At 43.7% G+C, this 72,089-nt stretch overlaps 1 protein-coding gene across 1 annotated transcript; it reads right to left on the bottom strand.

Annotated features, from left to right (window-relative positions):
- Window positions 1-17,908: 17,908 nt before the first annotated feature.
- Window positions 17,909-59,448, bottom strand: YDJC (YdjC chitooligosaccharide deacetylase homolog). The gene is made up of 6 exons (XM_082247899.1): window positions 59,317-59,448; window positions 50,894-51,076; window positions 47,572-47,731; window positions 44,784-44,883; window positions 20,413-20,590; window positions 17,909-18,316 (listed from the first exon to the last, which is right to left on the bottom strand). Exons 2-6 carry the CDS (start codon window positions 51,064-51,066, stop codon window positions 17,998-18,000), a joined length of 930 nt encoding a protein of 309 aa, XP_082104025.1. The 5' UTR covers window positions 51,067-51,076; window positions 59,317-59,448; the 3' UTR covers window positions 17,909-17,997.
- Between the last annotated feature and the right edge of the window lie 12,641 nt (window positions 59,449-72,089).

Raw genomic sequence — 72,089 nt, 5'->3', positions numbered from 1 at the left:
CACGAATTTTCTCTGCAAACATTCCTATTAATCACAGATTATTATTCTATTATTCAAACCTTGAAATAGGAGAAAAAAGAAAACAAAGAGCCAAAGAATGGGAAAGGAGGAGGAGAGGTTTGGCAGCTCCATCTGCAGTGGAGGAAGAAGATGAGGACATGGGCCCAGATGCTGGCACACATTCTCCAAAAGGTAATTGGTTCCTATGCACAGTCAAACATTAATGTACCATATTTTTAGTAGATAACCATGTACATGTCTTAATATTTGTTCCTAAAATAGCTATCAAGCAGGGCACCATGTCCTAACAAATGTACCTCTTGTGATTTTTATGAAATGGCAACTTTTTTGTATTATGTAGATCAAGACATTATTCCAGAAATAATACTGGTGGAGCCAACAAGTGACCAGACACCAGAGCAACATGAAGGTTGGTAGGCACAGATTTTTGGGTAGTGGGATCATAGAAATATGTGTATTAGCAATGATTGTTTAACCTTATATTCTTGTATTCCCTTACAAATTTACATTGCAGATGTTCCCTCATGCGAGGATGTGGCATCTCCAGCCAGGTCAGATGTTAACACATCAGAAACCACATCTCCTGGCAACTTGCGAAGCAGCGTTGCCGGCACATCAGAAAATTTGGAGGATCCTGGACCAAGTGTCGGAGAGACAATTGTGTGCCCACGTAGGTTTTTTCATAATGATTTTTATCAGTGTTATTTTTAGCCTCCAATTGTCAACACTAGTTCCCTATGGGAGCCTCTTTATTTGAATGGAAGTCGCACCGTAAGTCGGATCAGGATGCTCTGACTTGCGGGGCCACTTGCGCTGTGAAGATTATTGAGGGGGAACTACACAGAAAAATTGAATAACCCACCGTGGGTGTCCCCCCAAGTTCCCAAGCAGGCCTTTTGTGTGTGGTATTGAGTTTGAGGGTAGGCCCACAACAAAAAGACAGCGTGGGTTACCCCCAAAACCCATACCAGACCCTAGCATGCAGCTTGTCAGGCCAGGAAAGGGGACGAGCAAGCGGACCAAACCCCCCCTGGACCACAGCAGGACACATGCCCTCAACATGGGGGGGGGTTTTGTTGCTTTGGGCCAGGGGGGGCTCTGCACCCCACACCCAAAAGCACCTTGCTCCCATGTTGAGGAGGACAAGGGCCTCATCCCCACAACCCTGTATGGTGGTTTTGGGGGGTCATGCGGCCAGGGGGTTCCTAGGACTTTGGAAGCAACCTTTAATAAAGGGTGGCCCCCAGATTCAGACCCCAATCCCTATGTGAATGGGTATGGGGTACATAGTACCCCTACACATTAACCACATAAATGGAAGTGTATGTGAATAACGACAGGAGACGTTTCTGAAATGTTCTTAAATATCTTCATCCAGTCTTCTCCACTCTGCTCTTTGGATCTTCTCCTCTCCACTCTTCTGCTGTCCAATCTTCTGCTCTTATGTTGTCTGCTCTTTTGCCCTAGGCTCTTCTTCTTCCTCCTGTCCTCCTCTGATGCTGTTGCCGTGCATTCTGCCTGTCTCTGCAGCTTAATATATATATATATACATTACGACCATGCCCTCACAATGACGTCATCATGCGTTCACACCCCTAATGAATATATAGTAAGCTCAGGAGACCGGCAGAATCATCAGCAACAGCATCGGAGGAGGACAGGAGGAACAAGAAGAGCCTAGGGCAAAAGAGCATAAGAACAGGGTAGGTATTAACTCGAGAGTAATTTAAGATAACCTGGACACCAAATGTTTCTCTATTATGACCTCATGTAGGTGATTCACATTGACTCAGTTGTATTTTTTTTTTACAGATCATGTTTTACATAGTTGCACTTTAGCCAAATTGACCCATGAGGCTCTACAATGCTGCTTAGACCTAGAAAAAATAAAGGAGACTGCAACGGCATTACAAAACAAAATGCGCGATTTTGTGGACATGATTGGCAAATGTTAAACCCAAATTTTAATAAGTTTTAAATGTTTTTATTGGGATGTTCCTGATGTTACAAATTTTTTATAATCTTTTATGGCATTTTTATTACACTCAGATGTTAAGAGTGTACCCAAGTTTGGGAAAAGCACTTTACAACACCCTAACCCTGTGAATGTTTGTTACTAAAACATTTTTACATTCAACAATGTGTGTTCAATTCTTTATTTGACTTTCGTTGGGGGGTCCAGGTCTAAAGCTGTGTAAAGAAGCACTAAATGTATGATGGCTGTCCTATTCACATATTTACATGTTAATGAAAGCATTTTGGACACAATGCGAGTGCCATATGCGAGTTGCTGGAGGTGTCAATGAAATGTTAAAGATCCCACCAGTTTACCGCATATCACAGTGCGATCTGACATTTCACACAGGATCGGATCACACAAGTGTGAACGACTGTGCGATCCTATCCTGATGCGGCTGAATAAATGCATCATGTGCGACTTTTGTGCGAGTGCAGTGCGAATTGAGCCATACAAACTGTATAGCTGATTTTTGCCTGAACATCTGATCGCATGTAATAAAGGAGCAGTGCGCTACGATATTACATGCCATCAGATGTGCAGTGTGAATTGAGACATACACTTTGTATGGCTACATTCGCACTGAACACGCACACAAGTCGCACATGACCCTTTATTTCTGATGTATCTGGATTAGATCGCACAGTGCTTCACACTTGTGGAATACAATCCTGTGCAAAAAGTAAGTGACGGGTCACCCTTATGCGATGCATGAAGGCTGCAAAGTCGCAGACTTCCCGCATCGCATAAGTGTGACTCAACACTCAAGGTACTAGCAGTCCTAGGATTCAATATGGCATTGATATTGCCAGTAGCAATCAGTGTAGGGAGATCAGTGTAATCTATAGTGTATTGCTTGTTCGTTGCTCTAGTTCAATTTACATTACCTATATATAACACTTTGAGCTGAACAATGATCAAGTTTCACATAACACTGACATATCCTAACATTGGTGGGCAGTGAGAAGGATGTCATAAATGAACACAACATAACAGGTGTAGGTATGTTGTTAATACCCTAATGTATTATATGAAATATATAGTATGGGCACCTTCTGGACAATGACCACCAATGTAAGGTGACATTAGATGAACCTTGGGTGTGACCTAGTTCTCAATGTGAGAGGGTTTGTGGAAATTTTATGGGGTGCAGAAGGCCCTTGTATTTACACCACTGGCTAAAAAATAACACATGGCCATCATCACTTTGGATCAGCTGGTGAGAGACTACAGTAAAGAAACACACTGATGAATGTATTAACCCTTCCAAAGTCACACATATATAACACATGATTAACCCAAAAAATTATGTTTGGCATATGTGCCCAAATGATTAGAATCCACAATACAGAATCATTGCAATTTTGGTATAATGTGTTGAAAAATCTGATATCTCTGACATTTATCTTGTGTGTCAAATCTTTAACAACATTAATGTGTGTGTGACATCGATTGCTGCCAGGACACAGCTCCTCTCCCCATAAAATATTCCAGATATTCCTGGCGGATCTGACGGGCCCTCTGTGATGCCAATCCTGAGTGTCCAACTTGCATTGAGGTCATGGACTCCATTTGGTCACGAGGTTTGTCCTCTCCACTTGTACCTGGCATAGCAGGGTCAGTATCCAGTTGCTGCATAACATAATTTTCTGCATTCCTGCGTAGGAAGTTGTGCAAAATGCAGCAACACAGGACCACGTTATCAACTTTGTACAGTGCCAGGTGTATGGACATCAGGAATATCCGGAACCGGTTGGCCATTATCCCGAAGGCATTCTCCACAACTCTGCGAGCTCTGGACAACCGGTAGTTGTAGATCCTTTGGTCGGGGGTGAGGTTCCTCTGAGGGTAGGGCTTCATGAGATGCTCCCCAAGCGCAAAAGCATCATCTGCGATAAAAACAAAGCTCATACCCTCAACGGTTTGCTCCCTGGATGGCAGGTTCAGAGTGCCGTTATGAAGATGACGAGCGAACTCCGTCTGCCAATATCCAAAAAAATAAACTCATAGTTTGCATTAACTATGGCTAGCATGACTATACTAAAAAAATCCTTTATAATTATAATAAAATGTGCCGGAATTCGGAGGGGGGACAATGCGGACGTGCTTCCCATCTATAGCACCCCCACAATTGAGAAAATTCCACTTCCCCAGAAATTGAGCAGAAATCTCCAGCCATTGCTCTGCGTTTGAAGGAAACTGTGGGGGAAAACCAAAAAAAAAACAAGATTTAGTGCTTGAGCACATCACATTATTAATTACACACACAGTTGTCTTAAATTCTTATGCAACTTTTTAAAAATATAAACAACAGGAAGGCAATCATTTGGATTTGGGGATGTAACATCTACATACATTTATTTTACACCTCCTATTGTTCTTATATTGTAAATGGCCATACACACTATAAGATTCTCTGAAGACTTTTTCCTTGAGATTTACCTTTTCTATGTAGTGCAAGGGCCTGCCAGATTGCATAGGATTTGAAAGTGTTTGTTTGACCTCATATTATTTGGTTTTGGTAAATCGTAAGGAAAAATTGTTCTGAAAATCTTATAGTGTGTATGGCCCATTATACTCACCAGCTAGAGCTGAGATTTACAAAATACGGCCCTCCAGCTGTTGCAGAACTACACATCCCATGAGGCCTTGTAATTCTCTGACATTCACAGACATGACTAGGCATGATGGAAATTGTAGTTCCTGAACAACTGGAGGGCCATAGTTTTAAGACCTCTGAGCTAGAGCTTTGGTATATGCTGACTTTTAGATTTAGCATGTGGGTGGGGGGATGGGTAAGTAAAACTGGGCATTTATACATCAATAAGGGCTTGTGGTCAGTGAAGGTTTTAACATCATTACATAAACATACACAATCATAGATGGGAATGGATGGACTGATGTATTTAAGATAAATCATAAACTAGGTACTAAAACATTGGCCAAGGAATAATTGTTTGAGGGAAAGTAATAAAATGACACAAATTCAAAATACTGTTAACACGCAATGCGTTTAGGGACACATAGGAGAGAATGGTGGGGTGGTTAGTGGGTAATTTTACAAATGGTTAAGATAATCTACATCTTTACTACTATGTGCATGCGGACAGAGGGTAGTTACAAAATAATGGCCTGTGTCAATTGCTGTACATCCAAAAACATCATAATACATGTAATGTAATGTAAAAAATAAAACATACCTTGATATAGTCCTTCTGCAAGACCTTGATGATAGCAGAGCAGGTCTCAGGGATGATGACTCCAAGAGCTTAGGGGGAGATGCCTGTGGTGAACTTCAGATCCTGCAGGCTTCTCCCTGTTGCAAGATACCTCAAAGTCGCAATTAACCTTTGCTCATGAGTTATTGCAACCCGCATACAAGTATCCTGCTTCAGAATATAGGGGGACACCAGGGCAAGAAGACGGTAAAAGATGGGATCCGTCATACTCAAATAATTCCTGAAGTCATCAGGATTATTTTCCTGGAGCTCCCTCAGCAAGGACATGTGGGAAAATTGATCACGGTTAAGCAACCAATTTTTCGTCCAGGAGGTCCGGTTCTTCTTCCTCTTGCTCATACGTCGCCTCAGAGCCAAAACTCCAACGCTAAGTACAGCAATGGTCGAATCCTCGGTCTCCATAATAAATTCTCGAACGATGTCTCGGAAAATAGCAAAATGTCGTCAACCAAACAAATGCTACCGAAATCAGCGCAAGATGCCCAGAAGGGTCACGGCCAAACACTCACTTCCTCTTTTGTAGCGGCGGACGTGCGTGGAACGTGCGTTGAACGTTCTGACGTCATTTTCTGTTGGCAGACAAAAGTCCTGGGCAAGTTTTGAGCACTTTTCAACAGACAAACAACAAACACGACAGCCGTGGACATTTGACGGCCGATTGTTCGGCCGACGATCTGCAAGTGTGTACGAGCATTATTCTCTGTTAAGTCTTATTCATGGAGACCTCTCTGGCTTGACACAAGATAGCCACTATCTGTACTGAGCACCCTTGACTTGGTAGCCTCCGCTTCTCAACTTCCATGCTATCAAAGGTAGTACCTTTGGGCTGGATGGCAAAACTGGCCATGAAAGAGATCAGTCATCACTGGCAGAGGCAGTGGTGACTCAATGCTCAACTGTAGGAGAGACAGACACCAGAGCTTCCTTAGGCAAAATGGTATAATTGCAATTATAGATACATGGAAATTCCACTGACTATATAATAATTCTACCCTTTCACTGCTGTCTAGGCACAGTACAACTCATATTCCTCTTATAAAAGGAGTGAATGACAGAAGGGCTTTGAACAGTGCTCTCAGATCGAGAGCATTCAATACTATGCCTCCTAACCTGAACATCCTATGACCTTGAGCAGCCTGCTCTATGAAATGCATCCCCAAACCTTTCTGGGTGGGGTCTGATGTGATTGTATTCCATTTAAAAAGAACAATTGGTCAGTTAAGAAGAAGCATGGATACTCCAACACTGTTCTGCTGGAAGAGATCCAAAGCATCTTTGATTTTCTCTATCAGAGGATGGATCTTCCCTCGTGGAAGTTCTACTGAATTTTTCCGTGTATCCAAAAATGCCCCCAAGATCCTCATTCTTTAGGCTGGACAGAGAAAGCTCTTCCAATTAGCAATCAAAATTTTGTAGATTGTGTAGCAGAGCATCCTAATGCTAGATAAGCATCCCCCAATTGCTGGCTAGAAGGATGCTGTCCAAGTAGTGTTATATTCTCGCAATTGCCATTGCAGACAGTAGAACCTTTGTGAATGTCCTGGGGGAGGTGGACAGACCGAATGGGAGGCACCGAAACTGGTAGTGAAATTGAAATGAAGGATGGATTGGGACAAGTAGGTGTCTGATAAACCTACAGAGGGCATCAATCTCCCAGATTTATAAATAATATAGTTGGAGGTTCTTTATCTTGCACGACTCCAACTTTCTGTTCTTGTTAAGTTTTTTCAACTTTAACACTGGGCACAGATTGCTTGATTTAGATATATTTTTTTTTTTTACTAGGAACAAGGGTGAACTGAATCCTCATCTCTGGGCACTGGAACCTTCATGATTGCTTGTTTATTTAATTTAGCTACAAACTGGATCAGAATTTTTAACTTTTCCATAAAATCTGCTAGCTGGCTGACTGGAAGAGATCATAAGATGGACATCCCTAAAACTTCCGACAATGTCACGCCGATAAGTTTTGAGTGCACTGGGTTTTTAGGGGTAACTAAAACCTTTTTCCCTTTGTTTTCTTTTCCTTTTCTTTGCTGTTTGCAGTAGTACTTGTGTTCTACATTTACATTATTTATGATATTCTATATATAATTTATACATTATTTTTCTCAATTTCAATCCTTCACTTTGGATACTGATTTTGGGGATGGTTGCTTGTTTATTTTGGATAGCTAGCGCTGTTTATTGCATAGTGTACCACTCTTGCGATTTTTTTTTCACTCAATGTCACAACAATATAGCCAATATGGCCCAGTGATCCTGAATATTTTTCATCTAGGTGTGCGCGCGCAAAGCTTCATCTGACTCCCACAAGCACCCTCTTGGCTGAGCGTACCCTTTAAAGGACTTCTGCTGTTCTCCCAACAAAGGTGCCCTAGATTTTTAAGGCTTCAACAATGAAGATTGGGTACTTCTCCTGTTCATTTAGTAATCTTTTCCTCGTCCGTAGGATTTTGCTTCTTCGTATCTACCTCAGAATTGCAGCCTGGATGCTGGACCTTTCTGATTTTTTTGTTTTTTGTCAGATTACATCCACCCAGACCTGCCAGTGGTCACTCTTGAGATATCTGTATGGTCTATTCCCAAATAGATTGGATCCACCGTCTGGTATCTTGCACCAGTTTTTATTTTTAAGCTGGGACTCATCAACCATGGCTTCAGCCATAATGCCCTCCTTGCCATGACCACAGGCAACATTGCTATTGAAAAACTATCAATTGACATCTACTGCTGCCTCCACAGGGTCTCCCACTAATTTGAGCTCTTTCAAAGTGGTTACCACCTTGTCTCTCTCCACTTCCTCCAAAAGGGCTTCTTTAATATTTAACATCCAACTCAATACTGCTCTGCCTGCCACTGCAAATGTTATTGCTGGTTTGCAGGCACCTGCAGATGCTACAGTACGTAGGAGCACTTCAGATCTAGGTCTTATTTTCAGAGTAGAGCGTCCTTAAATGTAACTGCAAGGTGACATGTCTTGCCAGTCGCATTAATGATGCATCCACCGGCGGAGAAGACAGCAGCAGGTTGACCTTTGGCTCTTTTAGTGGAAACAGATTTGACAACCTGTTTATACAGGCCTTTTTCTCTGGCCCCTGCCATTCTTCCTGGATTAACTCCTCCAGTTGTTCAATGAAGGGAAAGGAGATATTTCTAACCTTTTAGTTTCCTCCACTTCACCCTAGGCAATTGCATCCTTAACTGACCTTGCAACTTCAAAGCCTATGCCGCTTCCTCCAAGCTGACTTGACATACTAGCTTGTCAGGCAATAACTTTCCACCACAAATGCAGCAACCTTTAGGGCTGGTACCATGTGGTGTTTGTAGATGGGGAGCAATAATAGGAGGCGATGACCTTGATCACCGTTACCTGGATGTCTGCACCCAATAGTGAATGTTCTGGCTTTTAGAGGTCCATCTTGAGGTCCTTGCAGGGCTGTGTACTGCTTGCTCTAGGCAGACTTGACATACTGGCTTGTAAGGTAATGACATTCCACCACAAATGCATCAACTCTTACATGGCCATACATGTTCAACTTTTGTTGTACAATTTTCTGTTAGATTTACCACAAACCACATAATATGAGGACAAAGCTAAACAACACTTTCAATTGTTTTCAATTAGGCAGGCCTTTGTACTACATAGTTGAAGGTAAATTTCAAGAAAATTGTACAGAAAATTGTAAGACAAGTGTATCATGTATGGCCAGCCCTTGGGATATCTACTCATTTTTTTTTATCTCAGTGACAGTGTTTACAAGACAAACAAAGGATCTCCCCAGTGGTGTTATTTGTGTCATTGGTGGAGCTTTTAAGTAGCTTTAGCTTTTCTTTGATTTAGGCCTATTGCACACGATTCAGCTTGTATAAGAGCACTGTGCACAACAAGCTTTGATGAGCTTTCTCTAAGCCTTTAAAACGCACTGCAACTCCTGTTTTAAAATGGGAGTGCTGGTTTAGGAGTGCTGATTGTCACTTTAAAACAAGCCGCTAGCAGGCTTCAACAGGCTTTCAAACCAAAACAAAGTAGATAGGGATCTGACACCTGCTAAAGGGGATACAAAAATATTTAATAATTTCAAAGAACATATATTTAAATATATTTTAATATTTAATTCCAGTGCAACCCCCCCCCCCCCCCACCCAAATAATAATAGCAGCAGCTTGTAGTGTGTATGAAAGCGACTACTAGCAGCAGGGGGACATCCCCAGAGCATGGACCCTTGCTTTGGTTGTTTGGACTGCATGCCAACAAGCTGGAGATATGCCAAGATAGCCATGGCTATACCTCAACTGCTATAATAGTGCAGGACAGCAACTTCTCCCTTTGGATCTACAACAATTCAGAAGAATAATGAATATGGACTGTGAGTGCTGAGAAATTGCATACTATCCTTAATTTTGCTCTGTCAACTAGCTATTAGCAGTATTGGTCACCTGCACACTGGAACTTTACAATGAGCTGGCATCCGCATGTAGGCTGGACCGACTGCATTAGGGACGCGGAGCCAGATACACATGATTACCAGCAGATAAGCATAGATCTCACCAAGGACCTGGATAAATGTTAGTCCTAGAAGACTATGGACTGAGCCCAGTTTGGGCTCTACATTTAGCAGCTGTATTCCTTGTGGAGTAATCCCTTTCATACACACTACAAGCTGCTATTACATTATATATCTCCCAGTAAGGTGTCCTTTTCCAACACAGACCCTGGGGGGTTTTTAGGGGAGGGTTTTACAGAGGTGTTTAAGTGGGATATAGGTTAGGCAGCAAGCTGAGCTATTATCACGGAGAGGGAATGAGGGAGGGGAGCTTCTTTACGTTTTTTTGCATTAGAATATATATCTACACACAAACCTAAAAAAAAAAAAAATTAATATCATTAAAAGTTAATTTATTTCAGTAATTCAATTCAAAAAGTGAAACTCATTTTATATAGATGCGTTACACACAGTGATATATTTCAAGCATTCCTTTCTTTTAAATTTTGAGGATTATGGTTTACAGCCAGTGAAAACCCAAAATTCGGTATCTCAGAAAATTAGAACATTACATAAGACCAATAAAAAAGTTTTTTTTAATACAGAAATGTTGGTTTACTGAAAAGTATGTCCATGTACAGTATGCACTATACCTTTAGCTCATCTGCATTGTTGGGTCTGGTGACTCAATCTTCCTCTTGACAATACCACACAGATGCTCTATGCGGTTTAGGTCAGGTGAGTTTGCTGGCTAAATAAGCACAGTTATACCATGATCATTAAACCAGGCATTGGTCTTTTAATATTGTGGGCAGGTGCCAAGTCCTGCTGGGAAATTAAATCAGCATCTCCATAAAGCTGGTCAGCAGAGGGAAGCATGAAGTGCTCTAGAATTTCCTGGTGAAGGGCTGCACTGACTTTAGACTTTATAAAACACAGTGAACCTGACACCAGCAGATGACATGGCTCTCCAAATCACGGACTGTGGAAACTTCACACTGGACCTCATGCAACTTGGATTCTGTGCCTCTTCATGCTTCCTCCAGACTCTGGGACCTTGATTTCCATATGAAATTCAAACATTTCCACAGTCCCTGATGGTTTGCTTTGTGCACTGGTGTGCAGTCATGTTGGAACAGGAAGGGCCAACTCTAAACTGTTACCACAAAGTCAGGAGCTTGAAATTGTCCAAAATTTCTTGGTATGCTGACACCTTAAGTTCCCTTTACTTGAATTAAGGAGTCAAGCCCAACCCCTGAAAAACAATCCCACACCATAATCTCCCCTCCACCAAATGATTTGGACCAGTGCACAAAGCAGGGTCCATAAAGGACATGGATAAACTTGTTTAGCGTGGAGGAACTTGATTGGCCTGTACAGAGTACTGACCTCAACCTGATAGAACACCTTTGGAATGAATTAGAGGGGAGACTGTGAGACAGGCCTTCTCGTCCAAAATCAGTGTCTGACCTCGCAAATGCACTTCTGGAAGAATGGTCAAACATTCCCATAGACACACTCCTAAACCTAAGCCAGCCTTCCCAGAAGAGTTGAAGCTGTTATAGCTGCAAAGGGTGGGCCAACTCAATATTGAACCCTACAGACTATGACTGGGATGCCAAAAAAGTTCATGTGCATGTGAAGGAAGGCGTCCCAATACTTTTAAAGATTTTTTTTTCTCTCCTTTGAGATTAATAAATATATTTTATATTAGAGCAAATATTTAAACTGAGAAAAATGTAGTAGTTTTAAGAAAAATTTTATTTTTTTTTTTAATTGATGGCAGCAACACATCTCAAAAAAGTTGGGACAGGGTTAAAAAAATCTGCCAAAGTAAGTGGTACTAACAAGGAAGAGCTAAAACATTTTGTAACCAATTAGGTTCGTTAGCAACAGGTCATTCACATGACTGGGTATAAAAAGAGCATCTTAGAGAGTCAGTGTCTCAGGAGTAAAGATGTGCAAAAAGGTTCAACAATCAGTGAAAAGCTGCGTCTAAAAATTGTCAAGAAATTTTAGAACAATCTTCAACAGAAAATTGCAAAGACTAAGTATATCATCATCAAAAGATTCCAAGAATCTAGAGAAATCTCTATGCACAAGGGACAAGACCGAAATGCAATATGGGATGCCCATGATCCTCGGGCTCTCCGATGGCACTGCCTTAAAAACAGGCATGATCCTATGATGGACATCACTGCATAGGTTCAAAAATACTTACAAAAATCACTGAACACAGTTTGCCATGCCATCCAAAAATGCAAGCTAAAGTTTTATGAAGCAAAGAAGAAACCATATCTTAACATGATGCAAAAACACTGCCGTCTCCACTGAGCCAAAGCTTATTTAAAATGGTCTTTTGCAAAGTGGAAAACGTTTCTCTAGTCAGACGAATCAAAATTTGACACTTTCTTTTTGACAACCACAGGTGCTGCATGCTCTGGACTAAAGTGGGGAAGGATCCTCTGGCTTGTTAGCACTCAGTTCAAAAGCCTGCATCGCTGATGGTACAGAAGTGCATTAGTAGTGGAATGGCCAGCTTGCATATCTGGAGCAGCATATGCTCAAGCATGAATGGGACAACATTCCTATCCGAAACTCCAGGCACTGGTTCCCTCAGTTTCCAGACATTTACAGAGCGTTGTTAAAAGAAGAGGGGACACTACACTACATCACTACATGTAAACATAGCCCTATCCCACATTTTTTTTGGAACTGCGGTTGTATTTTGCCAGCTTTCTTGTGCCCTGTCCCCAACTTTTTTGAGGCATGTTACCATCAAAATTGCCCTTTTTTTTTAAATGGTACATTTTCTAAGTTTATACATTTGACATATTTTCTATTAAATTTCTATAAAAAAATATGGGTTTTATGAGATTTCTAAATCATTGCATTGTTTTTATGTAGATGTATCCTAGCATCCAAACTTTTTTGGGAATGGATGATGTAGAATTTTTTTGTGTTCACAAACATTTATGCTTTCAAAAAAATGATGTAGGATATAGGAATCTCTGAAAGAACAACGGTTTCTGTATAGTGTCAAGTAGGCTCAACTCCGTCTGAAATGGACACCATTCAGGAAAAAGACAGAAGTCCTCTCCCTGGAATAATCCTTCCCCTGCCAGAAAGGCTTCAGTTTTGTAGCAAGCCATAAACGAACAAAAAACACAAGAGGGGAGAGAGATCTGTCTCCTGTGATGTATTCAAAGAAATGGGTTTTATCCGCAAATCAAAAATCCAAATTTTCCTTTATCCTACATCACAGTTAGCAAGAGCAGCTTTAGTAATCCTTACTTTCAGGGATGTCCCAAAGCACTTGAGTGAGGGGAGGGCAACAAGCCCCCACAAAAACCTAACCAAGAATAGGAAGGAAAACTCATGCGGTGGCCTCAAAAAAATTGCACTCAAAGGCAACATTCTCAGCGGCTCTAAAATCCACCTAGTTTATTTCGTAAAGGTGATAAACAAAAAAACAGGTAAGAGCCTTGCAAAACTGGAGAAACAGAAGTTTGGGGATGAAAGGCCCAGGAAGCACCCACACTCCTCACAGAATGAGCCTTCACTGGGAAAGCTAGATCCCTTGCTTTTAAAATCAGGGTTCTCCAAACTTTCTAAAAAAAAAAAAGGGCCGGTTTTCTGTCCTTCAGACTTTAGGGTGGACAGAGAGGCCAGTGGAAGTAGAAATGCCCCAGGCAGTGGGATTAAAAAATTACATAGTGCCTGTAGTGAGTAGGAGGACAAATAGTGCACCATCATTGGTATTAGTGGGGGGAATAGTGCCTATTTGTTTATATCAAAAGGAGGAATAGTGTTCCATCACTAGTGTCATTGGGAGGAAAAATGCCCCATTGTTGGTGTCAGTGAGGGGAATGGTTCCCCACTGTTGGTGTTGCTGAAAAGAATAGTGGGCCACAGTTTAGACCATACGTTTGAGAAAGCAGCTGTAGAATGCAAAGGGAAATATACTTACAAGCTGTGTGTGATCTTTGTTCAGAACCTCAGGAAGCATGAAGAGGAAATCTAAATGCCTAATTGCTGCCCTTTAGGTAATGCCTTAAGATAACCAGTCCTGGAGATGAACCTGTCTAGCTTCATATTGAACCTGGATGCCAAAAAAATCTATATCCAGACTGCCCCACCATTTACAAATCTCCTTGAACACTTCTGGGTGAAGAGTCTATGCCCCTGGAGACCACTTTTGCTGGTTAAGGAAGCTTGCCTGCCAGTTTTCCACTCCTAGGATGTGAACTGTTGACAGAGCAGAAACATGAAGCTCCCCCCAGGACAGAATTTACTACCTCCTGGCTCGCCCAACTTTTTGTTTCTCCTTGATGATTTCTGTGCACCACTGCTATGGTGCTGTCAGACTAAACTCCAGCAGGACAACCCTGCTGCTGCTGTGACCAATGCAGGAGACTAAGGTGGATCACCTGCAGATCTAGAATATTGAAGGCAACACTCTTTCCTATCAGGACCAAATTCCCTGAACTGAAAGGTGATCCAGAACTACCTGGCTGTAGAGAGGCCACCAGTGACTGTACCAATTCCATCCATAAATTCCATATGTGGAGAAACCTGCTGAGGCGCTTAAGGCAAACACTTCTTTTGGAAGTGGGACAGAGGTACTGACTTTAAAGTTGAGGCCTGGGGGAGGCGAAAGGAGCGCCTCCCGTGAAGAAAAGGTAGAAGGAGCAGGCGTTTACTTGTCCTTCCTAAGTGGTAAAAGAAAGCTCTCAACACCCAAACTTTTATGGCTATATTTATCCAGGCCTCGTCCAAGAAAAATTTTATTGAGAAAGGGAAAACTCACCAGCAACTTCTTTCAGGGATGCTCTGCAGACCAACACTTCAGCCAAAGAATCCCACGCATGTGCACAGTCAACAGGTCCAAACAAGAAATCTGCTGCACGGAGTCCTTGAAGGCATCCACAGCGAAAAAGAGGGCAGGGGCTAAATCTAGTAGCCGTGTGCCCAAATCAGTATCTCCATTACAGGACTCCAACCCTCTGGAGAGACATTTTGCTCCAACTTTAACCACTTGCCGACCGCCGCAAGTATATATACTGGGGCGGTCAGCCCCTCACAGGCAAAGTGATGTATGGGTACGTCACTAACCTGTGAGGCTCTGGGGAGTGAGCGCGCGCCGCCGGAGGCGCGCTCACGGACCCCCCCACGCGTGTGACCGGCGGACCCGATGTCTGCCGGTCACTCGGCGATCGTCGGTGGAGAGGGAGAAAGGCAGGCGGCTAGTGTAAACAAGCCGCCTGTCATTCTCCCCTGTGTAGAAACAATGATCATACGGTTCTACTATGTAGGACCGTTGATCACTGTTCCTACAGCTCAAGCCACAGCCAATCACAGTTAGAATCACGCCCCTAGGGACACACACAGCCCCTCCCTCTCAAATAAAGTTAACCCCTTCACTGTCAGTGTAATTTTACAGTAACAGTGCATATGTATAGCACTGACTACTGTAGAAATGTCACTGGTAACCCCAAAAGTGTCAAAAATGTCAGTCAAGGGTCCGATCTGTCCGCCGCAGTGTCACAGTACCGCAAAAAAAAAAAAAAAAAAAAAAAAAAAATCGCAGATCGCCGTCATTACGCGTTAAAAAAAAAACAACATAAATGACAAAAATCTTTCCCTTTGTTAGTAAACGCGATAAATTTTGCGCAAACCAATCAAAATACGCTTTTTGCGATTTTTTTTTACCAAACGTAGCATAAAACAAATTGGCCGAAAATGTTAAAAAAAATTTGATTTTTACATTTTTTTGGGGGGAATTTCATATAAAAAAATGTGAAAAATATTATTTTTGCAAAATTGACGCTTTTTTTTGTTTATAGCGCGTGATCAAAAAATCGCACAGGTGATCAAATACCACCAAAAGAAAGCTCTGTTTGTGGTAAAAAAAGGACGTCAAATTCGTTTAGGTACAGCGTCGCATGACCGCGCAATTGTCCGTTAAATTCACGCAGTGCCAAATTGCAAAATACCCCCTGGTCAGGAAGGGGGTAAAATCTTCTGGGGCTTAAGTGGTTAAGACTCTGGCAAACTTCAATGGTTGTAACAACCGGCTGTAGTTGCTCCCGCTAAGGCAAAGGATGCTTTGAATAAGGGTTCTAGTCTTGTCAGAAGCATCCTCGTAAAACATCCATTTTTCGTCCAGTGTAGGGTCTGGGTACCATTCTCTTAGCGATTAAAGCTGTTGCAAAATTGTACGGATGAAACCAGTCTCCCGATTCTTGTTGGGACCATTGAGAATCTGGTTGGTAAATTGTGCAGAGCACAGCAGTGACCCTCATCTTCAGACACCGGGAAAAAAAAAAAAAACAAAAAACACACAACTGAAGCCTTTTCAGCAGAGGAGGGGTTCTTGCTAGTGTCCAATCAGCTGTAGATGGCCCATAACCTCGATAGTAAGCCTTCTTAAAGTTTTTTTTTTCTTTTTTTAGTTTTGGATGGAGTGGAAATGGATTAAAGTCCTGTTTACTGTTATCACCAAGAAAAAGTAAAAGAAAATCCCAATTTTTTGGGACATCAGAAAAAGAATAAAGAGGAAATCTTCCGATGGGGACACTAGTTTTGGTGACATGCTGGGATTCCCCCACTTTGGAAGGATTTCCTCACTTCCTGTTCTGGCTATGGGACAGGAAGTCAAAGGAAATCTCCCCAATGGCACACAGCTGGCAAAAAAACTTGAGGGGTATAATCTCCCCATACTATCTAAAAAGGAAATATTTTGCCTTTAGTGACACTTTAAAGCTGCTCGGTGTCCCGTGTGTGATAAAGAAATTACTTATTTAAACCAGAATATTTATACCCACACAAATTATATCAGCATTTTCATCATATCTTATGAGCCATCTGCATGAACATTTTGCAAAGGCTCTTAAGTTATTTTGACAGGGCTTGGGATCAAGAAAATAAAGCAAACAAATGTGTGAAAAATTATGACAAACACTCCCAAAGAGGACTAAAAATACTAATACAGTTCAAAAATAAATTCAAAGAAAGTAGGTGTATGCAGCAAACAAAGGATCACCAACAATAATAGTAAGGAAACACAGTAAGAACTGCATACTGGCTATTAGAGATGGGCTCAGCCATGTTCGGGATCCTAATCCCGACACACCTGAGCAATTCCGCCAGAAGCCGACACTACACACCGCTAATCACAGGCAGGGAGACATTTCCCGGTATGCAGCTGCACAGACCAGGAAAGGTCTCACTGCCTGGGATTAGCGGTGTGCAGTGTAGGCTTCCTGGTGGGATCTTGCAGGTGGGCTGGGACTACAATCCCTAAGACACCTGAGCCCATCTCTACTGGCTATCAGTACACCTCTGCTAGTGAGGTGGACATTTTTAATCCTTTATGTACTGTACATACAATACTTCAGTAGGGTCAATGTGGATTGCAGATGTTTTAGGGCAAAAAAAACCTGCAAAATAAGAGCAGTTACCGACATAAATATTCAATTATTCTACTTTTTTTTGTATGTTTCTGTACTTAAAATCTCAATAAAACTTGATTATGGAAAAAAAAAAAAATATTCAATTATTTGAAACGGATTTTAAACATGTTTCTACAGACATTTTTCTAATCACCAGTTATGTTTGCTAATATACATAGCTGACTCGTAGAGGTAGTTTGATGTCCTTTAAAAGAATAGTGTTCGCTTAAGGCCTCATCCAAACAAATGCTTTCAGGCATCCAGTGTAATATGTGGGTGTATTTCCACACCCAGAGAGAGGCAGCTACAGCTTACTGCCCCCTATAGTAATCAATAGATACTAACATACTAATACTAGCATGCTAACACAAACACACACGGGTAAGTTACCGGCTTGCAAAAACCGACAAATGGGTGTAAATCCCTGAACGCAACTTTTGTGCATTCAGGGATTTATACGCATATATGAGCTTAGCCAAGCATGGCATATACCCCCATACAGTTAGCATAGAACCATTCATTACTACGGGCGGCTGTAAACTGCAGCTGTCTCTCCCAGTTATGAAAATCTGAGATTTAAATTAGATGCCTGAAAGTGTCCATGTGCCTGGAGCTTAAACTCCTTGGCTGCACGTTCTTAATATTTTTGAAGACAAAATATGAAAAATAAAAGTGCTTATACTGCATCTCCAGTTCATTCTTGCTTTACTTTCATATCACTGGTCCCCATATGGTGCAATAAGTCACATGACATCACCAACATATTGTCTCTCCCAGAGCTAAAGGTCCTTAAATGAGCACAACTGTATCCCCTTCTCACTGTAATAATTGTGCAGTAAGGGATTTTTCAAGACTTCCATTTCATGTAGACGCTCCCATGACTGAGAAAAGTCATCTGGACCTTCTCCACAGCCTCCTACTGGGGGGACACTGGGATATCCAGGATGAGTCATAAGTTCGATGCGGATACTGGTACCAGAATGTGGACTGGGCAGCGAGCTGTGTGGGGGCTGAATACTATAGTCCATGGCTTGCTGGATGTTACTTATGGACATATTCTTTCCCATTGTGCTAAGACCAATATAGATGTCTGGCCACCTGCAATAGGAAACAAAAAGTGAAAAAACATAAAAAAAAAAAAAAAAAAAAAAAAAGGACAATCCTGCTAAAGACAATTTTTACAAAATGCAGATGGATCAGAACAAATGAAAAATGCCCTCAATGGGGACACTGGAAGCAGGGAAAGTTAGAGTGAGAACCGCTCTTAGGATTTTGTGTTCCCATTACAGCAATTTCCCTCACTTTGTGTTACGGTGTCAGACCGAGTAGGATGAAAATTTTTTTTTTTTAATTCTTTAATAAATATTATCAAAAAAATAATGCATAAAACAGCCTGCACGTTTTACAGGTAGCAATGTCTAAAGCGGTGACCAGTCAGTTCAAACAATGTATGTTTAAGTAAAGGCAATAGGCTGTATGACCCAGCAAGTTGCTGGAAATTAGCAAAGAAAAATTGTCTAATTCTACCACATTTTGTTAATTTTTAAAGAAAGTGGGAGTGGGAAGGACAGAAGGAGGACATGGGGGAAAGGTGAGGGGGATAGGGAATAATAACTGTCTTCCTCACCGATGGTTCTAACCACAAAGACCATATGAGAAATATTTACAGTGATACAAAAATAACCTTTAAAAAAAAAAAATATATATAATAATAATAATAATAATAATAATAATAATAATAAATATATATATATATATATATATATATATATATATATATATATATATACACACACACACACACACACACATATATATATATATATTTTACATACATACATACATACACACACACACACATATATAAAAAATGGAACAAAAAAATTCCAGAATTCCAAACCTTTCCCACTTTTTTATTTTTATTTTTTTTAGAAAAAGAAGGTTTCTCACTAATCCCCTGCACATTATTATTAGAATATATTACATTATACAGGATTTTTATAGTGCCAACAGTTTGCGCAGCGCTTAACAATATAAAGAGGGACAATACAAATAAAATAATACACAACAAGAGGGCCCAGCTCATTGAACATATTTAAAAATCAGCACTGCTCACTTGGTTAAGAAAAATAGCAAGATATTAGCCAAGGCTTTAGGTATGGATGATAGTGTGGCCCATGCATTCCCACATAGAAGTGCCTGTCCGGGGGACTTGTTTAGATGTCCATCTGTTCTTCAAGCCTGGCAACCAGTATATGTTCAGAAGTAAATGCCAAGCCATGTCCCGCAGTCCGGAGGACACCACTGTCTTACAGAACTCAGGCGGTTCCTCTGCATTAGAAGAGCTGTGCTGGGGAGTGCTGATAGAATCAGCCAGACCACTGGTCATGGAAGGCCAGGAACAACATCTCAAAAGGTTGCGACAAGCACATATAAATAAGGAAACCTTTTAATTGCAATCTTTTTTTTCATTATACTAAAGCTATTGGTGTTTAAAGAACTAGGTGAGCGTGTTCTGTGTTCCCCCTTATGTTCCATTTAGTGATGAAGTTTCCTGCCATTGATACTGATGACAAGGGCACGTTATGGAAAAATAAGAGTGTAGTATTGTTACTGCGCAACAATAACACTTACTGCACCCTATGCATGTTTCTCTTTAGGACAGGGGCGGCCCATCCATTGAGGGGGCTGCCCCCCCTATCCATGCATCCGGCCACCTAATCTACATGCAGGGCACGGGACACATGGATTCCAATAGGGGACTTTTTTTTTTGAAGCACGTGATTTGAGCCAGAGGCTCTAATAGGTTTCAGAAAAGGGTGCGCCCCGAGTCCACCCAGTTGTGTGAAAATAGCGAATGAATATTGTCACACTGACTCTCCTCCCAGCCAATCAGGAAGAGGGTTGGGAGACCCCTTTCCTGATTGGCAGAAAAGAGAAGCGATCTTACTGGCCAGTGGCCAGGAAGAGGCAGAAGACACACTGCGGCTGGAGGAGGACAGCAGCTCAGCCATCCAGCACTCCCCGGGTCCTGACAGGAGGAAGGAGGTAAGGAGGCAGGGGGGGTGGGAGGAGGAGGAATGTGTTGCCTGACTGACTGACCCGATCGACCGGGGGAGGGGGGGGGGGGCGTGCGCATCGGTTTGTATAATTAGTATCAAAGTACTTCAGTTCTGATGCCATCAAGCTCTTACCGGATGTTATGGTTCTTAAAAACCTCCACCGTGTTTAAGGCATCATTCTCCACTCCCCTGTAAAACTCCATTAGTTCTCCCTGAATCCAGTCACACTTATTTAGACCTACTTCCACAGGGACACGAGTATAGGCGATTCCATGTTCATGCAGCACTTGTGCAAACACTTCTCTGATTCCTAGTAAAAAGATAAACACACATTCAACAAAAAGGAAAAAAAAAAAATAATACCTTCATCATAAGTTAAATAGGAGTTTTCTGCTAATTAAATTCTAATGTTCTGACAATAAAAACCAGGTAAGTTATGTTTGCACAGTTGCTCTACCACCCATCTATTCCATAAATACTCACTATATTACCAAAAGTATTGGGACGCCTGCCTTTACACGCACATAAACTTTAATGGCATCCCAGTCTTAGTCTGTAGGGTTCAATATTTTGTTGGCCCATCCTTTGCAGCTATAACAGCTTCAACTCTTCTGGGAAGGCTGTCCTCAAGGTTTAGGAGTGTGGCTATGGGAATTCTATTCAAAAGTGATGTTGTGCTCCCAAATGCTAATGTGTTAGTATCCCTTTAAATCTGTTTGCATAGCAATTTTCAGAAACAGCATATCATATCAAACCATATATAACAAACAAAACAATACAAACAACGCATCAGTCCATAAAGTGTCCTTTGGTATTAATTTGCATGGTATGCTCAATCTTTCATAAAAAAAACAGGCTTGTGTTCACATATCCAAACGACTGCTTCCTTAGTATTCACCACTATGTGCTCCAATCATCCACATACATTTAGTGATAATCCCCTCATCGGATGTGCCCTCACCTAGGGAAAATTACCAACCAATGGTCTATATGCTCTTTTGTCCCTCTCTGGGGATCTATTTTAACCACTTTCCCACCGGAGGATTTTGCAGCTTAAAGACCAGACCCCTTTTTTCAACTTGGCACTTCGTGACTTTAACTGATAATTGCTCGGTCATGCAATGCTGTACCTAAACGAAATTTACGTCCTTTTTTTCTCACAAACAGAGCTTTCTTTTGGTGGTATTTGATCGCCTCTGCGCTTTTTATTTTTTGCGATATTAATAAAAAAAGAGCAAAAATTTTGCAAAAAAATGACATTTTCAACTTTGTCTTTTAAAAAATATCCAATATACTCAATTTATGTCATTTTTTTTTGCCAAAATATATTTAGCTACATGTCTTTGACAAAAAAAAAATCAATGAGCGTATTTTTATTGGTTTGCGCAAAAGTTATAGCGTCTACAAACTATGGTGTAAATAGTGAAATTTACGCAGCTTTAATTTCTGACTGCCAATCTCATTTCATGAAGTGCTAAAATGGCGGGGCAGTACAAAACCCCCCCAAACTACCACTTTTTGGAAAGTAGACATCCTAAGGAATGTCCTGACAGGCATGTTGAGCTCATTGAATATTTCATTTTTTTGTCACAGGTGTTTGAAAAATGACTAAAAAAAAATTTTTTTTTTTTTTTTTACACAAAGTTGTCATTGAAATGATATATTGCTCACACATGCCATGGGTATATGTGTAATTACACCCCAAAATATATTTTGCTGCTTCTCCTGAGTACAGGGATACCACATATATGGGACTTTTTGGGAGCCTAGCTGTGTAGGGGTCCCCAAAAACAAATCACCACCATCAGAATTTCAAAGGGCGTACATTTTTCATTGCATTTTCTCACTACCTCTAACGGTTTAGGAGGCCCTGAAATGTCAAGATACCACAAAACCCCCCCAAATGACCCCATTTTGGAAAGTAGACACCCCAAGCTGTTTGCTGAGAGGCATGGTGAGTCCATGGAATATTTTATATTTTGCCACAAGTTTTGTGAAAATTACAATTTTTTTTTTTAATTTTTTTTTTTACACAACGTTGTCACTAAAAGATAAATTTCTCACACATGACATGGGTATATGTGGAATGACACCCCAAAATACATTCTGCTGCTTCTCCTGAGTATGGGGATACCCCATGTGTGAGACTTTTTGGGAGCCTAGCTGTGTACAGGACCGCAAAAGCCAATCAACACTCTCAGGTTTTCTAATGGCGTAAATTGTTCATGTCATCTCTGCACTACCTGTCACAGTTTCGCAGGCCCTAAAATTCCAAGATAGCACAAAACCCCCCCAAATGACCCCATTTTGGAAAGTAGACACCCCAAGCTATTTGCTGAGAGGCATGGTGAGTCCATGGAATATTTTATATTTTGCCACAAGTTCCGGGAAATATATATATATATATATATATATATATATATATATATTTTTTTTTTTACACAAAGTTGTCAGTAAATTATATATTGCTCACACATGCCATGGGTATATGTGAACTAACACCCCAAAATACATTCTGCTGCTTCTCCTGAGTACAGGGATACCCCATGTGTGAGACTTTTTTGCAGTCTAGCCGAGTACAGGACCCCGAAAACCAACCTCCACTTTCAGGCTTTCCAAGGGCGTAAATTGTTGATTTCACTCCTGACTACCTATCACAGTTTCGGAGGCCCTAAAATTCCAAGATAGCACAAAACCCCCCCAAATGACCCCATTTTGGAAAGTAGACACCCCAAGCTATTTGCTGAGAGGCATGGTGAGTCCATGGAATATTTTATATTTTGCCACAAGTTCCGGGAAATATATTATTATTATTTTTTTTTTGTTTTTTTTTACACAAAGTTGTCAGTAAATGATATATTGCTCACACATGCCATGGGTATATGTGAAATGACACCCCAAAATACATTCTGCTGCTTCTCCTGAGTACAGGGATACCCCATGTGTGAGACTTTTTTGCCGTCTAGCCGAGTACAGGACCCCGAAAACCAACCTCCTCTTTCAGGCTTTCCAAGGGCGTAAATTGTTGATTTCACTCCTGACTACCTATCACAGTTTTGGAGGCCATGAAATGCCAAGACAGCACAACCCCCCCCCAAATGACCCCTTTTCGGAAAGTAGACAACCTGAGCTATTTGCAGAGAGGCATGTTGAGTATTTTGCAGATCTCACTTTTTGTCACAAAGCTTTGGAAATTGAAAAAAGAGGAAAAAAAATGCATTTTCCTGTTTTTTCTTCATTTTCCAAAAAAAATTAGAGCTGCAAAATACTCACCATGCCTCTCAGCAAATAGATTGGAGTGTCTACTTTGCAAAATGGGGTAATTTGGGGGGGTTTGTGCCATCTTGGCTTTTTATGGACTTCAAAAGTGTGATAGGTAGTAAGGAGTGAGATCAACAATTTACGCCCTTGGAAAGCCAAAAGGTGCGCATTGGTTTTCCGTGTCCTGTACGCGGCTAGACTGGCAAAAAGTCTCACACATGGGGTATCATTGTACTCAGGAGAAGCAGCAGAATGTATTTTGGGGTGTCATTTCACATAAACCCATGGCATGTGTGAGCAATATATCATTTACTGACAACTTTGTGTAAAAAAAAATAAAAAAATAAAATTTTTTTTTTTTTCCCGAAACTTGTGGCAAAATATAAACTATTCCATGGACTCACCATGCTTCTCAGCCAGTAGCTTGGAGTGTCTACTTTGCAAAATGGGGTCATTTGGGGGGGGTTTTGTGCTATCTTGAAATTTCAGGGCCTCTGAAACTCTGACAGGTAGTCAGGGGTAAAATCAGCAATTTACGCCATTAGAAAACCTGAAGATGTGGACTGGTTGTCGGGGTCGCGTACACAGCTAGGCTCCCAAAAAGTCTCACACATGGGGTATCCCTGTACTCAGGAGAAGCAAAAGAATGTATTTTGGGGTGTCATTTCACATATTCCCATGGCATGCATGAGCAATATATCATTTAGTGACAACTTTCTGTAAAAAAACAACAACAAAAAAAATAATAATAATTTTCCCGAAACTTGTGGCAAAATATAAAATACTCCATGGACTCACCATGCCTCTCAGAAAAAAGCTTTGGGTGTCTACTTTTCAAAAAGGGGTCATTTGGGGGGTGTTTGAACTGTCCCGGCATTTTATGCTCAATCTTAGCCACACATCACCCACTCTTCTAACCACTTGAAAACCAAGCCTTTTCTGTGCCTTTTTGTTTACATGAAAAAATATTTTTTTTTTACTAGAAAATTACTTTGAACCCCCAAACATTATATATTTTTTTAAAGCAGAGGCCCTATAGAATAAAATGGTGGATGTAGCAAATTTTTTTGTCACACGGTATTTGCGCACAGATTTTCCAAACGCAATTTTTGCGAAAAAAATACATTTTTTTTTAAATTTATTGCACAAATACACTATATAATTCCAATTTTTTTGGTAAAATTTAAAAGATGATCTTATGCCGAGTTCATAGACACCTAACATGACATGCTTTAAAAATTGCGCATGCCTGCGCAGCGGCAAAAACATACGTACATTTTTAAAAACCTTTAAAAGTCTCTACAGGTTACCACGTTAGACTTACAGAGGAGGTCTACTGCAAGAATTACTGCACTCGATCTGGCGATCGCGGCGATACCTCACATGCATGCTGCAATTGCGGTTTACATATGACACTAGACCACCGCTTGCGTGCGCCATTGCGCGCAAGCACCGGGGGAAAGGGGGGGGCTCAATTTTTTTTTTTTTCTTTTGCTTTTTTATGTTATTTTGACACCTTTCCTTTCATTTTTTTTTTTTTAAATCATTTTTATTGTTATCACAGTGAATTTAAATATCCCCTATGATAGCAATCTGTGGTGACAGGTACTCTTTTTTAAAAAAATTGGGGTCTTTTAGACTCTAGATCTCTCCTCTGACCTTAACGCATCTGACCACACCAAAATTGGTGTGATAAAATACTTTCCCAATTTCCCAATGGCCCTGCTTATTTCTGGCGAAACAGAAGTCATGAAATGCTCGTAGCCTCCGGCATCTTAGGCCATAGAGATGATTGGAGCCATTCTCATCTCCAATTAGCTCTATGGTTAGACAATTGAACCACCGGCTGCACTCTCGGGTTAACCGGTGGGACAGGAGAGCCCGAGAAAAACCACGGAAGGCTGCGGAAGGCGGCGGTGGGGGAGGCCCCTCCCACTGCATGTAAAAGCAGTCTAGCGGCCAATTACCTGCTAGGATTGCTTTTACATGTAAGCCGACCGCTGGCTGTAAAAAACGATACCAAGATGATGCCTAAATCTGCAGGCATCATCCTGGTATAACCACTCAAAGTCCAGCAACGTACCAGTACATTGCTGGTCCTTGTTTGGCATATAGGTTTTTTTTTTTTTCATGCAGCCTGTGGGCTGAACGGAAAAAAAGAGAACCTATCAGAAATCAGCACAGGAATAATGCGTAGTATTACTCATCATTAACCGCCCAAACAACCACCCACTGAATTTAATGATGGGTATACACGGCACTATCCACGTATACCAAAATAGGATTTTAACTGCAGTGCTGAAATCAGAAAATCACCACAGCTGCTATCAGCAAAGGTATCCATATATGCTGAGCGCAAACACTGTTTGTGTCAGAATATATAAAATCAATGCGTGGTAGCCGACGTGTACCTGCAAGAGAAACAGGTCACAAAAGAATGAAAAAACAAAGGACATTAAAAAAAAGTACAGTAGGAAGAGTAGGACATATAAAATGACTGACACAACAAAAGTTTTTGGATTCTCATCATTAACCGCCCAAACAACCACCCACTGAATTTAATGATGGGTATACACGGCACTATCCATGTATACCAAAATAGGATTTTAACTGCAGTGCTGAAATCAGAAAATCACCACAGCTGCTATCAGCAAAGGTATCCATATATGCTGAGCGCAAACACTGTTTGTGTCAGAATATATAAAATCAATGCGTGGTAGCCGACGAGTACCTGCAAGAGAAACAGGTCACAAAAGAATGAAAAAACAAACTAAGGACATTGAAAAAAGTACAGTAGGAAGGAGTAGAAGGACATATAAAATTACTGACACAACAGTTTTTGGATCCTTTTATTTTTCTAACTGTTTCTTGATTTGGGACTGCGATCTTCTGCGATCTTCTCTTCCAGCTTGGGTCTCTCAAAATGTCGATGGACATCCAACATCTTTCGAGACCCTGTGTTTGTGTGCCCTACACTGTGTCGTGCTGTACCCTACGCTAATACTCCACTAGTGTATGGTAGCGCTCGAAACATTCCCCGATGCAGAGACCAGGTTGGTCAGGACATTTGGGACAATAATAACGGGTGTCACGCCTAAATCCGCGCCTGCTACAGACACGACATCTTTTTTGGGGGTATCTTTGGGTAGGGGTACTCGGGAGGACATAAGGAAAATGCCTCTCATGCAGCCGGCTCACTGCATCTGGAAGGGGAAGTTGGGCAGGCATGCCTCCTGGGTACAGGTAGGCAAGGATGATCTCTTCCTGGAATTCCCGGAAAGATCCAGTTCGTCCTGACGCCCTGTATAGGACAAAGGCGTTCAGCATAGCCAATTGGTAAAGGTAAACAGACACTTTTTTGTACCAGCGTCTGGCTTTACGGGCAACTAAATACGGCGCCAAAAGCTGGTCGTTAAGGTCCACCCCTCCCATGTTAAGGTTATATTCGTGGACACAGAGGGGTTTCTCCACAACGCCAGTTGCCGTAGTGATTTGGATCGTCGTGTCTGCGTGAAGGGAGGACAGAACATAAACATCCCGTGTATCCTTCCACTTCACCGCAAGCAATTTGTCCGTTTTCAAGCAGGCTCTCGCCCCCCGACTAAGACGGGAATTTACAAGCCGTTGGGGGAAGCCCCGGCGATTAGGTCGCACGGTGCCACATGCGCCAATTTGTAAATCGAGAAGGTGACTAAATAGTGGCACGCTTGTATAAAAGTTGTCCACGTACAAATGGTACCCCTTTCCGGATAAGGGTGACACCAAGTCCCAAACGATCTTACCGCTGCTCCCTATGTAGTCTGGGCAGTTGGGGGGCTCCACACAGCTATCTTTTCCCTCATAGACCCGGAAACTAACTGTATAGCCTGTGGCCCTGTCACACAATTTATACAGTTTGACCCCGTACTTGGCACGCTTGCTGGGGAGGTACTGTTTCATAGCAAGGCGGCCAGTAAATTTAATCAGGGACTCGTCAACGCAGACAACTTGTTCGGGGGTAAACAAGGCTGCAAACCGCTGATTGAAGTGGTCTATGAGGGGCCGAATTTTGTGGAGCCGATCGTATTCAGGGTCTCCCCGAGGACGACAGATTTCATTGTCGCTAAAATGCATGAATCGCAGAATTTGCTCGTATCTCCCCCTGGACATGGAGGCAGAGTACATGCGCAAATGGTGAACTGGGCTAGTGGACCAATATAGCCGCAATTCACTCTGTTTAGTTATGCCCATGTGGAGGGAAAGGCCCAGAAAGATCTTAAATTCGGAAACCGTTATAGGTTTCCAGCCGAATTGTCTGGCAAGGTGTGAATTTGGGTTGGCGGCGATGAACTGTTGTGCATATAAATTTTATTGATCCACAATCGATCTGTAAAGATCTTCCGTGAAGAACAGCTCATAAAAGTTTAGGGGCGTAAAACCAGCTGTCTCCACGTGGATTCCAGGTTGGGCGGTGAATGGGGGAAGTACTGGCGCTGTAGTATCGGTGGGTTGCCAATTAGGCTATGCCAGCGCATCAGGGAGGGCACTATGGGCTCTACGGGCCTGTCTACGAATACGCGGTGGCTGCGGGCCACTACTTGTGCTAGCCACCGCACCAGCTTCAACTGCACTTAGGGGACTCGCCACGTCACCAGGTCTTACTGCAGTGCTGGTTGTACTAGGTCCAGGTTGTACTAGGCCGCTGGCGCTTGCCAGGTCGCCAGAAAAATGAGCGGCACTAGTAACCACACTCTGCTCCATACGAGCACCCTGCGATTCCTGCATCTCAACAACTTCAGAATGGGGTCGGGTACGCCTGGGTCTAACAGGGACCCATCTGTCGTCGGAGCTATCTGTCAGGGAGCCGCTGCTGTCATCAGGTTCATATACTGACACTAATTCGGTCATTGTAGCTTCCCCTTCGCTATCAGATGACTCGGTCAGCATAAAACTGATAAGCTCTTCATCTCTGTACGAACGTTTGGTCATTTTGGTAACTAAATTTACCCGTACAGTGATGCGACTCACAGGTAATAAAAGCACCTGGTTGTCGAAGATTATTTCAAGCGCTAACATAAAAACTGCGAATGCTAGCAGGGATCAGGCCTGACTCTGCTAACACAGCGGTTTTGTGTCTTGTGTTTTTTTGCAAGTGACAGTAATCTATTGATTACTACACTTGCCTGGGTGAAAGGGTTAAACGCAGGTGCTGGCCGGAATCAGTGCTGATCGTGCAAACACCGCGTTTTGGGAACCCTAAACTATGGGGGCGCTAGTATAGTTCTGATCAGATCAGATATTGATCTGTTCAAACACTATACTAGAAATGGAAGTGTATGTGCGTGCGTGCGTGTGTGGTAATCAAGGGGTTACTTCTAAACTATGCGCTGGGGATCTGGGGGGGGAGGTTGGCGGGGACCCTAAACCTCCTTTGGGAAAGAAACTAGCTAGCTAGCGCAACCTCAAGTCACAATGACACTAATACAAAATACAGTATATTATGTGTGTATTAGTGCTAATGTGACAGAGGGTGTAGGGGTTAACGGGATGTGATCAGGGGGGGATCAGGGGTTTAAATCTTTATTGGAAGGGGCTGGCGGGTATCCTAAGGATAAAAGGAACGGTGGCAAGCGCTAAACCTGGTCACAAGTCACACTTATACGGGTATATAGAAAATGCTATATACTGTATACAGTGTGTTGTGGCAGGGGGTGTAGGGGTGATCAGGGGGGGATCAGGGGATTAAATCTTTATTGGGCGGGTGGCGGGGACCCTAAACCTCCTTGGGACAGAAACTTAGTCGCCTGCGCTAATTCTGATCACAATGACACTAATACAAAAATACAAAAACACTGTATATTACGTTTGTATTAGTGCTGATGTGACAGAGGGTGTAGGGGTTAACTAGCGGTGATCAGGAGGGGATCAGGGGGGATCAGGGGCTTAAATCTTTATTAGGGGGGGGGTGGCGGGTAATTCAAGTGGAAAAAGGGGGGTCGCAAGCGCTAGACCCGACCACAAATCACACTTATACGGGTATATAGCAAAATGCTATATACTGTATACGGTGTGTGTTATGGCAGGGGGTGTAGGGGTGATCAGGGGGGGGTCAGGGGTTTAAATCTTTATTGGGCGGGTGGCGGGGACCCTAAACCTTCTTGGGACAGAAACTTAGTCGCCTGCGCTAATTCTGATCACAATGACACTAATACAAATATACAATAACACCGTATATTGCGTTTGTATTAGTGCTGATGTGACAGAGGGTGTAGGGGTTAACTAGCGGTGATCAGGGGGGGGTCAGGGGAGATCAGGGGCTCAAATCTTTATTAGGGGGGGGGTGGGGGGTAATTCAAGTGGAAAAGGGGGGGTCGCAAGTGCTACACCTGTTCACAAATCACACTTATACAGGTATATAGGTAACTGCTATATGCTGTATATAGTGTGTGTTGTGTCAGGTGCTGTAGGGGTTAATCGGGGGGGCGATTGGGGGGTAAATGTGCCTATCTAGCTGTGTGTGACTGTGTTTGGTGCAGTACTTACAGTTAGAAGTGCTCTCTTCTCCAGATGAATCCAAAAGGGATCATGGGAGAAGAGGGCACGTCTTTTCTGAGTCTGTGTTTACATTTCACAGACTCAGAACAAGATCTGATTGGGCAGGACCGATCTACAGGTCCAGGCCAAAAATCATTGGCCTGGACCTGATGACTGATCGGTTCTGAACCCAATCGAGCCATCGGTGTCGGCGGGCACGCGCGGGAGCGCGCACAGGACCGGCAGGAAGTAGCGACGTAGACCTACGTCACTCTGCCTGGCCGGGGCCGACTGCCGCAGTAAATATACTGTGCGCAGTCGGCAAGTGGTTAAGCCATTTCACTCCTTTGGTGGCACTCTGGAGTTTGGAATTCTTCTCTTAAGCCTCGTACACACGCAACGATTAACGGCCGACCGATCGGCCTTCTTTTGTCCAGTGTTGTTGGGTTGGTTGAAATGTGCTCTAGACTGCACACAAATTTTATCGGCCAACAAAAACCAACTTCAGAAGTGATGTCATGTTCTGGTTTACTTTCCATGTGCTTTTTCTTCTCTGAGCATGCCCAGTCTTGCTCATCAGATTTGTCTGCCGAAATCTGTACTGACTGACGAACAATCGGCCGTTCTGTTGACGGCCAACAAAAATTTTATAGCATGCACACCAGATTTTGTTCGGCCGAAAAGTCGGAAGTCGGAAGCATCATACTAACAAGCCGAAAATCGGCCGATCGGACGTTGGCCGAAAATTCACGGCCAACAATCGTTGCGTGTGTACGAGGCATTACACTTATCTCCATACGCCCAAATCATAAAGAGAGAAAGCTGAACATAGTGCTTTATCTTTTAAAACAACCGGTTTATTAAACACTAAATATAAAAAACACTCACATTTTCCTGGTGCTTAGAGTGCACCAAACTGTAAAAAGCATTCATTCCTCACAGTGCGGGTATAAGACAAGCAGGCAGTATTTCCATGGTATGCGCACAATGCGCGCCTTAGCGTGACAGATAGGCCCCTACGCGTTATGCCACAGGGTCACGTGGCTTCCTTGGGGGGATATCCCATTGGTTGATCCTATCCCCCAGGTGAGGGCACATCAGATGAGGGGATTATCACTAAATGTATGTGGATGATTGGAGCACATAGTGGTGAACACTAAGGAAGCAGTCATTTGGATATGTGAACACAAGCCTGTTCTTTATAAAAGATTGAGCACATGCAAGCAAATTCATACCAAAGGACACTTTATAGACTAATGCAGTTTGTTTTATTTAGGTTATATATGGTTTGATATGATATGCTGATTCTGAAAATTGCTATACAGATTTAAAGGGATACTAGCACACTAGCATTTGGGAGCACGACACCACTTTTGAATACAATTTTGCACATTGATACACGTTTAGAGAGTGTGTAATGGTGTGAGCGATCTGCTTTGTAAGTTTTGTAGTCTTTTAGCACGACATAGCAGTGCGCAAGTACACCCATTTTTAAATGTGGCTATGGGATTGTTTGACCGTTCTTCCAGAAGCGCATTTGAGAGGTCAGGCGCTGATGTTGGAAAGAAGGCCTGGCTCGCAGTCTCCCTTTGCCGGCCAGTCAAATGCCTCCACCCCAAACTCGCTCATCCATGCCTTTATGGACCTTGCTTTGAGCACTGCTGTGCAGCCATGTTGGAAGAGGAAGGGGCCATCCCCAAACTGTTCCCACAATGTTGGGAGAATGGAATTGTCCAAAACGTCTTGGAATTCTGACGCCTTAGGAGTTCCCTTCACTGGAAGGAAAGGGCCAAGCCCAACCCCACACCATAATCCCCCCTCCACCAAATGATTTGGACCAGTGCACAAAGCAAGGTCCATAAAGACATGGATGAGCAAGTTTGGGTTGGCGGAACTTGACTGGCCTGCACAGAGTCCCGACCTTAACCCGATAGAACACTTTCGGGATGAATTTCAGCGGAGATTGAGAGCCAGGCCTTTTCATCCACATCAGTGCCTGACCTCACAAATGCGCTTCTGGAAGAATGGTCAAACATTCCCATAGACACACTCCTAAACCTTGTGGACAGCCTTCCTTGAAGAGTTGAAGCTGTTATAGCAGCAAAGGGTGGGCCAACTCAATATTGAACCCTACTGACTAAGATTGGGATGCCATTAAAGTTCATGTGCATGTAAAGGCGGGCATCCAAATACTTTTGATAATATACAATAAATGTGCCAAGCAGAAAAAAATACAGACAGGTAAACTGCCTAACAAGCCAATACGCTTTATAGTGTGTGTGTGCGTGTCCATGCATGTATATGGTAGAGGCATTAGACTATAAACTCCTGTGGTGGGCAGTAATAATGCATTGTAACCTGCTGAAGGAGGAAAAGATAGCACTGTATAAAGGGGTCAAATACTTTGCCTGTCGTTTACCTTACTGATCAGGCAAATAGTCAAGCCAGGAAACTACCATTATGTCAGCCTCCTATTATATAAAGTATGCATATATTTGTTTAGGTAAGCTTTACTTTAATAGGGCCATCAACATGATATGAGAACCAAACTAATCTGGCCTTTTTATATAGGACTGGGGAGGGTTATCTCATAACTGTGGTAATAGCACGCAGCCCTAGCCAGCCAGAAGTTTGGTTAAAATGTTTGCAAATTTATTAAAAAAAAACAAACTCCAAGTACATAAGTATGCACAGCTTTTGCTATGACCCTCACAATTGCGCTCAGGTGCATCCTGTTTCCACTGATCATCCTTGAAATTTTTCTACAAACCTGATTGGAGTCCTTCTTTGATAAATTCATTTGATTGGACATGATTTGGAAAGGCACACACACCTATCTATATAAGGTGTCAGAGTTATTAGTGCATGTCAGAGCACAAACCAAGCCATGAAGTCCAAGGCCAAACTGAGCAATCGCGGGAGAGGGGCCTTAGTCAGGGAGATGACCAAGAACCCAATGGTCACTCGGTTTCTCTGTGGAGAGAGGACAACCTTGCAGAACAACTACTATCTGTGCAGTACTCCACCAATCAGGCCTGTATGGTAGAGTGTCCAGACGGAAGCCACCCCTCAGTAAAAGGCACCTGGCAGCCCATCTGGAGTTTGCCAAAAGGCACCTGAAAGACTCTCAGACCTTGAGAAACAAAATTCTTTGCTCTGATACAACAAAGATTGAGCTCTTTGGTCTGAATGGCAAAGCATCATGTATGGAGGAAACCAGGCACCGCTCCTTACCTGGCCAATAACATCCCTACAGTGAAGCATGGTGGTGGCAGCATCATGCTGTGGGGAAGTTTTTCAGCAGCAGGGACTGGGAGACTAGTCAGGATTGAGGGAAAGATGAAGGCAGCAATCAGTGTTGGGGGCAATGAGTTACAAAGTAGCGGATTACAGTAACTACATTACTTTTTTGGGTAACGACGCAACGTAACGCATTACAATAATAATATTGGTAACTACTTTACTAGGCTATAGGAACGCGCTTTCCTGCGTTACCCAAGCCGTGTGGTGCGTGTGTGGCTTGCATGGGCGCGTGTGCCGCCGCCCGTTGCCATAGAGATCGACATCTCCTCTGAGCGCGGGGGATCGGGTGGGCGGCACCGCCGCACATCGGCGCCATGCCCTGCGCAGGCGTGGGACGTCATTTTGGTGCCAACACGCCGTCTAGCCGCATTTCCACCCCAGTGCATTTGAGGTAGCCCGCTGGACAGTTTGGCACCTCGCAATGACGTGATGCTGGGCACATCAGGGTCAGCGGCCTGCTGTGGCGAATCCAGATTCCAGAATACTAACTTATCTTGGCATGATCATCCACTCTCTTGGTAAGTCTTCATTTTCATCTCCTGCCGGTCTATGCACCGAGTTTCCCCACCTCCCCTCTGTAACAACCCAGGCAGGCACTGCGGCTAGTTGGGTGTATTCTTTATCACTTACTCCCTTCCCCTTCCTTTTCTTTATGGCACTTATTTTAGTCCCATTATGATACCTCCTTAGTTTTTTTTCACACCCAGTCTAAATGATCACTCACTTCTTACTTTCTTCATACACTGCACTTACCTTACTTCCCAGTTTCCCTTTCTATCAGTTCACGCGCTCACTTTCTCATTCACAATATGCAAGTGGCATGAAGTGTTTTATATAATATTTATATACATGCTTACTTACTTTATACTTATTTCATTCATCTCACACAGATACACGCCTCCATGTGGCCACCAGCAACAATCCAACCTTTATCCACAGATGCCACACTCCCTTCTGCGTGTGGCGTTTTTCGCCCCATCCGCGGGCCCCCTCAGCTCCCGTGGGAGACGCTTTACATGCCCCCTCACTGCCAGATCTACTGTGTAAGTTATGGGAATGTGAGGATTTTCTTCTCCCCCCCCCCCCCCCCAGTTTCCATTTTGGGGGTTATCTACTAGTTTTTACCATCCAGTTTACTCATGTCTGTATTTCATACATCATGTCTATTCATTTTTGCATGTATCAAATGTGGTATTTTCATATTTGTCATGTCTCTCATTTAAAGTCCCAACCTTTCTTTATTTTCCATAGAGATCGTGTAGCGAATGGAGATCAGATGGAGAAGGAGACAGGTGGGTTCAGCCACTGGCGATAGTCACACTACTTTCAGTTTATTGCTCGAAATGACAAAAATATTCGTGTGAAATGCACACTATGTCCAGGCGACAAGTTTCTTTCAACTACTGCCAACTCAATGAGCAACCTTTCTAAGCATTGGTCAGCCCAGCATGGCAATACAAAACTTGTGGCAAAGGATCCTGCTCACCAGTCACTTGAAGGAGTCACTCAGCCGACCCCGCCTAAACAAGTTAAGCTTTTCTCAAGCCTTGGAGCACAGCAGGTAACACAAAACGAAATGAACAGGCTACTTGCAGGGTTCATTGTAGAAGACATGCTTCCCCTGTCAACCATTGAATCGCCCAGGTTTAGAAAAATACTAGATAAAATACCCACTGCTCGCAGTCGCAAGCCAACGTCCGACAGGAAAACATTTTCACATTACATGGATACGTGCTATTCCGACATAGAATCGAAGCTTAAAAGAACATTCGAGTCCCTGGATCATGTGTGTACCACTGCGGACATTTGGTCCGCCAACAACAAAAGTTATTTAGGAATGGACGGTGCACTGGATAGCCAGCATTCGTTTTAAACGCAAGAAGGCTGCTCTTGCCTGCAAGAGAGTGAGAGGAAGACACACTTAGGATGTCATAGCTAGCAAAATAGAACAGGTTCATTCATCCTTTGGACTATCACAAAGTAACAGCATGTGTCACTGATAATGGCAGCAATTTTGTAAAAGCCTTTAGAATGTTTGAATCCCATCCTGATGAGGGGTCTGACTCTCACGAACCATCTGATGAGGAGGGGGAGGTCACTTTTACTGATGTTGCCGAAACACTCTCCACAGAATCAGATGAGACATTTTCACTGCCGCCTCATCTGCGCTGTGCATCACATACAGTAAACCTCATCGCAAAAAAATGACCTGGAGAAATGGCTGACCAGTAACAGTGACTGTTGAGCAGTTTACAGAAGTGCTCTTGCCAAGTGTGCAGCTCTCTGGACAAAAACTAGTCACTCTACTATGGCTTCAGACCATGTTGAGGATGTGCTAAAACGAAAGCTCATCATACCCATTGCTACACGCTGGAACTCAACTCATGACGCCTTGTCTCTCATCACAGAAATCCCAATCAGAGATTTAAACACCATTTTTTCTAGACTGAGTGTAAAGAGCATCACTGAGCGAGAGTATCAATTCCTGAAGGAATATTGTGCAGTGTTAAGTCCTCTAGCTGCTGCATTAGATATACTACAAGGAGAAGAGGATTGCTACTACGGCACCCTCCTGCCAACCTTAGAGATTCTCATGTCAAAGTTGCTTGCGTTGAAGGATGGTCTTTCCCAGATGACAGCTGGCATGCCTGATGCTATTGTACAGGTAAACACATATTGAATAATTTAGGAGGCTGTAAAAGCTGTTAATTGAACTGTATATGTTTGTCTAATGTAGCCTACTATTTCATATCACAGGCAATCAAAGACAGATTTGCATCTGTCTTGGACAGCAAGGATGCTCTGATGGCTGTTGCCACAATGCCCAAAATAAAGGTCCGCTGGCTCAAAGATGAGAAGAGAAGAGATGCTGTTAAAACCATGCTAATTGCTAAGTGTCGTGCCCGGATTCCTGAAGAACCACTGATGAAACCAGCAGTTCAGAGCCCTGCCACCTCCAGTCACAATGACTTTTTTGAATTTAAAGAGGAGTTTTCCTACACCGCAGAGACTGAAGTCATGGAATACTTAAAAATGCCTGGATCTGACTGGGAGGTTCTCTCCAGATTCCCCAGGATTAAGGAAATTGCAAAGCAGTACAACACTCCAATACCGTCACGTGCACCGGTAGAAAGGCTTTTCAGTCTGAGCAGTAATGTTCTGACCCCAAGGAGGAACAGGCTGTCGGATAAAATATTTGAAAGGCTTTTACTTATGCGATACAATCGTTATTTCGAAGAATAGAGAGGGATGAAGTTTATGACTTTTTGTTGCACTTTGTTTTATTCTGTTTTTTCATGTTTTGTTCTCATGTTTCCCAAAGCCTGTGTTTTGAAACGTGTGTGGTTGACATTTTAAAATGGCCTTCTTTATCCTGTTTTTGGATTTTACAGTGAGGCATATTTCTTTCTTTGTGCAGAAGGGGATATTGTTCTTTCATATGGTTCAATATTTATACAATAAAAGCTCATTCAGACTAGCGCGACTTGTCAGCCTGACAAGTCGCGGTCCATTGAGTAGTACAGGACCCGTTCTATAATAGGAGCGACACAAGTCGCTCCGACTTAGAAAAAGGGTCCTGTACTACTTTGGGGTGACCTGGGAGCGACTTGCATAGACTTCCATTATGTGAAGTCCCTGCAAGTCGCGCCGAAGTCGCGGTGCACGCGACTTCAAAGGTCGCCCCCCAAAGTCGGATCGCCTCATTGTGAACCGGCTCTAAACTCTATGCAGAAAGAGTAAAATGTTTGTCCATGTATCTTCTACACGGTCAATTAAGAAAGTAATAAGTAGTGAAGTTACTTTTCAAATGCAGTAACTAGTAAAGAAATCTCATTACAATTTACAGAACTAGTAACTAATAACATTTTTTGAGTAACTACCCCAACACTGGCAGCAATGTACAGAGACATCCTTGATGAAAACCTGCTCCAGAGCACTCTGGACCTTAGACTGAGGCGAAGGTTCATCTTTCAAACAGGACAATGACCCTAAGCACACAGCCAAGATAACAAATGAGTGGCTATGGGACAACTTTGTGAATGTCCTTAAGTGCCCCTAGCCAGAGCCCAGACTTGAACCCGATTGAGCATATCTGGAGAGATCTGAAAAAAGCTGTGCTCAGATGCTCCCCATCCAACCTGATGAAGCTTGGAGAGGTCCTGCAAAATGAATGGGAAAAACTGCCCAAAAACAGGTGTGCCAAGCTTGTAGCATCATATTTAAAAAGACTTGAGGCTGTAATTGGTGCCAAAGGCTGTGAATACTTATGTACATGGGATTTTTTTTATTTTTAATAATTTTGCAAAGATTTCAAACAAACTTCTGTCACCTTGTCATTATGAGGTATTGTTTGTAGGATTTTGAGGAAAATAATGAATTGAATCCATTTTGGAATAAGGCTGTAACATAACAAAATGTGGAAAAAGTGAAGCGCTCTGAATACTTTCCGGATGCACTGTAAATGCAAAGATTGGAGCATCGAAATTGTTCGTTGTAATGTGGCTTTGAAAATTTTTGCGATACAAAGATCTTCCAGAGGGTCGAGCCAGGCAAATTGCATTTTTTGTCAGCAGACACAACCTCCCATATACAAAAAATATATTTAAAAAAAATCATCAAAGGCTGCCCAACTCCACAACATCAAATTCTGGAGTGCTGCAGCCTTTGATGATTATCTAGAATATTGAACTGTGGAGGTTGGTTGCGCTGCATTAGCACCCGAGGTAATCCATCTAGCGGCTCCCCCTGTTTGAATTTGTGGAATTCTTTATACAGTATTTTTTTGTTTATTTTGTTTTAGGCAAGCTTTACTTTGGTAGTATGGGCAGCCCTAACCAGCCCCCCTTATAGGGAAAAGACTGATCTAACAGGATTGGACTGTGTTGGACAGCTATTCCAGCTCAGTCCTACTGCAAGACAAGGAGAAATGTATTGTGATGGCATGCAGGCAGTGTATGCTGAAAAAATTACAGCAGGCTGTATTTTTTTTTCAGTGCAGAGAAGTGTGAGGCAATACACCGTCTCGCACCGTTCCTCATCCTACTAAACTTAATAAAATGTAACTGTGTGTTGTTTAAATAAAGTTGGTTTAAAAAGCCTTTTCGCTTACTGAATCATATGCTCTTCAGATACTTTCAACTGAATGCAGCTCATATGCAATTACTCCACGGGATCTCCCTATCCTCTTACTCGCTGGAGGAGCTCTTGACAACAGGGGGGCCTAGATACAGTGCTTTGAAAAAGTATTCAAGCCCCTTGAAATTTTCCACATTTGGTCATGTTACAACCAAAAATGTAAATGTATTTTATTGGGATTCTATTTGATAGACCAACACAAAGTGGCAAATAATTGTGAAGAGGAAGGAAAATGATTTTCAATTTTTTTTACAAATAAATATGTGAAAAGTGTGGTGTGCATTTGTATTTAGCCCCCCTGAGTGAATACTTTGTAGAACCACCTGTCCCTGCAATTACAGCTGCAAGTCTTTTTGGGGATGTCTCTACCAGCTTTGCACATCTAGAGAGTGACATTTTTGCCCATTGTTCTGTGCAAAATAGCTCAAGCTCTGTCAGATTTGATGGAGAGCGTCTGAACAGCAATTTTCAAGCCTTTCCACTGATTTTCAACTGGATTTAGGTCTGGACTTTGACTGGGCCATTCTAACATATGAATATGCTTTGATCTAAACCATTGCATTGTAGCTCTGGCTGTATGTTTAGGGTCGTTGTCCTGCTGGAAGGCGAACCTCCCCTTCAGTCTCAAGTCTTTTGCAGACTCCAACAGTTTTTCTTCTAAGATCGCCCTGTATTTGGCTCCATCCATATTCCCATCAACTCTGACCAGCTTCCCGGTCGCTACTGAAAAAAAGCACCCCCACAACTTGATGCTGCCACCACCACCATGTTTCACTGTGGGGGTGGTGGGTTCAGGGTGATGTGCAGTGGTTATTTTCTGCCACACATAGCCTTATGTTTTTAGGATACAAAAGTTCAATACTGGTCTCATCTGACCAGAGCACCTTCTTCCACATGTTTGCTGTGTCCCCCACATGGCTTCTTGCAAACTGCAAACGGGAGTTGTTATGGCTTTCTTTCAACAATGGCTTTCTTCCTGCCAGTCAAAGGCCAGATTTGTGGAGTGCACGACTAATAGTTGTCCTGTGGACAGATTCTCCCACCTGAGCTGTGGATCTCTGCAGCTCCTCCAGTTACCATGGGTCTCTTGGCTGCTTCACTGATAATTTCTCTCCTTGCCCAGGCATGTCAGTTTAGGTGTACAGCCATGTTTTGGTAGGTTTGCAGTTGTGCCATACTCTTCATTTTCGAATGATGGATTGAACAGTGAGATGTTCAAAGCTTGGGATATTTAATAACCTAACCCTGCTTTAAACTTCTCCACAACTTTATCCGTGACCTGTCTGATGTGTTCCTTGGCCTTCGTGATGTGGTTTGTTCACTAAGGTTCTCTAACAAACCTGAGGGCTTTACAGAACAGCTATATTTATACTGATATTAAATTACACACAGGTGGACTCTATTTACTAATTAGGTGACTTTTGAAGGCAATTGGTTCCACTAGATTTTAGCTAGGGTTAGCAGAGTAAAGGGGGCTGAATACAAATGCATGCCACACTTTTTAGATATTTATTTGTAAAATAAATTTGAAATCGACTTATTTTTCTCTTTCACTTCACAATTATGTGCCACTTTGTGTTGGTCTATTACATAAAATCCCAATAAAATACATCTAGGTTTTGGTTGGAACGTGAAATAAATTTCAAGGAGGTATGAATACTTTTTCAAGGCACGGTAAATCACTTTCCTCCATCTACTCAGTGATTAAATCAGCACACGGACCCAGGTTCAATGGCCTCTTATCAGAGATGGTTTGCAGATCTTCCTTCTTTTACTGAGCAGGATTGACCACTGGCTTGGGCCACTTTTCGACAGATATGATTTCAGCCAAAGACAGGTTCACCCAGCTCAAATTCATCCATAGAGTCTACTAAACCCCACAGAGGCTAATTTACCTACAGTATCTCACAAAAGTGAGTACACCCCTCACATTTTTGTAAATATTTTAAATCTTTTCATGTGACAACACTGAAAAATTACACTTTGCTACAATGTAAAGTAGTGAAATCCTGAAGAAGCTGGTCTTTCAGCGAAACATGTAGACGCTTTGCTCTACTGCTCCAGACGCCATTGATCACACAGGTCATTATTTTCACCAATGTGGGAGCGTGCCACAGAAGCAGCCACGATAGGAGCAGTAGGAGATGCAATGTAGAGCAGTGACTACACATCCAGTTTAAAGCATTGTATGTTTGCATTCATGATATATTCTGATGGATATGGTGGTGACATACTGAAGGCATATGTAAGAAGGAGACTCGGATACACCAGGTACCAGGTTTCATTTAGCTGTGACTATTCCCACTCAGATTGAGCTATAGGATTGGCTCTTTACACTCGGACTGTTGGGTTTATGATGGAGTGTAGACTTTGAATCCAGACCCATACACTACGGGCTTTAGCCTTTCAATCTGAGTGGTCATCCTGCTGAATTCTCTGTATTTTGCCTATTAGTGCCGTACCCTGCTGCAACTATTCAATTGCTAGGACTCATATCCTCCTTTGCAGTTTATCTGTTGCTCTCTCTGTCCCTGCTGCTCTGACTGATATATACTGCTCACTGCCCACTTATGCTGTTACTACATATGATAAGTTTATGAAGCTCCGGTCTATGGTTAAAACTGCTGCATTGACATTCGCTGCTGATTTTCCACTGCCGCTTACCTGCCATTTCGTGCTACGGCTGCCGTATTTAGCCTTATGTTTTGTCAATTACTTCTTATCAGATAAGACACCTCTTGTCTAGCAGCCCAGTCCATTGTTTAGACTTTTGCTTCTCTGGGCTGTGCCTGAATTACTGCTTCACTGTATGCATCCAGCAGGCATAAGGCTCGTACACACTTGACGAAAATCATACGAAATATCCTCCGATTTTTCTCTCTCATGCTCAGCGGACATAACCGTTTTTAGTTGACAGTGCATAAGGTTTAGGAAATTTCTCGTCCCATTTTTTTTTGGGACATTTGTTCCTAGACTTCCGGGTCGTCAGTAACTTCAGATCATGCGCGGTCTTTTGTATCCGATTTTTCACGGACGCACTGCATACACATTAAACGAAAATTGGTCGTCTGGGGATGGACGATAAAAATTTGTGTTTGTCCCTCTGTTTTTCTTCGTTGAAAATGTTGACATCGGCTGCTGAAAGTTGTGTACACACTAGCCGAAAATCGTACAATTTTACCTCGGACGGGAATTTTCGGCAGATTTTCTACTAGTGTGTACCCCACTTTAGTGTCCATGATATGCTATTGTTTGGCGCACAACCACTGACTCAGTTCAATGTCGCAGCATCTTTAGAACACTGATTACCTACATTTTTGGTGGCCATACTCATTGATCTGTATTTGTTCTATACTTGCTGCACCAGTCAAGGAGTCATTTTTGGTGAATTCCATGCACTTTTTAGGTGTTTTGTTTTACATAATTTCTCTACATGTTGCATTGGCTTGTATTTACAATTAAATTGGATACTTTTTGCTACACCTATTGTAGGTTGATATGTTTTTGTAACCATTCCCCGGTGGCTCATCAGATATGGTGCTTTCGTCTCTTTCTATTTCCCTAATTTTTCTTGTGAAAAGCGAGTACACACCTCACATTTGCCTGTCAGTGCTCAGACCATACGCCACACACTGCATCAAATTGGTCTGCATGGCTGTCATCCCAGAAGGAAGCCTCTTCTAAAGATGATGCACAAGAAAGCCCGAAAACAGCTTGCTGAAGACAAGCAGTCTAAAGGCATGGATTACTGGAACCATGTCCTATGGTCTGATGAGACCAAGATAAACTTATTTGGTTCAGATGGTGTCAAGCTTGTGTGGCGGCAACCAGGTGAGGAGTACAAAGACAAGTGTGTCTTGCCTACAGTCATGCATGGTGGTTGGAGTGTCATGGTCTGGGGCTGCATGAGTGCTGCTGGCACTAGGGAGCTACAGTTATTTGAGGTAATCATGAATGCCAACATGTGCTGTGATATACTGAAGCAGAGCATGATCCCCCTGATCATATTGAAGCAGGGCAGTATTCCAACATGATAATGACCCCAAACACACCTCTAAGATGACCACTGCCTTGCTAAATAAGCTGAAGGTAAAGGTGATGGACTGGCCAAGCATGTCTCCAGACCAAAACCCTATTGAGCATCTGTGGGGCATCCAAAGTGGAGAAGCGCAAGGTCTCTAGCATCCACCAGCTCTGTGATGTTGTCATGTAGGAGTGGAAGAGGACTGCAGTGGCAACCTGTGAAGCTCTGGTGAACTCCATGCCCAAGAGGGTTAAGGCAGTGCTGGAAAATAATGGTGGCTGCACAAATAATTAACACTTTGGGCCTAATTTGGACATTTTAACTTAGGGATGTACTCACTTTTGTTGCCAGAGGTTTAGACATGATGGCTGTGTGTTGAGTTAGTTTGAGGGGACAGCAAATTTTCACTGGTATACAAGCTGTACACTCACTACTTTACATTGTAGCAAAGTTTCATTTCATCAGTGTTGTCACATGAAAAGATATAATAAAATATTAAAAATATTTGAGGGGTGTACTCACTTTTGTAAGATACATATATCTCAATATCTATAGTGTTTGTCAGAGATGTGCTACAGAGGAACATACCCTCATCCATATGCTGTGGACCTGCCCCAATTTCCAGGTCTTTTGCAATGAGGTAGTGGCTACCATTAACCCTGTGGGTGGCCGATCGCTGGCCCAAGACCCTCTTATTTTCTTATTGGGTATGACTGACAATATGGTATACAGCCGTTATATTAAACTGTTTATATTTTACTTGCCATTTTATGCAAGGCAGACCCTTTTGGTCAAATGGAAGGTCCCCCCGCACCCTCACTGAGGTAGAGTGGAAGGTAACAATCAATGTGCTTCTCCTGCTCTAAAAAATTGACCTATACTAGTCATAACTGCCTGAGAATTCAACAAAATCTGGTCCAATTGGATAGATGCTGAAGGAATCACGGTTTGATAACAACCATTCCTAGCCCACCACTGGACCTTTGGGGCCACATCCCAGAATGCATTTAGTTCCTCTAGACAATTACTGAATATTACTGGGTGTTGTTATTCACCCCCCTTCCCCGATCAGCTTTAACCACATCCCGCCCGCCCTATAGCAGATTGACGGCGGGATTGTGGTTGCATTATCCTCACCGGACGTCATATGACGGCGACAGGATAATACAGCTCTGCGCGCCCCCCGGGCCACTAGAACCACCAGGGATGCCCACCCATGACCCCAGGGATGCCCACCTATGACCCCAGGGATGCCCACTATGGCCACCAGGGATGGCAATCAGGGCTCAGGGAGCCCCCCATTGCCCTCCCCATCAGTGCTGCCCGCCAGTGCCCTCCCTATCAGTGCTGCCCACCAGTGCCCATCATTGCCATCTTTCAGTGTCGCCCACCTGTGCCCATTATTGCCCACAAGTGCCGCCCATAAGTGCCACCTATCAGTGCCCGTCAGTGCCACCTATCAGTGCCCGTCAATGCTGCCTATCAGTGCCCATCAATGCTGCATATCTGTGCTACCTATCAGTGCCACATATCAGTGCTGCCTATCAGTGCCGCCTATCAGTGCCGCCTATCAGTGCCGCCTATCAGTGCCGCCCCATCAGTGCCGCCCCATCAGTGCCGCCCCATCAGTGCCGCCCCATCAGTGCCGCCCCATCAGTGGCTCCTCATCAGTGGCTCCCCATCAGTGGCTCCTCATCAGTGGCTCCCCATCAGTGGCTCCTCATCAGTGGCTCCTCATCAGTGGCTCCTCATCAGTGGCTCCTCATCAGTGGCTCCTCATCAGTGGCTCCTCATCAGTGGCTCCTCATCAGTGGCTGTCAGTGCAGTCTCATCAGTGCAGGAAAAAAACTTATTTATTTACAAAATTGTATAACAAACAAAAAAACTTTTTTTTTTTTTTTTTTCAAACTTTTCGGTCTTTTTTTATTTGTTTAGCAAAAAGGAAAAAACCCAGAGGTGATCAAATACCACCAAAAGAAAGCTCTATTTGTAGAGGGAAAATACATAAATTTGGTGTAGGTACAGTGTTGCATGACCGCGCAATTGTCATTCAAAATGCAACAGAGGTAAAAGGGGAAAATTGGCCTGGGCAGGAAGGGGGAAAAGTGCCCGGTATTGAAGTGGTTAAAGCTTTTTTATGCTGACTGTTGGCCAAGCGGAAGGAACTTCAGGTCTGCTCCATAAGCACACATTGATACATCAAATCTTATATTTTTCCCAGTTCCTACATTATGTTTCTGTAAATGGTTTTCTCATCATATCTTACTTGGTAAAACATGAACATGCTGATGTCCATCCATATGCTGAGGATTCTGTCCTGTCAACTCCCGAAACAGTCTGACTTGAGCACACAGCTCCTGGCGAACCTGCCAAGTAAACACAAGGAAAATCATATCTATTGTTTCACCGCTTCCAAAACCGTAAATCATGGCTTAACCAATAAAGTCCTGTATATGACCTAGACTCCGGCAGCTGGAAAATTTTGGCCAATGCGGGAGACAAACACTCTACCTGCATTAAAGTATGACAATTTAAAAGTCAGTCTGCTAAGCACAGACTGCAAATAAACTAACCACAGAAAGTAATCCTTTCAAGAGGAAAAAAAAAAAAAAAAAAAACACAGACACACACCTTGCGGTTTATGGGGTCTCTACTTTTTATGAATATGCACCAGGAGGAGGAATGGGTAACTTTTAGGCAAGACTATAAATTCCAGTGTTTATATTCTTGATTAGAGCAGGACTTCACAATACAGGGGCATACTGTAGCAACACAACATGCAGTTTTCTTGGGAACAGATTAGAACAGAAGCATAGTGAACCTACAATGCCCATCAATTAATCTTTCACCACTATTCTCAGATTTTTATTGCCATAAAATCCATTTCATGTTGAGCTCACTAGGGGACACAGAGCACCCTTTGGGGGGGGGGGGGGGGAAAGTTCCACCTATAGAAAGGTAGACACCATCAGCCACAGAGTTCTGTCCTGTACGTGTAAAGCACTACCTTTAAGGAACCGCGCTATACACATGTGAATGTCCAGGGAAAGATCTGTCTGTACTATGGATGGATTTTGCATAAAGACTGGTGGTTTTAGCAGAAAATGGGATTGCTTTTCAGCTTTCTTCTACAGTTGCTGTGTATTGTACCTTTAAGGAACGCAACTAGAGTCCTTTGGACAATTTACTTGGCTCTGCAGTAGGCTAAAAAAAAAAACCTTAGTCTAAAAGGGGAAAATGTGAAGCCCATGTTAATACCCTTGTTGGTAGTTCTCACATGCGTGGGTTCTACGATCTCCAAATCTGAGCTTTCCAATAAGATTAGAATGATGTCAAGGACAAGATGCTGGTGCGATTATTTGTGCAGTGCAGCATATGCTATTTATATTGGCAGAGAATCGGCAAGCCATTTAAAGAGAAAGAGTCAGTTAGATAATCCCCTCTTCCATAGTGTGAGTGATGGTCAACACCATGGCTGGGTCAGCTGCACCAATACCTGAAAGTCCAGATGAAAGCTTTGAAGGCCTTGGTGGTGGTATGGCAGGTGGACTAGAGAGTAAAGCAACGATTATCGGCCGACCGATCGTCCATCTTTTGTCCAGAGTTGTGTTTTGTTGGTTGGAATGTGCCTAGACTGCACTGGACTTTTGTCGACCGACAAAATTCTACTTCAGAAGTGATGTCATGTGTTGGTTTGCTTTCTTTGTGTTCTTTCTTCTCTGAGCATGCCCAGACTTGCTCATTAGATTTTCCCCTGTCGAAATCTGTACTGACTGCACGAAAATCGGCCGTGTTTTGACGGCGGACAAAAATTTTATAGCCTGCACACCAGATTTTTTTCAGCCGAAAAGTCGGAGTCGGTTGTCGGAAGCATCATACTAACAAGCCGAAAATTGGCAGATCGCTCGTTGGACGAAAATTCCCTGCCGATTTTCGACGCGTGTGTACGAGGCTTTAGACTGATCATAGGACAACTTTGTCTTAAAGCTGTAGGATACAAACTGCCCCTGAACCTGGATGTGCGCGTTCTGATAGACTTCAGCCGCATTTCAGAGAGGAAAAAAAAGTGCCATGCAGCCTAAAAAAAACAAAAAGTTGAACAAAATACAGCCTGCTTACCAAGGGAACATGTAATGTGAAACCTTAATACTGGTCAAATACATGACTATTTTTAGCTAGTTCAAACACTTTAGATCTTTGTGCATGTGTAGTTCAAAAAAAAAGTTAAGGAAGGCTTGTCTTTTTTATTTATTTATTTTTAAGGTAATAAACATGTTATACTTACCTGCTCTGTTGAGTTGGTTTTGCACAGAGCAGCCCTGATCCTTCTCTTCTCAGGTACAATGCTGGTGCTCCTGACCCTTCCCCTTTGCCAAGTGTCCCCATAGCAAGCCGTCTGCTATGAGGGCACTCGTGCATGCTCGCTCCTGAGCAACCTCTGTGTGTCTTATGGCTCTGTCCCCTCCTTACTGGCTGGGATTGACAGCAGCGGGAGCCAATAGCTCCTGCTGCTGTGTCTCAGCCAATGAAGGAGGAACCTAGGAGAGCCGGTGCTCTCGTAAATATTACTGGATTGAGATAGGGCTCAAGTATTAAGAGGGGGGGATGCTGCGCACAAAAAGTTTACCTTCTTGCATTCTGAAACAAAACAATTCAGCCTATAGGACCACTTTAAGGCAATTTACTACCACCCATGCAATATAACTATAAATGCAAATATAGGTACATCTTTTTTGTTGGTGGAAATGTGGCTTTGAAAATGATTGAAATAAAAAGCTGTCTGAAAGTGGTGGCTTGCAGTGGGAATCATGAAGAAAGAGACAGTGGCACTAGGATGCAAAGGAGGGGTAGGGAATTGGAACTTGTTGAAAGTAATGTGTAGGCAGACCCTCTGCCCTTCAACTGGTTTATATGGGAAACATCACTTTTATGTTGCCATTTTTCTAAAATATATCTGAAGAAGGAAAATGTGGCATTTATGGTTTTTTGGTTATTTAAAAAAAACATATTGGTACACAAAATCAAACTCTGGTTACTTTATATCACATACCCACCTCTGCCATGTTGAGAAGACCTTGCGCTAGTGCTTTTCGGATACCCATCTTACCACGAAAGACCCCCTGTGCACCGATAAGGGTGGAGTTGTGCTGAAGTTCTCCACATACTGGGATCCCTTCTGAGAGATTTGCATGCAGACCAATCGGTATATTATACCTGCGGCAGAAAATGCAGAAAAACCTTGCAAAAAGGCAAACTAAGTTTTTAATTTTAGGACATCATGGGGTTGATGAACTAAAGCTGGAAAGTGCAAAATCTGGTGCAGTTGTGCATGGTAGCCAATCAGCTTCTAACTTCAGCTTGTTCAATTAGGCTTTGACAAAAAAACCTGGACGCTGATAGGTTTCTATGCAGATCTGCACCAGGTTTTGCACTCTCCAGCATTATTAAATCAACCACAATGCCTACGTGTAATCTTGCATATTGCAATAAAAGACATTTGTGCTCTTATATGTATTATCTGAGTGATAAAAGACCTTTGTGCACGGATTTGAACTTGTACTACGATAAGGAACTTGTAACTAAAGTTTGGCTTGCATCACACAGATCGGTGGGTCAAAGGAGCATAATCAAGGTGATTTATCCCTTTCATAGCAGTGGCAAAATTGAAGAGTGAATTCATGAAAATCAACTGGAGTCCCTTCAAAGCATACATTACCTTGTTCTGTACAGTCCCGTAAACTGGTCATGAGAGAAATACAGGTGTGGCGGTTTCTGACCTCCCTAATTAAAATGCTAATTGACTGGCTTCTATGCTGATCCACTAGGTTTAATTCTGAGTCACTAACCCAGAACAAAGTATGCAGATTAGGGGAGTCAGAGAAACGTAAGAAGTCATTTTCTGCATGCTTGTTCCTGGTCTCCATTTCAAAGTACATAAGAGTGTGAAAGCAAGACAGCCAGGCAAGCCTCAGTGGTTGTAAACCCTTACATATACCCAGTGAAGTGACTGGCCTCAGGTGATACACAGAGATGAAACAAATCCTCCTATATAAAGTTGTACCTGTTTATCTACAGTCTTCACTTCATCAGTACAGAGTACTGAATTTTTAAAGCTTGTCTGAGCTGTTGGAAAACAAGGGACAGAGAGCTTAAGCTACACTCTGCAGAGATTGGTGAGGAAAGCTCTGACAGCTGATTGGAGGGAAGGGGGGGGGGGGTCTGTCGGCCGAATTCTGTACTGACTGGCGAACAATCGGCCGCTCTGGTGTCGGCATACAAAAATTTTAATGCTTGCATGACAGATTCTTTTCGGCCGAATGTGCGCTGTCGGCTGTCGGAGGCATCATACTAACAAGCCTACAATCGGCAGATCGGTCGTCGGCCGACGATCGGTAAGTGTACGGGCCTTTAGTGCTCTTGAGTAAGACAAGCACACACTATAGAGCAGTGTTTCTCAACTTCGGTACTCAGGGCACACTAACAGGCCAGATTTTAAGTATTACCTTGGGGAGATGCAGACTAGAATACTGCAATCACTGTGCAGCAAATTATATCACCTGTGATGCATTTCAGTTTTCTTGCAAACCTGGCTTGTTAGTGGGTCCTGAGGACAGGAGTTGAGAAACACTGCTATAGAGGGATATGCTTTGTTCATATTTGATGTCTGAGGTCTACAACCACTTTAGAATCTCGGTTATCCTGCTGGAACATAGGAAGAAATTACACTTTCACATAATCCCTTCCAAGCCCCGAACAATAGAAAGTCATGGCTAAAATACAGTCAACCATGCCAGGACTCCTGAAATCCACCAAACAAGAGATTTCACATCACAGTCAGCAACACAACATCCACCCCCACTCCTTTCCTTGAACTCGGGAGGAGAAAATATGGGGTAAGTGTAGAATACTCAAGCAGGCAGTAGGGAGCCAGAAATGCTGTCTTCCCCCTGAACAAAGTCAGGGGCACTATGGAGAGCTTCAAAAAAAGGTCTTCCAGCATTTATGCCATTGCTGTTGGGAGGTTTAACCAGAGACACATCATCCCCAGGCTACTTCCTCTGCACAGCTTAGTACCCACCAGTTAGAGTAGGGATGTCAAATTCAATTTCATTGCAGGCCGCATCAGCATTATTGTTGCCCTCTGTATCTGTAAGACTAGATATCGAGACCCCCCCCCCACTAGATCAGATATCAAGAGGCCCCCACCATCAGAAGTCAAGAGTCCCGACCCTCCCTTACATCACAGTGCACCCCTCTTACCTTGTGCTGCTGCTGGGGGCAGATCTGGGAGGAAGAAAGTGCAGGGTCTGGAGGAGGACCAGAGGAGGGCTGAAGTCTGAAACCAGGGCAGGCAGAGACAAAGGGGTCCTGTGGCTGAATAAAGAGGCACAGGATCTGTAGAAAGAGATCTGTCCTCTTCTCTGTTGCTGACTGCTGAGACGGGAGGGCAGAGATGAGCCTCTCAACAGCCGTATAAAGGGGAACCGCAGCTGCAGGAGAGGTGCAAGGGCCACATGAAATGGCCTGGAGGCACCGAATTTCGGCCCGCGGGCCTTGTGTTTGACACATGTAAGTTAGAGACAAGGAAGCGGCAATCACCACATCCAGAAAGGACACCCGTCGCTGCCAGTCAAGTGGACTCCAAGGGACATCCATTCACTGCTCCTGCACCAACAGAAAGGATCCACACCAGGTCAGTTTACCATAGTAAGTCACATTAAAATACTGATCTACTCCAGGCACTGAAAACAGGAGTGGGTCCAGACTTTTCCTGCCCATAAAGAGGAAAAAGACGAAAGAGCAAATTTGGATGACAGGAGGAAAAAAGGGAGTTGGTAAAAGGACAACAGATGAGAGCCCTGAGCTGAACCACCTTACAAGAGATTCATCATGTTCCGACATACAAGGACTGACACGTTCTGTAGAGGGGCTTCCTATGAAAGTTTGTAGTATCCCGTTTCTGGTGTAGAAGGTGCCTGTCCACATACAGTTTTAGAGGATGATTTGGGAAAATATAACCCACTGGTTGTGGGCACAGTTGCTAGACTGATCAGGGAACTCAAATGCATTTTGCTAACAGAATCCCTGAATGATAAAGAAACCAGAAGGTGATTAATTGGGGTCTATCAAAAATCATATGATCAATATTTATTGGACCAACCACATAGGTGTCTCTTCCGATGATTGGTTTAACTCTGAAGATAAGTAATACAAGGGATTATAAGGGTATTAGCTGGGTGTGGTGTCACACATAAATCAAACATAAGAAAAGCATGCAAACGTGGTAACTGCTGACGCAAGAACCCACAAGTCTATGGTGGAAAATATGTTCAAACAAAACAAATAATGATTCACACAAAACTATGTCTGTCTTACCTGTTTGCTAGGTTAGCTGCACTAGCTGCTGAGTTTCCGTTGACCAGCAAAGACACATTAGAGATGGCTCCAGCTTGGAAACACTCTACGATGCCAACATCTCTGCGGGGACAGTAACCAAAGTCATCTCCCGTCACCACCAGCTTGAGCGTTTTTAGAGACATTGCATACATCAGAAGTCATCTGCAAGTTGGAATTTGATAAAATAATTAGTAAATGGACTTTAAAGTGGTTGAAAACCCTTACATATACCCAGTGAAGTGACTGGCCCCAGATGATACACAGATGAAACAAATCTTCCTACGCAAGTTTGTACCTGTTTATCTGCAGTCCTCTTCTCTACACCCATTCAAAGTCTAGAATTTATAAAGCCTGTCTGAGCTGTAAGAAAATGGGGTGGAGAGCTGAAATTACACTATGCAGAGCTCGGTGAGGAGAGCTCTGAGAGCTGATTGGATTAAAGGGACACACCCCCTTCACACAGCACACAGGAACAGGGATAAGGCTGATAATCAGTTGGAGATCCCTCCTGTCACCTTTTTGCTTCTGGTGTCAGGAAAATTCATCAGAAGTCACCCATGCTGATAGCAGAGGAATGAGGCAGCAGACAGAAATGATACTATGTGCTCTGAACTGAGACAAGTACACAATATAGAGGGATATGCTTTGTTCATATTTCATGTTTGAGGTTTACAACCACTTTAAAATAGCCACAGATTTTAGATGGTGGCCAAACAAGCCGGCACCCTTTTATTTTTCTTTCGCATGTAAAGCTAATTTCACTGGAGGAAGGGGGAGTGAGTAGCCAAATCCTCCCAGGATCCTTCTATCAGTTTATCAGTCACCTAAGAGAATACAACTCCAAAATCTGAAGAACAGCATATGGCACCTGTAACTACCTACAAAATTCAGGATTATCACTCAGCTCTGCTGAAATGGGCCAGATCATGCAACTGTTATCTTTGTTCCGTCTGTGGGTTCATGTAGACCAGGGATCCTCAAACTACAGCCTTCCAGCTGTTGTGGAACTAAACATCCCATGAGGCATTGTAAAACTCAGACATGCCCAGACAGGACAAGGCATGATAGGAATTGTAGTTCCTGAACAAATTGAGGGCCATAGTTTGAAGATCCCTGATGTAGACCTTGCAATTATTTTATCTTTATCATCGAAGTGCAGGTAACATCACATGCAACAATGGTATCATATGCTGAAGTATCCCAATTCTGTTTGCACCATTTCCTTATTGAACATGTGCTGATGCTTCTCCACATGTACAGGTCATGTGAGCTTTACCTTGTCAGTACTGCCTAGTTTGACATTGCAGAGCGCCAGCATCACAAGCTCCACATTACAACACTGATATGTGCAAAAGTGCACGGCTAGGGCCCATCTCCAGGAATGAGAAAAAAAAAAAAAAAAAACCTATTCTTGCAGTGTAAACTAGATTTGAAACCACTCTCCTATATTAACCTCTTGGCGATCAGCCTCCGTGTATATACTGCGACAAAGTGGTGCTATTGCGCAAAATGATGTACCTGTATGTCAATTCGTTCAATAGCCACTAGATGCTGCCATTGTGTCGCAGGAGGTGTGATCGCACCATGATTGGCTAGCGGGGATGTCAATCAACGGGTCCAGCGGACCTAATGTCCGCCGGCCACCCGCGATCATCCCCCGGAAGAGGCAGAACGTCAATCTGTCTATGTAAACAAGGCAGATCGCCATTCTGCAAGGGGATAAGATGGTGATCATAGTTTGTAGGCGCTATAACTTTTGCGCAAACTAATCAATATACACCTATTGAGATTTTTTTTTACCAAAAATATGAAGTAGAATACATACTGGCCTAAATTGATAAAAAAAATTAGATTTTTTTTTTAAAAAAATGTATTGGCTGTGTTTTATAGCAGAACGTTTTTTTTTTTTCAAAATTGACGCACTCTTTGATTATAGCACAAAAAATAAAAATCGCAGAGGTGATCAAATACCACCAAAAGAAAGCTCTAATTTGTGGAAAAAAAGGACTTCAAGTTTGCTTGGGTACAGCGTCTCATGACCACGCAATTGCCAGTTAAAGTAACAGTGCCGTATCGCAAACAATGGCCTGGTCATTAAGGGGGTAAAACCCTCTGGTCCAGAAGTGGTTAATGAGGGATAGTGTGGGGACAAAGAAACCTGAGAATGTCTAGAAATTCATAGAATTGCCCATGACACCTCCTCCTTAGAAACATCTAAAGGTTATGGACTTCATTTTTTTCTTTTTTAAACATGTGGCGTGAATGGGAACACATAACAAACAAAGCAGGGTTTTCTCAAATTTTACTGTAAAAGTGGAAATATGGTTTCCACATGGGCACCTGAGAACGTGTAACATAAATCCTAGCATATTTCCCTCCCCTGGAATACCCAGGTGGTACGTACAACAGCCTATAGACCTAATTGGCTGGGCATACTCTGGGTGCTCACATATTTTCCCCATACACTATACAGGTGTATAAGCGAGCACTGGCACTTACACAAGTACAGCCAGAAAGTGTGAGGCCAAAGTATGCAATCTCTAAGGCTACGTTCACATCTTGGCGTTGCTAATTACAGGCGTTTTTTAGGCGTTTTTTCAGGCGTTTTTATGGGCGTTTTTAGATTGAATAGAGACCAATGGAAAACGCCTGTAATCTGCCCAAAAAGAAGCTCATTTACTTTTTTGAGCGTTGGGCGTTTTGCTAACAGCAACAAAACGCTCAGATGTGAACAGGGGCCATTGAAATGAATAGGATTTGTCTTGTTGGGCGTTTTGAGAGCTGATCCTAGAGCAGAAAAACTCCCCAAAAACGCCCCAAAACGCCTACATGTGAACGGAGCCTTATCGTATTCCATTATTTACAAATAAAAGTCCAAGGCTGACTTTGCAGGCTTCTAATTTATTAGTACACTGGCCGTTTATCTAAGACTAGTGACTGGCAGCTGTCCCTTTCCCACCAGTAACCATGCCAAATCAACATTATAGCTAGCTTGACAATATTCCTCAACCTTTACAGATTGGATAGTAACATCCTAAAGCCTACCATACATGCCTTGAATTATGGCTGATTCCTGAGTCAGCCTAATTGGGAACTGTGGGTGGCCCTGTCGTCAACACCTGGTTTTCAATTGACTTGGTGGAGCTGGGTGGAAAATGGTCAGCTGAAAAGTGGCTACATCCAATCATATGCAGTCACTGTTTGGATATTCTGACAGCTTCATGTGCCAGCTGCTAGAAAATAATAGCCAGCATGAGCGATCACCATCCATGCTGTGTAGCCTAAAGCCTCATACACACGCGTCGAAAATCGGCAGGGAATTTTCGTCCGACGACCGATCTGCCGATTTTCGGCTTGTTAGTATGATGCTTCCGACAACCGACTCTGACTTTTCGGCCAAAAAAAATCTGGTGTGCAGGCTATAAAATTTTTGTCCGCCGTCAAAACACGTCCGATTTTCGTGCAGTCAGTACAGATTTCGACAGGGAAAAATCTAATGAGCAAGACTGGGCATGTTTAGAGACGAAGAACACAAAGAAAGTAAACCAACACATGACATCACTTCTGAAGTATAATTCTGTCGGGCGAGAAAATTAGTGTGCAGTCTAGGCACATTCCAACTAACAAAACACCACTCTGGACAAAAGACGGACGATCGGTCGGCCGATAATCGTTGCGTGTGTACGGGGCATTAAGCTGGATACACACTATACAACTTTTGTTGTTAGATTTTCTTTAGATTTACCTTCAACTATGTAGTGCAAGGGCCTGCCTGATTGCATACCAATTGAAAGTGTTTAAATTTGACCTCATATTATATGCAGGGTTCATACACATTTTCACCAATGAAATTCCATGACTTCACGTAAATATTCATGACCTAATGTTTCATGAAATGTCTATGTATACGTGTTAAAGAGGTGCAGGTGGACTGGTATGGATGGCACAGACAGTGAGATGCACAAAATGCAGCACAGTAATCTTTTTAGGCCCAAGCGACAGTCATTATAAGGTGCAGGCGGAATGGTATGGATGGCACAGACAGTGAGATGCACAAAATGCAGCACAGTAATCCTTTTTAGGCCCAAGCCACAGTCATGAGGTGCAGGCGGACTGGTATGGATGGCACAGACAGTCAGATGCACAAAATGCAGCACAGTAATCCTTTTTAGGCCCAAGCGACAGTAATAAGGTGCAGGCGGACTGGTATGGATGGCACAGACAGTCAGATGCACAAAATGCAGCACAGTAATCTTTTAGGCCCAAGCGACAGTGTCATGAGGTGCAGGCGGACTGGTATGGATGGCACAGATCTGATGGTGCACAAATGCGGCACTTACTTTTGGGAGAAAGAACAGTGGTGCTCCTGCTTGCCCAAATAAAGCTGTTCAGGTGGCAGTGAGTCATGAAGGTGCAGCTGGACAAAATGCGGCGCTTACTATTCTTAGGCCGAACCTAACTGTTAGTAACAGTCCCATGAGGCAGAAAAGAGTTCTCACAGAAACTAAGGCGACTCAGGATTGGATGCTTAATTATTTATTTACATTTATTTTTAACATTCCCTTAGGACTGGTACAGTAGGTGCTCGCAGTTTGCCCTACGGTCGGTCACTGGCCAGCAGCAGCCGAGGAAATGATCGTGCACCAATGACAGGCAGCGGGGAGGGCCGGGCCTCGGTTTGCCTGGCCAGCAGCAGCAAACCAATCACAGGCAGCGGAGCGTCACTGGAGAGCGGGCCAGCCGCATGAACGTGATGACGCGGGGGTGCGGTAACTGAAACGGTTACCGCCCCCCTTCCGCGTCATCATCACGTTCATGCGGCCCGCCCTCCAGTGACGCTTCCGCCGCCTGTGATTGGTTTGCTGCTGCTGGCCAGTCACATCCAGGCAAACCGCGGCCCGGCCCTCCCCGCTGCCAGCGATTGGTGCATGATCTACTCCTCGGCTGCTGCGGACCTGGAAATCAATGTACACAAGCATAAAATAAAATTATACATTTGCAATAATAAAGTTTTAAGCATCCGCTCCCCCCGCCGCTCCTCCCCAGATTTCCATGACTTTTCCAAAACATTTCTAAAATCGTACTTTTCCATGACCTTTCCAAGCCTGGAAAGTGTCATATCAAAATTCCATAACTTTTCCAGGTTTTTTTAATGACCGTACGAACCCTGTATATGGTTTTGGCAAATCTAAAGACAATCGTATAGTGTGTATGGCCCATTAGTGGGAGGAATCTGTTCCATTTCTTTCACTCACCCCCACAGCTAGCCTAAGACCTCCTTCACACTGGCCTGTTAGCCCACGTGTCTCAGTCTAAGGCTGAATTGTATAGTGCAGGGATATGCAAACTGTGGCCCTCCAGCTGTTGCAAAACTACAAGTCCCATCATGCCTCTGGGTGTCATGCTTGTGGCTGTCAGAGTCTTGCTATGCTTCATGGGACTTGTAGTTCTGCAACATCTGGAGGGCCACAGTTTGCATATCCCTGGTATAGTGTATGGCCGGCCTAAGTTTACAGGTGCAGTGTCCAGCAGCCTATAAAATTCTAGGATAGGCAGAAATGTGGCATCTTAATGCTGTACTCGGTAGTACTCATTAGCATTGCACCGATACCAGTATTGGCACCAATACTAAGCATTTGCACGAGTGCTTATACTCCTGAGAATGCTCCGATACTAAAACCAATACCTATAGACTGGCCAATCTGTAATGCGATTTCAAAGCACGGTCTGGTGAGATTTCGTTCAACGGTTCAGGTGCGATTCTAATGAGAATTGTAGTGTATGAGATTAGAAGTCGCACCTGAACCAGACTGAAATCACACAGGACTCTTTTTCAAATCGCACTGCGGCCAGCCCACACATATGTGAATAGGCTGCAAAAACTCACTGAAAATGCACATGAAAACTGATGTGAAACTCATGTCTGCTAGTGAAATCTGTACGGTTTTCCCATCAGTTTTCATGCATGTATGGTGTGAACAAGCACTAAAAAAAAAAAAAAAAAAAAAAAAAAATAATATGGTAACTGTTACAACACTACTACTAGATATTGGCGAGTACTTGAAAAAAAAAAAAAAAAAGTATGGGCACTGGTATCAGTGGATCCCTGGTACTCGGGTTTAGGCTCCTATGTGTTCAGGGTCAGGGTCCTATTCTTTCTGGGCAAATGTCTCTGAACACATACAGAAGCTGGACAGCAGCCAGCCAAGTATTTTAGGCTGTGATAGACTTTGACAGGCTGAATACATCACCTGTGCCTCATGGGTGCCCGGAAACTCCAGCATTTGACGCACATGGGCTAAACAGCCAGTTTAGATGGATCTAAGGCTACATTCACAGCTGCGATTCAGGCAGGTGCGAATTGTAGTGGCAGGAATCTTCTGACTCCTGCTGCAGCTGTGGGTGGCTAGGTGGCTGACCCTGTTCACTATAATGACAGATAACCATCCATATACCCATTGCACACGTTCCTGGAAAAGGCTCTAGGATACTGGGTGCTGCAGCAACCACCAGCTGGAGACTGGATCTTACATCACACTGTGTAAATATTTGCCAGCACATCACGGATCAGCAAATTGAGTCCAAACGGCTTTATTGAAACATGATCACATCACAAACAAGAGTGAAAAGTTTCGGAGTGACGCAGGATCCCTTCGCCAGGCACGTGCAGTGGTTGAACAAGGTCATATAGAGCCCAGGGCAAACTGCGCCCGCCCCCCTCCCCCCCAAGATGTATATTTAAGCATTATTTGTCAGCAAAAAATCCCCCCCAAAAACACTAATCTGCATGCTTACCCCCCCAAGCATAAACTCCCCTTCCTCCCAGTACAAATTCGCCCCCTGCTGAAATCTCCGCTCTCAGCACAAATCCTCTACCCCTAAAATTTCCCCTCCTAGTACACATCCTCCCTTTCCCACAGCACAAATTCTCCCCTAATCCCCACTCCCTTTACAAATCTCCCCAAATCCCCACTCCGATTACAAATCTCCCCAAATCCCCACTCCCTTTACAAATCTCCCCAAATCCCCACTCCCTTTACAAATCTCCCCAAATCCCCACTCCCATTACAAATCTCCCCAAATCCCCACTCCCATTACAAATCTCCCCAAATCCCCACTCCCTTTACAAATCTCCCCAAATCCCCACTCCCATTACAAATCTCCCCAAATCCCCACTCCCTTTACAAATCTCCCCAAATCCCCACTCCCTTTACAAATCTCCCCAAATCCCCACTCCCATTACAAATCTCCCCAAATCCCCACTCCCTTTACAATTATCCCTAAATCCCCACTCTTAGCACCCCCCCCCCCCAAATCTCTCCCTGCTAGAACAATACTTACCCCGTGCCGCCCCCAAATTCCCTCTTGCAACACAAATCCCTTTCCAATATCCTTGTGGTGCCCCCTCCCCCCACACATGATGCCACGGTGCCCAAGGCAGCCGTCCCTGCTGCTCACCCCTTGTCTTAGCCCTGATTACAATGTAATAATAGATGTTTCAGTCATCCTGACACCATGGTATTGAAATGATTAAAGAGCTGACACCCGCCCCAAGTCCTTGGCAAAATTTTCTTCCTCAAAAGTGGTCCCTGGTGCCAAATTCCCTCTTCCAATAAAAATCCCCCCCACCCCCACCTCACATGATACCACAGTGCCCAGGGCGTCTACCCATCCTGCCCACTCCTTGCCCTGGCCCTGGGCATGTGATGACAAATGGGTAGGTGTGCAGGCAACTATTTACACTCTAGAATGACAGGTTGCTGGTAGCCGCAGCCATCCTTTGTGTGTGTCCAGCAGCAATCACCGCAGGTCATCAGTGGCTGTACGGACAGCTGCTGCCGCACCAGGATCAGATGGTTCCAATTCGCACCGACCTAAATCACGGATTGTAGCCTAAAAGTAGAATTGGCACTCTGCGTTTAGATGCGATCAGTTTAGCTGATTTGGAAAAAAAAAAAAAAATGTTAAAAATAGAATTGTGTCCAGGGGCAGATCAGATACTCTAAACGCATTTAATGCAGGTGGATTAGGGGACATGGATCTGGGAAGTATATAGATCAATGTGTCCTACACAACTCAAAAGACTTCTAGTTTAGGAGTATAGCAGGGCACAGAAGTGTGGGCTAAGAGTACACAATTATTATCTGCACTTTACAACATCAACAAGCACGTGTACATCTATATACAGTGTGTGTGTGTATATATATATATATATATATATAATATACACATATGTACACGTACTTCTTCATCTTGTAATGTGTAGATAAGGACATCCATATTTTATACAGACACACTGGGACATGTAAGGCTGTAGCCAATGAGCAGCAATGTGTGTGTGTGTTCTATGGATGGATCCATACAGTGTAAGGAGGAAGTGATGATCATGATCGCACACTCACCATCCCCCGGACGCAGCAGCTCAATTCCAGCCTATGTACCGCTTCCTTCGGATCTGTCATTTCCTTCAACGCTCATCGCTCTCAAATGTCTATGCGAAACCACGGCCCGCCCCCAAGATGTCATATCAGAACCCCACCCCCAAGATGTCACACCGCAACCCCCGCCCCTAACATGCTCCGCCTTCCTATTCCCCAGCTAGGAGGTGGGTGGCTGTGACGTAGAATGCAGAGGGTGAGAACACCGAGCAGCTGTCATTGGGGCTCCTTCTGCCTGTCACTCCAATCCCTGGCTGGCTCCTGTTCTTCCTGTTACTGATAAGGGACAGTGTACACCTGCAATTCTGTCCGATTCCTTTAACCACTTCAGCCCCGGAAGGTTTTACCCCCTTCCTAAACCAAGGCCCTATTTTGCGATTCGGCACTGCGTTACTTTAATGGACAATTGCGCGGTCGTGGGACGCTTTACCCGAACAAAATTTATGTCCTTTTTTTTTCCCACAAATAGAGCTTTCTTTTGGTGGTATTTGATCACCTGTGCAATTTTTATTTTTTGCGCTATAAACAAAAAACGAGCTACAATTGTAAAAAATATTGTTTTTTTTTTGTTTTTTTTCTACATTCTGCTATAGGACATTCCCAAAAAAAAATTAAAAATTATTATTTTTTTTTTTTTACATTTTAGGCCAATTTGTTTTCTGCTACATATTTTTGGTTAAAAAAAAACGCAATAAGCCTATTTTGATTAGTTTGCACAAAAGTTATCGCATCTACTAACTACGGGAAAGATTTTTTTTTTACTAGTAATGGCGGCGATCTGCGATTTTTGGAGGGACTGCGACATTGCAGTGGACAGATCGGACCCCTAAATTACATTTTTGACACTTTTGGGGGTACCAGTGATATTACTACAATAATCAGTGCTAAAAATATGCACTGTTACTGTAATAATGACACTGTCAGGGAAGGGGTTAACCCTGTGGGTGATCAAAGGGGTTAATGTATGCCTATATTGTGTGTGTGTGTGTGTGTGTGTGTGTGTGTGTGTGTGTGTGTGTGTGTGTGTGTGTGTGTGTGTGTGTGTGTGTGTGTGGGGGGGGGGGGGGGGGGGGGGGGGGGGGGGCTCTGTGACAGGCACAGAGAGATCGCAGTTTCAGTTTAGCTGAAACTGCTAATCTGTTCCTGCCTGTCTCACAGAAGATCCGCCTGCTTTGTTTACATAAGCAGGCGGGTCTTCTCCCCCGGCCCATCTCCCGCTGTGTCTAAACCACATGCACTCCAGTCATGTAATACTACTGGACTGGATGCAGCAGAGCCGCTCTGCCGCAGTAATATTACTGTGGGCGGTCGGCAAGCAGTTAATCTGTTCCTGTTCAGTGATTTAGACCCCTTTCACACTTGTGCGACTTGTCCTGCAACTTGGGACTGCAAAGTCACATGACAAGTCGTACGCCATGACTTCCAATGAGTACCATTCATATCTGTACAACTTCAAGTCGCAAAGACTTGAAAGTAGTCCCTGCACTACTTTGGGCTGATTTTAATGCATTTTGTGGTCCATAGACATAGGCATTGCTTCAAGTCATCAAAATCGCAGCAGAAAAAAATCGCACCACTTTTAGGTTGCACAAGTGTAAAAGGGGCCTTAGAGAAGCATTGCAGGCAGAAGCAGCAAGGCAACTAGTAGTTTTAGAACCCATTTATGCTAACGTTGCCTCCCAGCAATCCCCAGTGTATCGCTGTTCAGAGGGCATTTGACAGATGGTGAGAAAGCATTATATCCCAGTTATAACACCTAATCGCCCATGTACCTGTGACTTGGCCCTAGTGCTGGGACAAGGTCATCCAGCGTCCAGGGCAAAGATTTCAAACTGCCCCCCCCCCCCCCATTATGTGCAAGCTTAGCAGATCCCACCCCCAGCTATCGTCCACTTGTCAAAATCACAAGACCTGGAAGTGTGCCGTGACTTTGTGGGACCTCCCATTTGTTTTCTCTGCCTCCACTGGTCTCCTTGTGCCAGAACCAAAAAGCAGAGCAGGCATGCCAGTCACGCGTAGTTACATGCTAGGGAGAAGTGAAAGGTTGTTTATGTCAGATCACCTAGCTATAAATTTAAAGAACTATAGCCAAGACTTGATTTTTTCATTTTGGATAAAGTATGGGAGGGTTATAACCAGTTGTTGCGATTCGGCCGGTTCGTTCTAACCTGTTACTAATATTTTACAAGTTTGCTGAACCGGTGCAAGCCGGAGATCCAGGCGGCAATTTGAGAGGGGCGGCAGAGACGGCTCTTTAATTAAGCAGTTGCTTTAAACCTCGTAGCCGCTTAATTAAAGAGCCGTCTCTGGTGGTGGACAGCAAAGCTCCCTGCTCTACTATACTGGCTGCTCCTAGTCTCAAATTCCCCGCCATGTGCTCAGCTGGCTCCTCTGGGTGCCTCTCTCCTGCTCCATTCAGCGCCGCTCAGCACAGTTTCCTCCCCAGCCAGAGTCCCGCCCCCCAGTCGGCTGCATCCATTTCGGCTCCCGCAAATTAAGTTTAAGCACACAGGTGCTTCTGTACAGGAGCCCTATGAGAGCCGGAGGACACAGCAGGCTTGTCTGCATGGCCAGCCTCCCCCACTCCCCCCCCCCTGTCATACACAGGTCGCCCTCGGAGTTTGAGATATGCTGATCGCCCATCCTGCTGCTGGAGGGAGCCCAGGTGACCAAGGATGAGTGCACTGCAGCTTGGTCATGGAGATGACCCCATATCCCCCACACACCATCCCATACCCCACTCTATCTCCCCTGGGGGCAGAGACCCCTTCTCACCTTAAGGCTTCTCTGTGGCTATCTCCCACCAGGAGTTCTTTCCCTACAGGGAGTCCCGGGGGGACCTACCGCTGCCCAACGGGGATGATAGGACCCTTGAGGTAATGAAACTCACACAAATCAATTTTTTTCATCATTTTAGGCCAATTTGTATTCTGCTACATATTTTTGGTAAAAGAAAAAATCCCAATATGCGTATTTTGATTGGTTTGCGCAAAAGTTATCGCGTCTACAAACTATGGGAAAGATTGATGTAATTTTCATTTTACTAATAGTGGCGATCTGCAATTTTTTGCGGGACTACAACATTGCGGTGGACAGATCGGACCCCTAATTGACATTAGATTAAAAAAAATTACACCATGCTTGAAAGTCGGAGCTGGTTAAAAAAATTTTTGAATCCCACCACTGGTTTTAACCCCCTGTCAGATTTATTTTCGTCATCTGTGTCCCATTATGGAGATTGCCCCTAACACAGCCAAACAGGAAGTGAGGGGAAATCCCTGCCAATTAAGAGAATTCCTTAGGGACCCCCAGGTCTCCAGAACTAATGTCCCTATTGGAAGATTTCCACTCTATTACTTTTCTGGGGACAGCCCAAAATTTGTGATTTTCTCTTACTTCCACTTTCAATGATAATGGTAAACAGGACAAATAAAGAGGGTGACTCTCCTTAACAGGGACGCAGACAGCAATATAAACTGACCGGGCTCCTAATCTAACTCTGCTCTATCCAAAAATAAAAAACATTTTTTTACCTTCAGTTCTCGTTCACATTAAATGTGACTTCATCTAAAAAAGGCACAATTTCTAAACCGCATATCAGTGGGACTTCAGGTGTCACTTTGAAGACATCTATGCAGCTTCACGCACAGATGTCTATGCAAGTCACCCCCAAAATCAGCAAAAGTAGTGCAGGAACTACTTTTTCAAATCGATACGGCACCGCAAAGTTGGCGTCACACCAATTTGAATAGAGCAATTGGCAACAACAGGGTGCAACTTAACACGTTAAATCGCATTACAAGTCATTCCAATGTGAACGTGGGCTTAGTTATACTTAAAAGAGATGTATGGGTTGTGTTTTTTTTTTTTTTTTTTTTAAGATTCATACTTACCTAGGTGGATGCAGCATCGATCAAATGCTACATCTGTCCCCTGGGGCCTCTAACACTGAGAACGGAGCGTTTGAACCTCGCTGATTGCTCGGTTCTCACAGCTCCATAAACAGAGAGCTAACTGACAGCAGCACTCTGTTCTGCCCCCTTCCTCTCCCAGAGAGCTGGACTGTGGAGGGGGAGGGAGCAGCCAGCTTAAGCTCCCAGCGGCTGGCTGAGAGGCTGAGCCAGGTGCCGGTCCAAGCATGTGGGCGTATCCAGACTCCATTGTCCCAATCTTGCTTGAGCCTGGACTGCCTCTGTGACATCAGCAGACAGCAGGCTTCAGCCCGCTGTCTGCTGAAAATGGGTCACAGGAGTGCAGAACAAACTGAACCCCTGTCATACACAGAAGTACAGCCAAACAAGCTTTGGCTGTACTTCTCCTTTAAGTATTTAGTAGCTAATATGTTAGGATAAAGAGGTATGGAAATAGCAACTTTTGGAGCATGAACACTGGTGCTCAAGTAGGTGCCATACTTGTGTTCTAACAATACAATATACAATGTTCCCACACAACCACTTTACATTTCCTCACACCTGTGGGTTACCTGCAAGGAGCCATAGACTTCTGTTATTATCTGCGGGTTTGATGCACTTTCTGAAAGTACACCAGACCTGCAGGATATAAAAGAATTCTATAGCAAAGTGCACCACACCTGCAGGATATAAAAAAAATTATATGGCAAAGTGCAGCTAACCTGCAGGAAAGCCACAGGTGCACTGCGATATACCAGCGGTGTGGGTAAACCGCAGCGCATCAGTGCGAAAGCAGCCCTAGGCCCCTTTGACACGATTAGTTCTAATGGGTCCCTCTGTCCCTTTTTCAGGCAGACCCAATCGGACCCTCCATTTACCTCTGTAGCACCCTACAAGGTAGGTGCTAGGTAAAGTGTAGTAGGTCTTGTCTGCTTATCAGCATTGCCATGATTTTCAGCTAGGCTGGCATGTGTTCCCAGGTGTGCCTGTTGAGTTGGGGAGTCTCCCCACTGTGTACCAATGAGGGCTCTCATTGGGCAGTGGAGGAAACCTAACCAATAGCACGCCAGGGCTTGTATCCATCCTGGAAGGGCAGATTCTGCCGCAGACCATTCTGGGAGGGGGTATAAGTCTGTGGGGAGCACATGACAGGTTGTCTTTGGCAGGAAGCAGAGTCCCAGGAGGGAGGGTACGGCTGTCTCTCCTCCTGACAGGAAGGATCAAGTATCCCAGGTGGCTTGCCTGAGGGGATACAGGGCTGAACTGAGCTGCAGAGAGGATCCGGTGTGTCGAGGACCAGCGGAGCCGAGAGGGGACGAGTTTCAGGAAAGCATTCCCAGTCGTGAGTACTGAAAACTGCCCCTGGGGGTCTGCCTAGTGAGAGGGGACCACTCTCCGGAGAAGGTCAGAGGGATTCAGGAGCTAGCTAGCCGGTGCAGGAGCAAAGTAAAGGGGGTGCCAGTTTTGACCCTGAACAGTAAAGGAGGTGCCAGTGGTTGGGCCCTGAAGCGTACAGTGCAGTGTGTACAGTGCTAAGAGTTGCAGCAGCATTACAAGAGGCTACCTCAGTCAGGGAGGACTGGAGGGAGCAGTGTCAGAGACTTTTGAGCTAACCAGAGTGTCAGAAGTCAGTTTTCAATACAGTTCAGCATGTCAGTGATTTCAAGCGCCAGCAAGCGTTGGTCGGCATCCAGCCGGCGTCACATCAGCGCTGAAAGGCATTTTTCCCCTCAAGTGTCCCAATTTGTACCTAGTTGAGCCAGAGGAGTATCCTACTCATTCCCTTCTCCCATCCCCATATAAAATAAACAAAACAAACCAAAGATGCCAGACTGTTCATTGTCTCAGATCTCACACTTGGGCAATCAGCTTAAATGAGCTGTTGGTGTTACCGGTGACCACAGCAGACCCACATCAGGCCCAATGCCTGGAAATCCTGCTACACCTCCATGGTAGATTTGTGTCCACTTACACTTGCCTACCTCCAATCTGATCCACAAAAAAAAAAAAAACAGAAGGGGATCTGTCCCCTTTGGTCTGGGTGGATTGGATTGAAGGGCTCATAGAGTAGAGCGGGCTGAGTCTGTGTCTGCTCTGCATATGAGTAGACAGGGACCTGAGATATGCCCCCTCCGCTCATTGTGGCCCCCGACCGGTTACCAATTTGCTTAACCACTTAAGCCCCAGCCCTATTTCGGACACTTTTTGTTTACAAGTTAAAACCAGTATTTTTTCCTAGAAAACTACTTAGAACCCCCAAACATTATATATATTTTTTTAGCAAAGACTCTGGAGAATAAAATGTCGGTCATTACAATATTTTTTGTCACGCGGTATTTGCGCAGCGGTCTTTAAAACGCCATTTTTTTGGAAAAATTTTGAAAAATCACATTTCACTGCATTTAAAAAATACTAAACAGTAAAGTTAGCCCATTTTTTTTTCTATATAGTGAAAGATGATGTCACGCCGAGTAAATAGATACCCAACATGTTAAGGTTTAAAATTGCGCCCCCCCATGGGATGGCGACAAACTACGGTCAATAGAGATCTCAATAGGCGATGCTTTAAATTTATTTAACGGTTACCAGTTTAGAGTTAAGAGTGTAGCTCTTTTTTTTAAATTATTGCCCACGCTCTGGCGATCGCGGCGATACCTCACATGTGTGGTTTGAACAGCGATTTCATTCGCGGCTTGACTTCTGTATACGTTTTTTTGTGTGCGCGAGCTAACGGTGACGGGGGCGGCTAAAATTTTTTTTTTTTCCTATTTATTTTTTTAACTTTATTGCAGGTTTTTAAAAAAAAAAAAAATCTGATCACTTTTATTGCTGTCACAAGCAATGTAAACATCCCTTGTGACAGCAATATGCAGTGACAGGTATTCTTTATGGAGGGATCGAGGGTCTAAAAGACCCTAGACCCCTCCACTACACTTCCATGTATGCAAAATGCCGAAAGCGGCGCTTTTGCATACAGCCGTTTTTTAAATTTGCCGCCTTTTGCAGCACAGTAAACCCGGAAGTGATGTCATGGACGCCGCCTCTGTGTTACGTCATCGGAGACCCGATCGAAGCCGTTTCCGGCATTGATCAGGACTCCATCCAGCCGGCGGACGTGCCGGCTGGGTGCTTGGGGCTCCCGGTGGGACGGGAGCCCCGAGCAAAGTCACGGAAGGCGGTGGGAGGAAGGACGTCCCCTCCCGCTCACCCGGGTAACGATCGAGCGGCTCCCGAGCCGCATCGGTCGTTACGGACGGAAAGCCAACCTTTGGCTGTAAACCACGGTTGCAGGATGATGCCTCTAGCTAGAGGCATCATCCCAGTATACCCCCGCAAAGTCTGCCGACGCAAATATACGTCAGTATGCGGTGAGTGGTTAACCACTTAAGCCCCGGAAGATTTTACCCCCATTCCGACCAGGGGGTATTTTGCGATTCGGCACTGCGTGACTTTAATGGACAATTGTGCGGTCGTGCGACGCTGTACCTAAACAAATTTGGCGTCCTTTTTTTCCCACAAACAGAGCTTTCTTTTGGTGGTATTTGATCACCTGTGCGATTTTTTGATCACGCGCTATAAACAAAAAAAGAGCGTCAATTTTGCAAAAATAGCAATATTTTTCACATAAATGTAAAAATCAAAATTTTTTAACATTTTCGGCCAATTTGTTTTATGCTACCTATGTTTGGTAAAAAAAAAATCGCAAAAAGCGTATTTTGATTGGTTTGGGCAAAAGTTATCGCGTTTACTAACAAAGGGAAAGATTTTTGTCATTTTTGTTGTTTTTTTTTTTAACGCGTAATGGCGGCGATCTGCGATTTTTTTTGCGGTACTGCGACATTGGGGCGGACAGATCGGACCCTTGACTGACATTTGTGACACTTTTGGGGTTACCAGTGACATTTCTACAGTAATCAGTGCTATACATATGCACTGTTACTGTAAAAAATACACTGGTAGTGAAGGGGTTAACTTTATTTGGGAGGGAGGGGCTGTGTGTATCCCTAGGGGCATGCTTTCTACTGTGATTGGCTGTGGCTTGAGCTGTAAGGACACTGATCAACGGATCTACATACTAGATCCGTGTGATCAGTGTCTTTACAGCGAGGAGAATGACAGGTGACTTGTTTACACAAGCTGCCTGACATTATCCCTCTCCCCCGCCGATCGCCGAGTGACCGGCGGACATCGGGTCCGCTGGTCACACGCGCGGGGGGGGGGGGGGGGGGTCCGTGACCACACGGGAGCGCGCCTCCGGGGGCGCGCGCTCGCTCCCTAGACCCTCACAAGCTAGTGACGTAGCCCTACGTCACTTTGCCTGTGAGGGGCTGACTGCCGACGTAGATCGGCGTTAGGCAGTCGGCAAGTGGTTAAGTGGCCCTTGCTCTTCAAAACAATGGGCACCCCTGACTTGGAGAAACTATGCTAAAAAAACAAAATCCACTGCAAAGGAAATGCTTAATACTATTATTTATTATATTATACTACTCCGTCATTGCTTGCTCTACCAAACGACACTGTAATGAAGAGAAACCACCAACTGAAAACTGAGGGGCAGCTATCTGCTGTATTTTTATACATTGTGCTTACCATAGGCTACCTTTTTATAACCCATTCATAAAATACAGGCAGTGGGATGGAGTATGCGGTATCCCATGGAGTAGAGTTGGTCATATGACTTTAACAGGTTACAGGACCGAGCTACTACTCCCAGATCTGTTCCCCCTATTTAACCATCAATTTTTACTGTACTCTCTTAGCTTCGTACTCCTAAAGCCTGCAGAGTACTATGTGCATTTGTAAAGTACACCACTCTGCTTTTAAAATTAGCATTTTATTTTTCTTCTTTCAGAACACCCATATCATTAACTCAGGGTTCTCCAAACTTTCTAAACAAAGGGCCAGTTTATTGTCCTTCAGTCTATAGGAAGTTGTCAGTGGGAGAAGAACATTTCTGGGGCTTGGTGGTAAAATATTACATAGTGCCTGTGGTCGATAGGAGGTGGAATGGTGCCCCATCATTGGTGGTGTCAGTGAAAGGAATAGTGCCCTATCATTGATGCCAGTGAAAAAAATAGTGCTCCATTGTTGGTGTCAGTTGGAGGAATAGTGCCCAATTGTAGGAATTGTGCCCCATCATTGGTGTCAGTGCAGGAAATAGTGCCCATTTGCTGGTATCAGTGGTAGCAATAGTGTTACAACTTTTATATTGGTGGAAGGAAGAATTGGTGGGAAAATTGCATAGGTATGACCAGCATTGGAGTTTAATTTACTGTTAATTTTAGGAATTAGGCCCCTTTTACACAGGGTGGATCCGCTCTGCGGACTCCGCTTGCTCGGCGGGGATTGCTTCGTTGATCCCCGCTGAGCAGGCGGGTGACTGGTCAGTCTCCGCTCACTGTGCAGAGACGGACCATTCAGGGTCCCGCTCTCCTCTATGGGGACATCAGATAAAAATGGACAGCCTGTCCGTTTTCATCCGATCCGACCTGCTGGATGGATGGCAAAGGTATCTCCATTCATCTGTTTTCAGTGGATCTTGTCAGATCAGATGCCAGATGGGTGTCAGCGGACACATGTCCGCTGCCTTCCGCCTCCCCATAGAGGAGAATGGATGGCCCGATCAGGTCTGCCTGAGAAACAGACAGGCGGACCTGATCATTCTGATCATGTGAAAGGGGCCTTAGGTTAGGGACATATTTACACTATGGGCTGTATTTATAAACATTTTGCAAATCTATCCATCCTGATGAGCTGCATGCACCTACATTCTTTGCGAATGCCGGAAAAATCGGATGTTTCGAAAAGCAAGTTTCTCTCCAGGTCAGATGATCTTAATTGATTAGACTAACAGGAATCAGGAAAATACCACATTATCGACACTAGATGGAGCTTAGGCTCATAGTAAATATGCATTTACTTGTGGCCTGGGAACAGCACTAATACTCAGTTCAGAGTGGTGCGTACTGCTGCGATAAGAGCTGATAGGGTGTCTTTTAAATTGTAAGTAATAGAAGACTGCAACATCTTGGAAGTAGATTTGTCTGACAAAGCCGTAAGTAACTGAGAATCAGAGAGAGAGTCTTAGCATCTGATGGCTCAGAGGCTGTGGACAGATCATGTTGTAGGTGCATGCTTGTGCTGCCTGCATCCACAGTTAGTAAATAACTGGGTGCTTTTGGCCATTAAAGTCATTCAGGACTGTAGTAAAAACCTCTTATAAAAAGACAGAGAACCCTTTCACCTGGGGGATCTAGGAAAGAACTTGGAAGATGGGATAGAAGGCAACATGATTTACACCTGCAGATGTCAGCTGCTAATCTAGCAGCACCAAAGCCATTAGTCTGCCATTAAACTGTCCCTTCAACGTCTACAATCAGACATCTTGCAGCCACATGATAGTATGACAAGGTACAGAAGGAGCAGCAAGCAGAAAAAATTGGATTTTTGTGTTACCGTAAAACCCTTTTCTCTAAAGTTCATTGACATACGCAGTCTCGGTTCTTCTTAACAGTAGGTTATACTGCCCCCTACAGGAGTAGGACACTAGGCAGAAAAAAAGTTCTGGCTACACCTATGGGCAGTCCCAGGAGGTATACTCCTTCTCTCTGCTATAGGATGTCAGTTTTGTAACAAAGCAGTGTCAGAGAAAACAATACAAACCCAACACAAAAAAGAAGGGCGGGTACTGCGTCCGTCAATGAACTTCAGAGAAAAGGATTTTACGGTAAGACAAAACTCCAATTTTCTCTATTGTTCATGCAGTCTTTGTTCTTCTTAACAGTAGGGATGTCCCAAAGCAGTGCCATAAAACATGAGGGGTGGGAACAGCTGAAAATCATTCCCCAAGGCTGAACCATAGCCAACCAGGCAACATAGAACTCATCAGAACAACAAGATGAGACCCACCTGAAAAACATTAAACACCCTCAAGGAAGACTAAAAAACCCCTTGAACGGCAGCCTGCAAAACTTTGAGGCCAAAGCAGGCATCTGCAGATGCCAGCACATCCACCTTATAAAACTTCGTGAAGGTATGAACAGACGGCCAGGTAGCCGCCTTGCAAACCTGAACCACAGATGCCTGATTGCGAAAGGCCCAGGAAGCACTAAGCGCCCGAGTAGAATGCGCCTTAACAGAGAAAGGTGGAACCTGACCCTTAACTGAATAAGCCTGCACAACTGTTTATATAATCCACCTGGAAATAGTTGCAGCAGACGCAGGCAGCCCTTGGTCCATCCGTGAGTACAAAGAGCGAATCTGACTTCCGAAAAGACTCAGTAGTTGCCAAGTACACCCCGATTGCCCGAACCTCATCCAAAGTATGCAGTGCAAATTCATGAGGATGTTTAGGCTTAGGACACAAGCAGGGTAGCACAATGATAGATCTTTCTAGAAGTGTCTTTCCTTGCTTTAAGCAGAGTGGGAATCACTGCAGCAGACAAACTCGTGTCCTTCAGCACCTGGCTTTCAACAGCCAAGCCGTCAAAGCCAGTGACTGTAAAGCAGGATGGAAGATTGCCCCCTTGAGACAGTAGATCCTCCCTGAGAGGTAGTTGAAGGGGAATGACAGGACCTCTTTCTAGTTGCTGGCAACCATTTTCTAGCTTGACCTGTGTAACACCATTTTCTTTCTTACAACTCTGACTTGTAATGACTTGTTTCAGTTAAGGTTACTTTAAGTCTTTAGTTAAACACGAACAATGACCTAAGTAAATCACCCGATATGTTTTTTCAGTGTTTTCACACCTTAGCTAAAGATACATTCTTTATCGCACATTAACTTCCTCTTTAGTTATACTAAGTCTTAGGGTCTAGACAAGGCATATTTTGCAATTTCTAACGAACATTCTGTATTAACCCATTGTTAAACTTTTGTGAGACATGACTCTTCCTGAGAGCACTCATTCCCCCCTCCCAACTGTATTTCCTGTTCAATACTGTGTATAATAGTTACCCCGCTTTGCAAATAAAACTAGAATGTTTTAGACTGATCACGGTTTGGACGTGTTTTCTTTAGCAGGATAGAACATTCTCCAGAGCTCTGCCTTATTTGCATAGAACAGACTAGACATTGCTATTAAGTCAGGGACTTAACTTTTGAGCATACATTTAAGGTATCTAGGGTGAATATAAAGAGAAATCACCAACAGATTGGGGGCTACGTCTGGGACGGAGAGAGAGCGGCCATCACGGGTCCAAGGATTCACCAGTCTGGGTAAGGAGATATTTTATTTTATCTGTTTGCCTGTCCGGTGGGACTTGGCCGTTTGGCCCTGGTTCCGTTCTTTGAGCCATAGACACCAAACGCTCAGGGAGCGTGTTGGATAATAGAGCAGCTCTGGGAGACGCTCTGGATTTTTTACATATATATATATATAGAAGCTTCAGGGAAGCTTGAATACTAATATATATATAAGGAGGCTTCAGGGAAGCCAGAATAATATTTTTCAGGGAAAGATATTATATGTTAGGTTGTTGAACCTGAATACGTTCTGGGAACGTATCGAGACAGTGTCTCTGGGAGACACAGGATTTGTCATTTATAAGGAAAGACAATATCCGGGGCTTCTGGGAAGCCCAGGGGATTTTTTCCTCGGGAAGAATCCCGTTCCTCTGGAAGGGACAAATAAAACGTCTCTGGGAGGCGTTGAAGCTGTCTTCAACAAAGACAGTTTTTTTCTTTGGGTTTCAGGGAAGCCCAGGGGGGTTTTAGGAAAACCCCGTTCCTTTAGTGAATAATAAATAGATGTCAGTCTGTTCTGTGTAGAAAACAAATACTTTCCTTTTCTTGCTTCTATCTTTCTATCGCATAGAAACTGTAAG

This window comes from Pelophylax lessonae, assembly GCF_965119305.1.
Source record: "Pelophylax lessonae genome assembly, chromosome: 1".
Taxonomy (NCBI): Eukaryota; Metazoa; Chordata; class Amphibia; order Anura; family Ranidae; genus Pelophylax; species Pelophylax lessonae.
Note: the sequence above shows the minus strand (reverse complement) of the source record. Positions and strands in the feature narration are given on the sequence as shown.

Bases quoted from the DNA above. Each gene is read 5' to 3' on its own strand.
- YDJC (XM_082247899.1), bottom strand. From the start codon at position 51,066: ATGTATGCAATGTCTCTAAAAACGCTCAAGCTGGTGGTGACGGGAGAT. The intron at 44,884-47,571 runs GTGGGTATGTGA...TTTACTTGGCAG, and splicing joins GTCTTCTCAACATGGCAGAG to GTTCGCCAGGAGCTGTGTGC. The intron at 18,317-20,412 runs GTAAGAGCTTGA...TTCCTATTGCAG, and splicing joins TTTAAGAACCATAACATCCG to GTGGCCAGACATCTATATTG.